This window comes from Dipteris shenzhenensis, chromosome 31 (assembly GCF_047967505.1).
Source record: "Dipteris shenzhenensis isolate YYH24624 ecotype China chromosome 31, Dip_SZ_1.0, whole genome shotgun sequence".
Classification (NCBI taxonomy): Eukaryota; Viridiplantae; Streptophyta; class Polypodiopsida; order Gleicheniales; family Dipteridaceae; genus Dipteris; species Dipteris shenzhenensis.
The window spans coordinates 31,260,643-31,332,731 of NC_141626.1; the positions used below are offsets into that span (position 1 = coordinate 31,260,643).

General features: G+C 42.0%; 1 protein-coding gene across 3 annotated transcripts; it reads left to right on the forward strand.

Annotated features, from left to right (window-relative positions):
• Positions 1-9,679: 9,679 nt before the first annotated feature.
• Positions 9,680-57,204, forward strand: LOC147881338 (uncharacterized). Of its 3 annotated transcripts, none has more exons than XM_087369806.1 (6): positions 9,680-9,844; positions 9,947-10,384; positions 17,252-17,363; positions 17,565-17,739; positions 17,817-18,025; positions 56,591-57,204. In XM_087369806.1, exons 2-6 carry the CDS (start codon positions 10,029-10,031, stop codon positions 56,708-56,710), a joined length of 972 nt encoding a protein of 323 aa, XP_087225932.1. In that variant the 5' UTR covers positions 9,680-9,844; positions 9,947-10,028; the 3' UTR covers positions 56,711-57,204. The 3 variants fall into 3 exon arrangements, with proteins under 3 accessions (XP_087225932.1, XP_087225930.1, XP_087225931.1); XM_087369804.1 differs by having other exon boundaries at positions 9,990-10,384; XM_087369805.1 differs by having other exon boundaries at positions 10,029-10,384.
• The last annotated feature ends 14,885 nt before the right edge of the window (positions 57,205-72,089 follow it).

Sequence of the window (72,089 nt, forward strand, 5' to 3'; positions counted from 1 at the left end):
AATCTCTAAAGATGTAATCTTTGATAAAGAATCAAAATGGAAAACATCAAATTCTCAAGAGATAGACACACCAATTACTCAGTCACCTACAGAAAAGGTTGATGAAGAAGAGCAAGAATTGCCAGAGATACATCCCAAGAAGAGTAGCAACTCATATGGTCTACCAGAGAAAGCAAACCACCAACTAGATTTACATATGCTCAAAAAGGGAAAGAAATTCATATTGAAACCACCAATTATGCTCTTATGACTACCATCATGGCCACAGAAGAGCTAATGTACTTTGAAGATGTAGTTGACAAGCCGAACTAGCAAACTACTATGAATGAAGAAATGGAAGCTTTGTACCAAAATAATACTTGGGATTTATGCGACCTTCCACTAAAAAGAAGGCCATAGCCAATAAATGGGTTTATAAAGTGAAGTACAATCTAGATGGAAGCATTGAAAAGTACAAATCTCGACTAGTTGCAAAAGGATTTGCATAGCAACATGGTCAAGAGTATGATGAGATTTATGCTCCAGTAGCAAAGATGGATTCCATAAGATTTTTGATATCACTATCGACACTCAATAGATGGAATGTGTATCAGCTAGATATCAAAAATGCTTTTCTTACCTAGATAAAGAAGTCTACATGCAGCAACCAGTAGGGTATGTTGAACCAAGGAAAGAGCATCAAGTTTACCATCTCAAGGAAAGTCTTTATGGGGCTTAAAGCAAGCACCCAGAAGCTGGTATAATAGAATCTCCTCTTGGCTTTATTGTAGGCATTCTATGGCTTTATTGAAGGCCTTTTTAAGAGCCTATATTTTAACTACAATAATTGACCATGTATATGTATTATACACAAAAGTATTTTAATAATTTGGGATACACGAAGTCCAATATGGATCATACTCTCTACTACAAAGTTCAAGGGGAAGACATCACTATTGCACTTTTGTATGTAGATAATATGATTGTGACATGAAGCAATGATAGCTTCATCAGCAATCTAAAACAAAACTTATTTGTAGAGTTTGCCATGAAAGATCTTGGACGTATGCACCTTCATGAGCCAACAAAAATATGTGGTTAGTCTCCTGAAAAAGTTTCATATGGTAGATTGCAAGATTGTAGCCACTCCCATGGAATAAAGGTTGAAATTTACCAAAGATCTAGGAAATCTTACGGTCAATGACAAGTACTATCAGATCTCTTATATATTAGACTATCACAAGGATAGATATTTGTTATGTAGTAAGTCACTTGCACATTTTATGGTAAATCCAAAATAGTCTCACTACAAAGTAGTCAAGAGAGTCTTAAGGTACATTAGAGATACAAGATACTATGATAGTGATATGCAGGAGCTCACAAGACCAGGAGATCCACACAAGGATATGCATTTTTCCTTGGTAAAGGAGCTATATCATGGTTATCAAACAAGCAACCAACTATTTCTTTGTCTTCAATAGAAGTAGAATATAGGGCATAATGCATGTGAGGCGATATGGCTCAGAAGACTATTGTTAGAAATAGATTACTTTGACTCATAAAAGCCAACAACAATATATTGTGATAATCAATCGTTGGCTCAAGCATTAGCCAAAAATCCAATATACCACTCCAGGATAAAACACCACTCAAGCATTAGCCAAAAATCCAATATACCACTCCAGGACAAAACACATTGATGTCAGAGAGCACTTCATATGAGAAAGAGTGTTACTTGGTGACATCGCATTGCAACATTGTGATAGCAAAGATAATGCTGTAGACATCTTTACCAAACCACTTGGCAAAGAGATTTTTTAGAAGGACTGACAAGCTCTTGGTTTGACATAGAGGAAGGACATTCCCATTAAAGGAGTGTGATGGAATGCAATGCTCACTCATTCTTTGATTCCCCATAATCATCATCTCGAGGGAAGGCCTACTTCATGATGTTGATCTTGAGGGAAGGTGTTGAGGATTCATCTCGACATTTGTTTGATATTGTGCATAGCACTAACCCAAAAGAGTATAAAGAGGAAAGGGTTGGAAACCCTAACCCTAAAGGGGTTTGTATAAATTCTTTATTTTTTACTAAATCTAGTGTGGAGTTACTCATTTGTTGTGTGCTCTCTAGCTGTGCCCTCTCTCCTCATCTCCACTCTTCTCCTCTCCTCTCTCCATATTTGTTCATTGTCTTCTCTCTACAAGCTCTATTGTATGAACAATAACTATCAAATTCTTTATTGTAGTATTTGCCTCTATTATTTGATCAAAGACCCTTTAACTTCTCTCCTACCTCATTCTCAGCCAAATTTCCATTTCTTAAAAGTTTCAAAGAAATTGAAACTCGGAGAAGAGTGCATGTAGGGTAAGGACGATGGAGACAGAGGACGATGGTGATGGAGATAGAGGTGGTACTTTTGAGGGTGATGTCCAGTCTAGCAAAAATAGACCAAAAAGGCCAAGTGCCCAAATCACTTTCTTAAGAGTTCAAATTTAGCGATTTAAATGTCATTTTGGGGGCTTTGGCATACTCCAAACACAATAGTGATGCCAAAAATACAAAATTCTACACCAAATTAGTAGAAACCCATTTGGGTCCTTGGATGTAGCATTTATCACATGCTGAAAAAAACTCGAGAGGAAACTTCAAAATCTCAAATTATCTTTTTTGTAGTTTGTCACTTTGATTGAATGCTCAACCATATAAATTTGTACTTCTCACTCTATAAATTTTTTATTTTGAGCCAAGAAAATAAGAAAATCATGAATTTCTTATAGGGCCCCAAAATGAGCTTTGTTTTTTTCTAATGTTTTTAAAAGCCAAACCTTAACATTGGACTGCTTCCTACGGTTGACTTAGTTGGAGGAGCATGTGATTTGTGTATGGCAAAAAAACTACCCATTCTTTGATATACATGCATTCCAAACAACGAGCACGAGCATCTCAAAACAAGGTGCTCCACCACAATCCTACTTGTAGTACTTTTTGAGCTCTAAGTTATCCACTAAAGTGTCCTCCAGTGAGATTGGTGTATGCCTTGCTCAGCACAAGTGCCATTCTTGAGAAAGAACCCATCTGCACAAGACCCATTTGCTCCTTAGTGATTAAGTTGTAATCTATCTATCTGTATATCTATCTATCTATATATATATATATATATATATATATATATATATATGCAAGCTTTCAAGCCAAGATGTATGTGCTTGTCTTTAGGCATGCCCTTGAGAAACATGGCCTATGATGATAGGCATTGGAGCCTCTCATCGTGTTCAATTTTAGAAATATCATCCATACTAACACCTAGAATTTTTTACTTCTAGATCCTTATTGTGATGATTTGGATTGCCTCATCAACCATGGGGGTATCAATCACTAAAATGGTGATTAAGGAATCAACGTCTAGTAGGCTCTTTTGCTCCAAATAACTTTTTAGAAGAAAATTCTTTGATAGTAAGGTGCCTTTTGCCAAACCTCATCTATTATTAAGCTCAACTTCATATTTTGGAATGTCTCCCATGCTTGTGGTACCCCAAAGTTTGAGCCATCATCCTAGCTTGATTTTGAGATTTTGCATTGTCTCTGTGCCAACATGGACTTAGGTAGCACAGAATGTGTGTGTAGGGTCGCAGCAAAGCTCTGCTTGTACTTGCATAAGGCTAGGAATAATCTCTCTTAGGAATCCTCAACACGCAAGTTCTACTTGCAATTCCTACATGCAAGTTCTACTTGCAACTCCTACATGCAAGTCCTACATGCATGTTCTACATCCGAGTTCTTATTACAACATACGAGTTCTACATGCAAATCCTACATGCAGCTTGCAACTCCTACATGCAAGTTCTACATGTAGAGAGAGAATGTCTTACAATTCGTACATGCATAGAGAGAAGCTCTCCAACTTCTATAAACACCCCATAATGGAATGAAGCCCACACTCTTTGGGGCATTGTGTTGAGTTCTACTTTGGTATTCCAAGCAATTGTCTCCAAGTGTTCATGCTTCCTTACACTCCACGTCCAAAAGCATGTCCTAACCTTGCAACTCCTCCTCCCCTTTCCTCCAACCTTGCAACCCATCCTCTCCCTCTCCTCCTCCCCCCTCCTCCTCCCTACTCCTCCCTTCTCCTCCTCCCTCCTCCTCCTCCCTTCTCCTCTCTCTCTCCTTCCCCCCCATGCTCTTATATCTTCTTCCTCTCCCACTCCTATGCTCCCTTTAAACCCTTAGTTCCTTAACCCTTGACCTCCATGATCTGTGAGAGAGACGAGTTCTACACCATGTACTCAACCTTGGATCCTCCTTCTAACCCTTGAACCTCTTCTAAACTCCAGAACCTCTCTCTGAACCTTGGAACCTCCTTCTAAACCTTGAACCTCCCTCTAACCCTTAAACTCCTCCTAAACCCTTCAACCCCCAATGAAGGTGAAAGCCTTACCCCAACCATGATGTTGAACGTTCCTTTCACACATGCATGCACTATGTTTTCTTACCACACTTAAGCCTACGTCTCTCACCGGAATACGATCCGAGGTCATAAGCTACACTTATACTACAAACAACAACACCAATGTATTTGTAGGTGACAAAAAGCCTTGGAACACTCTGCATACTGAGAGTACCTTGCTCTTCCTATGGAAGCTATGGGAAAGAGCCAGCAGGCATGCCTTTTGATGCTTCACTTGGCTCAAAAAGTTTGGAGCATGGATCAACTCAATCAAAATCCCAACTAGATGAACCTTGCCTTTCAATTCCTTAGACCACTTTGGAGGCCATCTTCTACTCCTTCCAATTACAATCGTTATTTGAAAGTAGTGCCTCATCAAAACCAAACACTAGATCCACAGATTGGATGATTGCATTAAGCATGGCTCTTTTGACACTTCAACCAAAATTGCTCGGCATTGCAAGTCCTCAATCTTGGTGCACATCTTGGATCACTCCTCCATCAATTGCGGGACTTGACTCATGGTGAAAAGGGTTTGACCTCAACCTTAGGTGTAGAGCCTTGGAGGGGTCAGAGTTGGTGCTTCTTGGGTCATAGGTGCAGTGGAGTGTGGCATTCTTAGATTAGCCAAACGCGCGGCCACTGGATCCTTATGGTTAGGTTCTCCTAGAGCCAAGGCTGTGTTGTTGCAACTTCTTGCACTCTGCATAGTTGCAACTTGCATTGAGTTGTTGCTTCAAGATTTCGATATACTTATGATAGTCCACCTCCATCTTGTTCCAGTCCTTCCTCGTCTCCCAAAATGCAACTTTGCCACCCAAAAATCATCCTTGTAGCTCCCAATTACTCTAGACAACAATTTGCTCTTTTAAAATAAGATCTCCGAGGACTCGTTGGATGTGCCATGGGCTGATTTTGACAAAATCATGAGGGTGTTTGACCTATCCAATGCATGGATCATAGGAGACTTGCCCTTGTGCTATATAATAGTGAGCCCTACCTCTGACTACCCCTAGGTAGTAGTCTATTTGCCGGTTGTTGCTACTTTTATATGTCATAAGTAGGGTGTGCAAGGTGTGCAGGGCTCCAAGGCTTTTTGTCACCTATAGATATATTAGTTTCATCATTGTTGTAGTATATATGTAGCTTAGGACCTCAATTAGTATTCCAATAAGAGATGCATGCTCAAGTGTGTAAAGTAGACGTCGTGCACACTTGCATGAAGGAAACATTCAACAACATGGTTAGGAGAGTTGGGAGAATTAAGACTTTTGGCTCCATTCGGAGTTTAAGGCTTATAAGAAGTTTCAAGTTTCACGGGAGGTTCTAGGGTGCAAAAGGAGGTTCAAGTTTAGAAGGAGCATCTAGGGTTTAAAATAGAACACATGGTGGAGAGCTCGTCTCCCTCATAGAACTCAAAGGACAAGGGTTGAGAAACTAATCTAGGAGTTCAAGGTTTTTAGAGAAGCATAGGAACGAGAGAGGAAGAATGTGTAACAAAAAAGGGATTGGGGGAGAGAGAGAGAGAGAGAGAGAGAGAGAGAGAGAGAGAGAGAGGAGGAGGAGGAGTTGCAAGGTTGGAGAAGGGGGGAAAGTAAGAGACAAGGGTAGGACATGCCATTAGACATGAGAGTACAAGGGAACAACACTTGGAGACAATTGCATAGAACACCAAAGTAGAACTTAAAACAATGCCCCAAATAGTGTGGGCTTCATTCTATCATGTTATATTTATACAAGTTTGGAGATCTTCCCTCTCTCCATGAAGGAATTGTAGGAATTTCTCTCTCTATGTGTAGGAATTGCATGTAGAACTTGCATCTAGAATGTGGAAATAGGAATGGCATGTAGGATGCAAATGTAGGAATTGCATGTAGGACTTGCATCTAGAATGAACATATAGGAATGGCATGTAGAATGCACATGTAGGAATCACATGTAAAACTCACATCTAGGAAGTGCATATAGAAATCACATGTGGGATGTGCGACATTCCAATTCTTAGATATGCTCCTCTTTGGCTAAGCTAGAAAATATTTTTGACAGTTGTTACATCTACTTGGCTTGATGTTGGAGGATGGCAAAAGGTGATGAGGTTTATCAAAATTGTTGGTACATTAGGTTCCCATGCATCCATCTTGACAACTATATAGTGTTGGTGTCTTGGGGTTGCTCCGTCGATAGTTTTGACAATTGGGTGTAGTGGTCTTGTTGTGGAGCTTGCAAAATAACCTTTTGTGACTCATTGAGTTCCATGATGTTGGAGGGTTGTTCTTGTATAGATGTAGCCTCTAGCTCTTGTTGCTATTGGATATCTATTGGGTGCAATTTTGCACCGAGCTGCATCTCCTATAGCAACTCTTCATTCCCTACCTCAGTGTAAGTAGTTGTGCCTCTATGGCCTCCTCATTGGTCAATGTGACATGAGGAGGTGATTGTTTCCCACAGTAATAATAGGAGATCCTCAAGAGGTTTTGATGATAGCAGTAGGTTGATTTTTTTTCTTTGAGCCTCTATATTGATGATTACGGCTAGTAAGTGGGGAATTTTACATTTGTCCATACGTACCATCGAGTTTCTTTATGAAGAAGAGGACCAAATGTTGGATCCAATCTTGTTCTAGCTTCCTCTAAGTAGAACAAATGTGCGGATTGGAAGGGGTTGATGTTTTCCACACTTGACACCCAAGATTATGGATAGAAATATAGTTCTTTCCTTGAGTTTAGGGTCTATGATTGTATGAAGTATGTATATCAACGTCGTCCTTGTTGTAGTATATGTGTAGCTTAGGAACTCGGGTCGTATTTCGATAACAGACATAGGATAAAGTGCATAAAGTAGACATTACATATGCTTGCATGAAGGAAACATCAACAAGATGGTTGGGGGTATGAAGGATTTCGCCTCCACTGGGAGTTTAATGTTTATGAGTTTTAGGATATAGGGTTCAGAATAGAGTACATGGTAAAGAACTCATCTTCGTCATACATCTTGGAAGACAAGGGTTGAGAAATAAAAGGAGAAGCATAGAATGAAAGTTATGCGTGCATTAGTGCAAAAAAATGACCTCTGTGGTGGTGAGTTGCTCAATCGACTCGTCCATCTACTCCCTTTGTTGTCTAGCCTCCCATGCCATGCCATCTAAGGCAGAGTGTAGCTCGGTAACCTACTATCATAGGTTCTTTGTTTCTAGTGGGCCATCTGCCTCTAGAAATCGGGACAGGTACTAGGCACATTTTTTATGCTACCAGCCAGTGTGGTCTTGTTAGTGGGGTAGCCAAGCTGTCTACGGGAGGATATAGGGGTCTCACGATTAGGAACATCATTATTAAGGTGGATTGCATCTCGATCTTAGACTTTTGCCACTTGGAGGGCTCTAGGGTCTCCAATACTACCTTCCAATTAAGGAAAAACTTGAGCCTACTGGAGATGCTTGGGGTGGGGGAATGATAGAGACAAAAGTCATAAAAATGATGAATGCAAAGGGCATAAATAAAATTGTCATGAGGGACAAGGGGGTAGGGACACAATAGTGGGAAAAATGCTACTCTCCAAGGGCAAAGATAGATTGGACTATTTTAAGGCTATATAGATGTATTTGAAACGTGGAATGAATACAATGATAGAGATAGAGAGATAATTCTTGCTTTGTCCATGGTTGCCGATGTATTTCTATTCTCTTGTTCCCTACTCTCCTTATAGCTCTCTCTCTCTCTCTCTCTCTCTCTCTGTGGTGGGTTATAACCACCATCAACATTTGGCTCTCCCTTCGTGACCAAGAACTCACCCCCTAATAGCTGCCCTCATCAATGGACCACCCTCAACTACTACTGCTACACGATTCATTGCAAAACACCGACCTGCCTAGCTTTGTGACCAGCTTTTGCAGGTTGCCACAATCGCTTAACAGAGAAAAATCATAGTCTCTTTGTGCCCTAGTTCTCGATAAGAGTAGCCTATGCTTGCCAGTCTCTTCTAGATAAAGAAAAGCTTTGTTCGCAAGCAATAGGTTCAACAATCATAGTAGCGATGGGCTTCTGTAATCACTGGTGCTTTGCTTTGCCAACTAATAGTGGGCTTCTGTAATCACTGATGCTAATGGTCTACGCAAGCAATAGGAAGCACCTCCCTCGATCACCTAAGGAACTACAAGGTCCAATGTTTCTTTTAATAAGTGCCTCATATGGGGTGACCAAGATGAGATCCTGAGTTGCCCTAGGGGCTTGAACTCAAAACCGGTCCAAATTCACCCACTTTTTTGCCATTTGGTCTACATGTGATTGGTGGTAGTTTGCATTGTATTGAAATTGAAAGTGCTAATAGGCCCCCATATGGGCTGATCGAGATAGAGCCCTAAACTACCCCTGGGGTGTGAATCCAGAATCGGCACATACGCACCCACATGATTTAGCTCATCATGTTTCAACAGAACCTTGCAATACTCGTGTGACCTACACTCATTCATTGTATGGCCTTCCACTTAACACTTTTTGGCCTACCCTTGGGGGGTAGGTCTTATTGACGATGACGATTGAATTCGAAGAAAGGAAAAGTATTTTCTATTGTATTTTTGGGTAATCAATGTTTGTGTAAATCGTGCATAGGTCCAAGTGTACCTTTCTCTGGCGTCCGTGATAGAAGTCCCTTTTATTTCACTTATTGCTTGGCCTCTTTCCCAGGGTGAAGCCTCTCCGATTTCATTGATTGATTTTAGCAGGGTGAAGGCTCCACTAAGTCTTTGATTTGGCAATAGGATTTCGGTGATCTATGGTAGGCCTCATGAATACAATTCATCTTTTTTTTTTTGGCATTGTATCGAAATTGAATGTACCAATAGTGCCCCTATACGAGGGGGCTTGAACACAGGACCGGCACATACACACCCACTTAATACTTGTGAGAGCATGCTAATCGAGTCTTAACTTGCATTCCCATGCATGTAAGAAAAGGTGCGCCTACTTGGCCTTTGCCCCCCATGAGCTCCCCTTCTTTTTAAAAAAGCCATGGTGGCCGTCCATGGCGATGGCAATTCACAAATCCATCTTGAGCTCTCTCTCTGGCTATGCTCCTCCGCTCCTGCTCCCCGTATGCCTTTCCGCGCTCATCATGTTGCAACAAAAGCACTTGCAAGACCTGCGACCGCCGCCGACACGTGTATGGCCTTCCAGGAAGAGTGATTAAGGCAAGTTAATGGAGGTTGAATTTGGGTTAAGACTGGATTAAGTTGTATTTTGCATGCAAGTAAGAAAAGGTGTGTCTACTTGGCCTGTGCCCATGAGCTTCCTCTTTCTCCTTCTTCTTCTTCTTCAAAGCCATGGTGATGATCTTGGCTGTTGATGGCTATGGCGATTTCTGAGCTCTCTCTGTCTGGCTATGGTGCATCTTCTTGCTTCTCTTCTGCCTTTCCATTGAACTCTGTAAGCTTTTGCTTCCTTTGATCCCTTTGGCATTTCTCCCTTCTTCACCACTTATCATTCGTAACGCTCCACATTCCATCTCGCTCCCCTCCCACCTTGCAGCGCATCGCCGTTTGATGAAACATCGGCTACACCTTCATTTTAGGTTTCTCCTGAACACCAGTTTTCCGTTCTTGCCCAAAAGATGGTTTCGGATGAGAATATCGTGAGGCGCCTTACAGAAGTACTGGACAAGGCTGATCTCACCACCACCACCACCACTGCCATCCGGAGACAGTTGGAGCAGGACCTCGGAATCGACCTCACCGGCAAGAAAGCGTTCATTCGAGCGCAAGTGGACCTTTACTTGCAATCACACCAGTCGCAAGAGCAGGAGCAGCAACAAGAACAGGGTGGGGAGGAGGAAGGAGAAGAAGGAGAGGATGAAGGAGAGGAAGTTCTGGATGAGGCAGAGGCGCAAGACGAGGATGGAGAGGATTGCGATTTGGAACCGGATTCCAGGCGCTTCCAGGCCAAGATTGACAGGGCAATTAAAAATAGGTGGGGCTCGTTATTCGTTCGGGGCAGTTTCTGCAAGGATTGTCCTGTCTGTGGCTCGCTCGGGAGTTTTTCCTGCTATTTTTGCTTTAAAGTTAGGTATGATGATGGCGACATAGGGAAGCAAGGAGAACGATTCGACCAGATCAGTGTAAAAGGCGGGTTTGAGTAATTTGAAAGGATCCTTCATCGGATAAGGTTTGTTTCAGAAGCAGCAAGCTCATAGCCATTGGCCTAGTACAGATTTAACATCGCGGTTGCCATAACTAAGTGTATTCAATATTCACCTAAAAGGCGCATTTGATGTCTAGGTGGTTGTGCAAAAGCTCAGGTAGCAGCGTAGCTCATTGAAAAGAACAACGCTCTTCCTACATGCTTATTTTCTATTAATTTCTTTTATCTAGGATTTGTAGCTGTTATGGACGGTCTGTGTATACGTGTCTGAAGATAAGAGGTCGTACGTAGTTACGATGCATAAGGATGTCATAGAATGTACTTTTCCTATTCATGGCGGATTCAAAGGCTGGAACCGAGCTATGTGTTGCCATTTTAGGTTTGTTTAATTTGGATTTTCATTTGATATATGCTAGGGTTACTTAACCAGATGATTGGCACTGGTTCAAGTGCTTCACAGGAAGAGAGAGATGGTGGTTATATTATTTAATCAAAAATTGGATATTACATTCAAGTGATCACAGTGGAGTTGCGTATGTTTTGTAGGTTCAATTTTTTTTCATAAGTGTGTAATAAAAGTTACAGCCAATGGATTTAATATCTTTCAAAACATTAAAGACAGCGTAGGCTTAGCTAAGGATGAGAACATAAGCATATTTGGTCCTCTTTGTCCATGTCTCTCATGAACTCATTATGGGCAATCATTATGGACAAAACATACAATGTTTTTTCATAGTGTGTGTATTAAAAGTTACAGCCAAGAGATTTGATATGTTTCAAAACATTAAAGGCCGCGATGCGTTAGATAAGGATGAGAACATAAGCGTATTCGGTCCTCTGTCTCTGTGTCTGTCTTTCTATCTATCTGTCTGTCTGTCTCTCTCATGAACACATTGTGGACAACCTTTAGGCTATCCTATTTATAGGTCTTAATTCACTGGTTCAAGGTTTTTAATGGTATTTTTCTGTCATTGGTTACACCAACACCAATTGCATTTGCTATTTTTTTCAAGACAGAGGAAGTCCGGTTGAATCTTGTATGTATTTTCATTCTGTAGACATATAAAAGAAGCCTTAATAACATTGTTAAATTGTATTGATATGTAAACGTAGATTTATTGTAGGGTTAGGTCAGGAATGATATATAATGTTTGTTCTGATAATGGATCAGTTTAAATGAAGGGAAGCAGCTACACGATTGACTGGGGTCACTGGTCAGCCCACTGCTTCTGAGTGAAATGAAGACACAGTAGAGCAGAGGTATTCAACAAGATGGGGCACGACCTGTATGGCGTTCAGTTGAATCTTGATTGCTTATGAAAGTATAAAATGCTCATGCAATTGGATTCAGCTTCATTTTCAGTAAGCGAGATAAATTGAGTTATACAAGGGTTGAATATTTGTGATTGAGTTATTGGAAGAACAAGTACAGTGAAAGTACACCGTGGTCACCAATGCCCTTGTAGTTTGATGTATATGGTCAATGGATTGAGTTTCATACACATATGTAAGTTTGGATATATTCTAGTCTTACGAAGGTATATATATTCATACACATCATGTGCTCATGATAATTCTGTTATGTGTATGGTACGGTAAGTTCCACACTGTACGGTATGTGTACCATATGTTGTAAGGCAGTTTCCGGCGCATGTTTCTGTACACATTGTCGTGCCTCGTTTGTGCCTATCTTTGTGTCGAATCTGTTGCTGCTACCTGCGTTGTGCCTCTGCTTTAGCCTCCTTGAACCCTTTACCTCCTGCCTTGGCCTTCCCCTCTCTCTCTCTCTCTCTCTCTCCCCCCCCCCCTTCTCTCCCTCTTTCTTTGGGGAAAAAAATAATAATTTACAAAGCCGGCGTACCTGATGTACCTAATTTTTTTCCTGTATAGCGCAGTGTACTGGTACTCGTGCCGTACGTACCTTACCTATCGTATGGTACCACCTTGACATATAATGATTTCCTACAGTCCTTGTGGAGTAGATGGGATGATGACGCCTCTAGTTGCAGATATAGGAACCTTCTAAGTATACAGGCGTTCGGTTGAGATACTCAACATTGGTGTAAGTCAACTCATGATACAGTTGATTTGTAGATGTTGTGAAACTTTTTGGTGAAGGATTACCTTTGATTGGTGAGATGAGCATCCTTAGCTCTGTAGTTGTGAAAGTCTCAAGCGTGCCATAGAAAATGGTTATCAGCTTTACAATGGTAGAATGTGTGTGGCTAACTTTTAAAGGAAGGCAATCCTTTTGATTAGGAATGAGTAACAATATTCATGAACCTGTTCTGATCCCTAGAAATAACTCTGTAATTTCAGAGGTAGCAAGCTTTTCTGTGGAGGGGCTGCTTATGGGGTGAACATTTTGTTTAGGGCTGTCTTTAATTGTACAAAATGTTGAACGCATAAGTGGTTCGACTGGCTTACAGAAGATATTCTCAGACATTTGTAAGTTCCCCAATGTTGGATCGTTTGACCTCACCGAACAACATTGGAAATACTAGTGATGGTCTTGTCTCTTTGGTAGGTGATTTAGTTGGGTCTAGCTCGGTAAATCAAAACAAAAAAGTTAGAAGAAACATATATAGAGAAAGGTTTAACTTTTTAGCTAGGTCAAACATGAATAATCTTCATGATTTTGGGGAAGGTAACATTAATTGGTCTAACTTTAAGGCTTTATTAGTTAGCACTCATTATACTAATAATAACATAAGAATTCTTAATAAACTAAGACGTCTTAGAAACAAGCATCTCAAGACTTCTGTTTCTATTAGTCCTATTCATGCCATGCAAGTAATTTATGTTGTCTATAACATACATAGTAGTAATATGCTTTATGTAGGACAAGCCTATAGGACAGCTTTTATTCGTTTTCAAGAACATGTTAGGGAAGCTAGAAAAGTTCATAGGAAGGATTCCTTAATTGAGAATTCAAAACCCTTATATGTGGTAATGGCAAAGTTTGGTTTCGAATCTTTTCGTTGCTTTCCCATTGAGCATATAGAGGGCCATGTTAATAATGCCAAGGATTTTTACAAGGCTGCTCGTCCTCGTGAATTGTTTTGGATGAGAACTTTACACACTTTCTTCCCAAGAGGTTTTAATTTGGAAGGAAAATCAACTCTTCGTAAAAATAAAAGAACCTCTAAAAAGAACCCTTTGATGTGGAGAACTCATATCAAGCCCTTTAACATTCCTCATTACCAACATAGTCATACACCTAACATCGTATGGAAACCTAAAGTTATGTTACGAGGTTGTCCTAGCTCTCGTGCAATCTCACATGTTGTTCGTGAGTTGCCTCCCTCACTTCCTCTTCCTCCACTTCCCCCTCCTTTAGTTCCTTTACTTCCTTAGTTCCAAGAGTTTTTGCTTCTCGAGACTATAAAAGAAGACTACTCTACCTGGATAGATTAATGTCTCTGGGTCTTTTTTCAATAAAAGTTTTTGAAAAATATAATGTCAAAGTTCTTTTTAAACTACAATACACCTTGGAAAACTTCTCACCGGGCTGGTGACCACAAATCCTAAATGAATTAATTGTATGCCATTCATCTTGTAATCCTAGTATGCAACCAATCTTTAGGTCAAAAGGCTTTCAACTATGGAGAGATAGGTAAAAGGCTTTCAGAGCATTCAAAATCTTCTATCCTTAGAGAACCTTGTTGTTGTAAAAGTAAGAGATTCCAAAGCTTTATTGATGCTGATTTAGGACATGTAGTCACAGTTGATACCTCAATTTTGCTTTCTAGTAACTTAAAACCTTTTCATGAAAGGCACGAAATTTCGATTGTACTCTTTTAAAGAGTCTTGCCTTTTAAAAGCTATCGATAAGGGAATCTCAAAGTTTGTTTTGCAATTAGAAGAATGTTTAGGAGTTCAAAATATCTTATCAGAATGGAAAGGGAAGATTTTGAAGAAAGTTGCTTTGAAACTAGAAGAAGTCCCTTCGGTTAATTGCTCAAAGCAAAGTAACCATCTTTCTAAAGAAGATGAAACTCTTCTTCGAAAATTCCATAGGAATTTTGTCATTTCTTATATGGACAAATGTTCCAATGACTTTGTTTTTATTTGCAAAAAGTTTTACTCAGAATGTCTTTTGAGAGAAGTGAACTCGCTTGCACTTACGCCCCTGCCTTAGTTTCTTAAAAGGATTTGATCTCAAAACATCAGAGTTTTTGCAAGTCTTCTAGGTTTGTTTGCAATCCAAGTATACCTTTTCTTTGTGCTGCTTGGAAGTTTCACAAAACTCGCAAAAGCCAAGATTTATTGCAGCTGCTTGTGAGACTACTTTGACGGATGTCTCTAAATGGCTAAGCTACTGCTTCAAAGCCATGTTGCCTAGTGTCCATGAACTTTGGAGGGACTTATTAAAAGAGGCAGATGTCCCCTCGCACTCAAGCTGGATTTTAAATGACTTTGTAGGAGTGATTCCTGTTGTAAAATTTGTTAATTCCTCTCGAAGCATTCAGGAAAAAGAGTCTCCTATTCTCCTTCAAACCTATGATTTTACGGCGCTTGACACAAAGATTGAGCTAGAAGACCTGAAGTTTAGAATAAAAAAGCTAGTGGCTGAAGTTTTCAATCTGAGATTTGATAAAAATAGATGCGAAGTGCTAAAAGTTGAGAAAACAGCCTTATGCTTTGACTTCTTATGGCTAAAAAATAAAGATCATGACATAGGTTCTAAAAAGAAAAGATACCTTTGAGTAAGTGTGGAAGATGTTTGCTCTTGGATAGATTTTCTTTTAGATAATCTTTACATCACAATAGGTGATTCTTTGTTTCAACAAATTATAGGAATCCCCATGGGCACTAATTGTGCCGTCTTTTTAGCAAACTTTTATCTTTTCACTTATGAATTTGAGTTTATGCAACGTCTTATTTCTATCAATACCTACCCTATCATTTTACATAAGCTTAGCCAAGTTAGGCGTTTTATAGATGATTTATTTGTACCAGATGTTCCTAACTTTCAAGACTTTATGTACAAAGACGCTAGTGCTTTTGGAGAAGGAATCTATCCTCGTGACTCTTGTGAACTGAACTGCACTTCAAGAGGGGATTCTTGTGTTTTCTTAGATCTTAGAATTTCTCAATCTACCATAGGATTAGAGGTTGATATATACGATAAACGTGAACAATCTGAATATAGTGGTTTATACATTATAAAAATGCCTCACATTGATTCAAACATTTATGATTTGGCAAAATATGGAGTCATTTCTTCCCAATTCCATAGATTTTCCTGCCTTTGTACAACTAAGGAGTCTTTTATCATTGAATGTAGTAATTTGATCACTTTACTATTACACAAGAGGTATAATCCAAGGAAAATAATGAAAAAAGTACGCACAATCTTAGATATGAAGTCTTTTATCTATGGTGTATCGGCCTTAGGTATGTGTAGAATGATTGAACATAAGCTGAAAACAAAAAGCGGGGAGCTGAATAGCCCGTTTTTCTTTTAGTTTCAAAAGAGAGTTTGTTTGAGTATGCTTGTGCTTTCTAAGTTTGAAATGTATTTTTGACTCTTTGTAGGAAACAATACATAAGTGTAAAGGACCATTTAGCTTTTTATGTTTTAAATAAGAGTGAGAGAGAGAGTGAGAGAGAGAGAGAGAGAGAGAGAGAGAGAGAGTGATATTCCAGTTTTTTGGGAGATTTTGTTTCTTGACTTGCTTGTTTATTTTTGCTTAGTCACTTGCTTCCTTTCTTCTTTATTTCTTGTTTTCTTTCTCTTTTGTTTATTTGACGTATTTTAGTAAGCACTAGGTTTGCCCAAGAGACTCCGCGGGTCTTTAGAAACCCAGTATAGCTGCTTATGCTTGGGCACAGATGACGACATAAGTGTTGCTTTGCTTGCTAAGTATGTCTTCCTTTTGTTTTTCTTAAAAGTTTTTGTTTACCTCTTTTCTCTTCTCTTTCATATTCTCTTTTATTTTCTCTTTTATTTTCTGTGTAGATTTTTGATCTTTAGAACAACAAAAAATCTAAATTTGTATGATTGGACTTATTCTAGTCTTACAAAGGTATATTTGTAAGTCTTGGGGCATGTAAAGAAAAAAGGGCATTGTCTTTTATGACAGTTTTCCAATAACAGTGTCATAGGAAATGTACAGCCTATTATGAATTCCACCGGGTTGCAATATGCCTGATAGCTAGGGTTATTTTTTGCAGGGGTGGCAGTGTGTGCAGAGAGAGAGAGAGAGAGAGAGAGAGAGAGAGAGAGAGAGAGGATGGCACAGTTGAGTGGGGTGGTGTTAGAGTCCTTCCAGTATTTCGAGGTCTCCCTTCATTGGGCTGATGTGGATCCCCCACCCCCAATGGTGCCTTCAGAAAATGGACCAATTGTAGAAAGTGTCTCCCTTCTCTACACCCTACTCAAGTACTGATGAAGTGGTAACACCTGCATCTTCTCCGACTTGGGCTCCCCCTTTCTCCCACATTATCTTATCTGTGATGGTATTATGAGCTCTGTAGGACCAAGTCCAATTCACAAAATTTCGCTAGTAGGAGAGTGTTTGCAACTGCATGCACACGCTGAAGCATCTTTTGGTGTAGTAACTCTTTGTCAAGTCATTTGTCCGTACTATGAAATTACCATTGGAGAATGTTTTTATTTTTTGATTATGCTCGTGTATTTTCTTTCCATGCATAATGTTTGACGTTTTCTTTCTTTTTTCCCCACTGAAGTTTACCGAAGGAGAAAAAGAAGCGAGCTGGTGGAGGTGGGTTCACTAAATCATGTGGGCTTTCTCCAGAGCTTCAGGCTTTTATTGGTCAAAAAGAACTACCAAGGCCCCAGGTATTTGGAAGCATTTGGAATGTTTGAATAAAAAACGGCCATAATATACACGTGTAAGATGAACAAATACACATGACAATGCATAGTGCATAATTACTTTACATGCACATTCAAAATACCTAGTGGTATGAGGGATAACATGTTTTAAACATGGGTTATTTTTATTTCTTCATTAGTCCAATTGGGGTGATGTTTGTTCAGGTCGTCAAGCATGTTTGGGAACATATTCGAAATAAAAACTTACAAGATCCAGAAGATAGACGCAAGATAATCTGTGATGATGCTTTACGGGCTGTACTGGGAACCGAGTCAACTGACATGTTCAAAATGAATAAGTTGCTGTCTAAACATATCTGGCCCCTTGACAATCATGAAGGTAATGAATACAATTTATAAGGTTTGTCTCTTAACAGTATGTATGTAATAGCTCAACTGATATTTTGTCAACAACAGATGAAGGAGAGCCAAAGCCAAAGAGGCCAAAGCCAGAGAAGAAAGAAGCGTCGGAGAAGGAAGGTGGAAAGCCACGAAACACGGGTTTTAATTCTCCTATTCCTCTCTCAGAGGCTCTCATAGACTTTCTTGGAACAGGCGAAAGTGAGCTTTCCAGAGGACAGGTGGTCAAAAGGATGTGGGAGTACATAAAGGACAATCAGTTGCAGGTTTGGCAACCAGTCCTATTTGAAGAATTGGTTGTTTGACCAGTATGCTCATTATCATGTGGGTCTCGTGGGATTATGCAGGCTTGCTTTTTCGAAGTTTGTGTGTATGCAATTTAGTAGTCCGCTATGTGCATATGCATAAGACTTAATTTTGTGTGGCAATACTTAAGTGCATGTACGCTGAAGTCATGAAGCGTACAAGGAGCTGATCACAAAGTCTTTGAGCATTAGTTGCCACATTTTGCAAGCATTGGGTTGCATGCAGGCTCCTGCGATTTGCTGCTTGGTTATCCTGGCATTGATGAAATTCTTGGTGTTCCCATTGCTCACCAAATATGGAATATCTAGACATTAATCTTCCTTCTGGTTTGTGCAGTTCTGGAAACCATCAAGGCATTCTGGGAAATGGGACATGGCTTTTATTTTTCAGCATCATTCCGTGAAAATTGCATGCATCTTATGCTTCATAGTCATGACTCTGAAGCTCTGTAACTTGTGTTTTTGATAGTGGCCTTGTGAGATTTTCTGAAATTAATGCACAAGCTCAACAAGCCATCCTTATTTTCACCAAAAGCACCAGCAACGTCAAAAGAGAAGTGCAGTGAGATATATAATTCTACTTGTGCAATTCCTTCACCTTATGTGCTATTTCCTCCTGTTCCTCCTTTGAGAGACGATACAGAACCTTGTCAATGGGCTTGCTACCAGGCTCCAGGATTATAGCGTGGCCCATGCGTCTCTTGGGAGGCTCCTAGTAGGGCATGCTAGCAATTTATCAAGAAAAATCTGAAAACAATGCCGAATATCAACATCCTCCACAAGTGGAACATTGTTTGTCTCTGGCTCAGGCACTGCAATGCAAATAATGCACTTCTTTTTTGATTTCTCTAGTCAATTGCTTTGTTTTAGTTAGCTGTGCTTTTTTGCTGCGCGCTGAGACCCTGCGCAATATGTGCAAAGCGGAGAGTCATTCATTCAAATCAGCACTAACTCCCCTAGAAATTTCATCCGGCTGCATCCCAAGACAATGTAAATCTGTCCCACATCCAATCTTTTGCAAATGTATCCAACCTACTACTAGCTTGCTTGATGCATTCATGTGTCTAACCGACTTCGACCTTTAGCGGAACATGTGCATATATGCCTGCATACCTGAAAAGGACAGCATGATACAAGAAAGAGACCAACAGCATGGTACAGGAAAGGGATGACACATGATTGCTGTCCTTGCTCTTAGGCTCAGCTACCCACCTTCTGAGTGATGAACTCCTCTCCCATTTGACGTGGCGCTTGCAGGATCTGCTGTCAGGGTCTCGGTGCGATGATGGCATCATTGACCTTTCTTTGACAAATTCCTGACATTGTCTTCAATGGTCTTCAGCTCTATTCGTCTAAATAGGAAGCGAAAGAAGCTACTTGCTTGGATTGTTGTTAGAGTCGTGCTTACTCGGAAGTGTGATTTCGAGTCAAATACCGTAATGAGCTTTCTTAATACCAAAATGCATTCACAACATATTCATCCACATATCAACAGGAAATAAGAGATGGATCTGACACGCGACTGGGTGCAACTAGGTAAAACCAGTGGTATTTTATATTTCAATGATGCTTAGCCTCACGACAATGGTGATACGGATCTTTAGGCAAAACCCACTCTGGTAATCCCAAAGTTACAGACCAAGACTCAAGTATAAGACTTCTACAAAAATGCTTCTGCCAAAGATAGAGCCCAAATATACATATGACCCAGACTAATCCAAGAAAGCAACCACTGGCAGTCCGTGGAAAGCTCCAGGTGAAGATAGCCACATGAACAGCTTCAGCCTTCTCCTTTATCCAGCAAAACAGATATTACCCATTAGAGTCAGCATGAATAAGTCAAAACCCTAAATAAGGTAAGCTGAGTTAACTGGCAGCCCTCTAAAACAACTAGGCGGTCAGAAAACGATATTCATACAGCAGGCTGATTGTACAAACAGTCAAGGCGATGAGAGAGAAAACCTGGTAGATCTCTCACCCTCAGCCTGGCATATGAAAGAAACAATGAGATCGCCCAGAAGGGATGTAGGGCAGCAAAAAGATAGGCTGGAGTAGCACCAGGCTAGGTGTAGTAGGAAGGCTAGGAGCTAGGCGTGCGAGAGAGCAATCAATAGGAAAGCTAGAAGGGTAGACATGGCAGCCCTCTAAAACAACTAGGCGGTCAGAAAACGATATTCATACAGCAGGCTGATGGTACAAACAGTCAAGGCGATGAGAGAGAAAACCTGGTAGATCTCTCACCCTCAGCCTGGCATATGAAAGAAACAATGAGATCGCCCAGAAGGGATGTAGGGCAGCAAAAAGATAGGCTGGAGTAGCACCAGGCTAGGTGTAGTAGGAAGGCTAGGAGCTAGGCGTGCGAGAGAGCAATCAATAGGAAAGCTAGAAGGGTAGACATGGCAGCGAAGGTAGAGCGCTAGGGCAGCACTTTCAGCAGCGCAGCAACCAGGAAGAGCCCTGGCGGCAGGCTGGCATAAGTTGCGCAGCAAGAGAGAGAGGAGAGGTGTAACTGGCCTTTGATTGGCAAAGGGCAGTATATTTTACTCTACTTTCTCACAACACCAAAATACAACCACCATGTTCCATTGCCATTGCCCAAACACAATACTTAGAGCATACAATTCCACAGCATAACATCAGTGAACCATACAAAACAAGGAGGCTAGAATGCCCTTACTTAATAAGCACACACAATGACACCTGTTGGCCCCAACACTTGGCGCCCCTTGCGGTATTTATTTATTCATTGGTTAGTTCAATTACAAGGGACTCCCTTCTTGAACTCAACTGCAGGTGCAACCCAGTACAATGCCAACCTGTGGCTGTGCAAGTGACCAACTCCCAGTGCTATCCTCTTGGTTCCCTTCAGTAGCCAAGCATATCACAAGCAGAATAACCCAACATCATGCCAAGCAATGCATCCACACCAATCAAAGCCATCACTGAGCCCAAGGCTTGCCACTGCTTCCCCAGGAAGAGAGTATCACACCCAGTGCCCCAATCCTCTTCCGGGCCAATGGTAGGACATCCGACCTTCCAAGACTCAGCAAGAGTAGCAGTTGCACAAAGCAGAAGAAGAAGACGAGAATTCGGCCAGCAAATGGAGCCTGTTTCAGCTCGAAACAGCCTCAGAAGATGGTTGAACAGCAGATAGCAGACTCCGGCAGGAGGGAGCTGTCCTTGACTGCCTTCCAACACCAGAAAAGGTCACAAGAGAAGTCGTCTAGCAATCAGCAGCAAATCCGCCATGAATACATCCACCAAAAAGGAGATTCCAGCTCACAGCAACCTCATAATCCAGTGCGCCTTGCACCAGACAGGAGCTAGGGGAGAGGTGTCCAAGAATATGGCCTTAGACGAAGAAAAGGAGGCATTCTGTCACGAAGAATGTCGAGAAAAGCGTTAGAAAAGGCCCAGAATGGGGAGCCTAGGCCGAGGGAGCATGCTAGCAGCAGTGGGAAACACCAAGGGGAGAAGATCTGTCGCAGAGAAAGCTTCAAAAACGTCTTCAGCCAGCAAAGGGAGAGCTGCAAAAATCCGCCATCTTCTTTAAAAGACTCCTTTGGTAGGGGAGAAGACCCAGAACTGCAAGGTAGGATAGGGAAGGGCTCTAGGAACTTCCAGGTGCTTCCAGATGGGACACACAGGTGCCACAAGTCAAGCAAAGAGCCCAAGCATGCACACACTGAGGACACATGGCAAATTGGACGTGGGATTTTAATGCCCCTAGGGGTTCACTTATAAAGTCATGACCTTAGTGTTTGGAACTAGTGACCCTAGTAAATAAGACCTCTAGTGGGTCAATTTTTAAAGCATGACCCTAGTGAACAAAACCAATGAACCTAGAGAATAGGACCAAGCTAATAGCACTAAGAGTTGCACTTGTTGCAAATTAAATCATAGGTACCCTTTGGACATTAATTAATGACCCTAGCCTGGCACCCCTAGGCCAAATTCAGTGGTGGTTAGTTTAATCACTTCGCCATCACATCCCCGTGACAAGATGGCAGTGAATTCGAGTAGTAGCAACAGCTTGCAAGGCTATGGCGGCCAGGTAGAAACCCGGTGCGCAGCAAGAGGATGAGGAGATGGCCTAGCTGGAGAGGAGGATTCACTGAATGAATCTGAGTGGGCAGGCTAGTCCACTATTTTATAGGAGGGCTAAAAATAAAGTAGCTTTTCAAAAAATAAGAAAGCTAAAAGCAGAAAAGCTAAAAGTTTTTGGAAAGTAGAAAAGCTAAAGTAGCTTTTTGGAAAAGCAAAAAGCAGAAAAGCTAAACTAGCTTTTTGGAAAAGCAAAATATATCTAACTCTAGACAACTCAGAATTCTACCAAACTGAGAACATATTTTAGCTCTCGAAAGGCTCTCGAAACTAGATACTCAAGGACTGGGTTTTGAGATTGCTCCCAACTCACTAAGCTATGCAATCTAGATCCGTTCTCATTGACTAATCATCATAGCCTAACACACCAAGGCTCACCCCCAAGGCCGTTGAAGGTGTTAGGGAGGAATGGTCGGGTATGGAGAACCCTTGTGGATGTGTGAAGTGTAATCATTGGTAATTTAATACCAGGTGGAGGGTGATCCGGTAAGGTAGTCAATTGACTCGTAACTTCATTGGTGTGAAGTCCACCCCGTGCACTAGCTTCCGACATGCTACCACTGAATGTGATTGGTGGATACTGAAGTTCCATTCCATGCTGAAGATGGGAGAGAACGGTATTGAAGATGGTGCATCACATTGAAGGTGATGGAATCACATTGAAGGTGATTGGTCGTGCTGAAGGCGACAGATCACACTGAAGGTGATAAGAGCTCTGAAGTCGGGAAAAAGGTCACACTGAAGGTGACAAGTGCTATACTGTGAAGATAGCATGCATGGTGATAAGCCATGAAAAGAGAGTACTCTAAGCTGCAGAAAGACATATGCACATGGTAGATATAGATCTCAATAATGGAAAATAACAATGTGGCCAGAAAAAAGAACAATGGTTACAATCCCTCCGTCGCCAAAATAGTTGTCCTCAACTGACAACAACCTAGGTGGGGGTACTCAATTGCAAAGCTTCCTCATATAGCTGGATAAGATGAGGATAATCAGCAAGATAATGATGATCCACACATTTGGCATCTATGGTGGGATAGTTCAAGAACTTGAGAAGGTATTTGCGTTCAACGGGGTCTTCGTGAATTCGCTTGTCCAGATGAAAAATAATTTGTTCAGGAACCACAATTTCAGAAAAAGATCATGGGAACCAAATAACGAATTATTGAAAGTGCAATTACAAGAAAGTGGGCAGGTAATGACATTTACAGAAATACTTGTCATCGAAACTTGATTACCTTCCTTAGCTTTGGTACCTGGACCCGCATGGAGCTTCGGTCCCGACGCTTGCATCTGGTTCTTGCGCTTAGGACAATCATTCCTAGTGTGGTCCCGCTCCTCGCATATGAAGCAATGTACTTCTTTCTTTAACTTCAATGTACGGAGGAAACGGGCACGATCATTCTTCGTCTGAGTCGAGTGCTTCTTGGAGGCATTGTCTATAGACTTCGATTCCCTGGTACCAGTGGTAGACTGGACGAACTTCCTCTTGTTCTTCCCACCCGTGTCGGCAACGGTGGTTCCCTTTGCGTTGGCCATGGTATCATCATAGATGCGCGTGTAATTCATGGCCTCTTGCAAAGTGGTACACTTGTTATTCTTGATCTGTAGCTTGTACGAGTCAGGCAAACCATCCACAAAGAAACCTAACAAGGTCACTGGATCCATCTTTGTAGCTCTGGTCTGCAAATCTTGAAACCATTGAAGATAAACCTTAAAAGTCAGATTCAGCTTGGACATATCGAGGGCTTTGAGCTTGCCTACGATATCGTAATCTTCCTCCTCCTTCAGAAACTGTTTCTTGAAGACCCCTAGCTCTGGTCTGCAAATCCCGAAACCGCTGAAGATAAACCTCAAAAGTCAGATTCAGCTTGGACATATCGAGGGCTTTGAGCTTGCGTACGATATCGTCATCTTCTCCTCCTTCAGAAACTCTTTCCTGAAGACCCCTTCGAATTCTATCCATGTTGCAAGCTTGGGTCGGAGTTCCTTCCACCACAATAAAGCCTTTCTTGACATATACCTTGTTGCAAGCTGCATTTTCTTGTCATTCGGATAAGGGTGAAACTGGAAGTGCACTTGCCACTTGTGCAACTAAGTGTCAACCACCTCCTTGGTAGGAGACTTGTGATCTCCGGGAAAAGGATCTGGAGTGATATTCGGACCTAAGAATGAAGCCAAGGCATCCACATACGTGAGTGCCTGAACATTACTAGTCAAAAGTGAGAGTGACGTTTGAATCCCTTGGAGTTGCTGTGTCAATCCCGTTTGATTCGTGTTAACTTGCTCGAACTTTTCATAGAGAGCAGTGGTGAATTCATTGAACGCAGTCTTCGTAATCAAATCATCGTAGAGACCTTGGTCATCATCTGCGTGGTAGTTCATACCCTGGTCTCCCATTGTAAGCTTGGGTTCTACGGAATCTGCCATGACTGAAATCTGATCTGAAAAAGAAGATAGGCTAGAGAAGAGAAACAAGCAGGTGGCCTCGGAGCTAGGAGGTAAAGACGAATTGAAAGCTGGCTAGGAAGGAGACGATGGAAGAAGGGAAAGCTGGCCGATGAAGAAGGTAAGCTGGGCTGAGCTGAGTTGACGATGCAGCTCGGATTCCTAAACCTGGGACTCCCGCTCCTGGCTGTCTGTACTGATTTCTGCAGCAGGCCATACACCGTTTCTGGCTCCCGAGCGTGAATACGTAGAGGGGTTGGAAGGTTGCGCAATCCACATGCTAGGAGAGAAGCCAAGGTGGCCGAATTTAATAACGGGAGAGCAGGCTTTTAGTAAAGCCCTGCTTTTCAAAAGCTCACCCTCCAAAAACGGAGGGATAGTGCTTTTTAAAGCCTCAGGCCCCCCCGAAAAGCAACTGGCCCAGATTGCGATCTAGCCCTATCCTGCTACGCACCTTCTTGCTCTCCCCTTCTACCTGCCATCACATCCCCTGAGCAGCCAGCCAACGCGCGGGATCCCCCTTGGTTCGCTCGAGCTCTACGCTCTCTCCTGACTCCCTTCTCACTCCTCTACCTGGACCTCACTACTTCCTCCTAACTACACCTCTCTCCCTCTCTCTCAGCCCGTCACATCTTGCAATGAAATCACGCTTCACTCTCTCTCTCTCCTTCCTTCTATCCCAATCCAGTACCACTTCCCTTAACTAATGAACCAGTAGTCACTTGCAAGGCATGAACATGAATTTCGAGATTGAGGCATACTTGGAGAAAAATTCGTCCAAAGTTCTCGCAACAGAAGTTTCTATCTTAGGAGTTGGCTCTGATACCAACTGACACGACCCCAGCACTCCTAAAGCCTTTGATCTGCAAGCAAACACAAGAACACACCAAACGTGAGGAAACTGAGCAGGTTGCTCACCACCCAACCATGACATCTACGTGATGCGATCCCGAATCAGGAGATGTTCCCTCCGAGCCACGAGGTGAGCTACTGGCATGAACTCCCAACCAGATCCTAACCAGTCTGGTGTCCCATACCACCAAGTGGCGCTGTGAAGCCTGAGATCTGCTGCTGGGTCTTGGGCTACGCTATGATGCAGGTGCGCGTCCACAACTCAATCGAGGATCAGACCTTGCACGTGGGAACAAGACTTGCTCTCATCGGCTCTCTGAGAACTGAACCTCTGGCCCCTTATATAGACTCGGGCCCCATGCGCCAAAAATAGCGAAGCTCTCTAACTAGTTCGTACCCTTGCCACTCAACCCGAGAATCAAGCTTGCGTAGCTCTGAGCCTCCCCAGGCTACCTGAGCTAGTCTTGTGTACCCAGTATATGTCAGATATCAATCCGTTCGCATGACACTAGGAGATGAGATCAATTGTATCATACGGTTAGATCTCCTCCAGCTCCATACATCTTGGCGAGGGGACCAAGAGCTCCCCACTAAGATACAGTTCTACCACGACCATTTTCTAAGAGTATCGGAGGAGGGATTCATCATTAGACCCTAGTACCTCAAGGAAAGAGGAGTCTCACATGCATTGAGAATTGCCATCAGACAGATGCGGGTTTTGTCCCATCAGTTGAGGATTGAGGCGGGGAGAGTTGCATGTATTCCCAGAGAACAAAGGATCATGCTGTTATGCTGAGGACGGTTGAGATAGAGGAGCACTTTCTTTGCACTCGCCCAGCCTTCTATGAGATCTCGGGACACTACCATTGTCTCTACCTGAAGAGGAGTGGATTCGGCCCACTATCATGATTGATCCATTTGCATGACCAGGTCTGCATTGGGCTCTATTTGATGGAGGTGCGCTGGCACAGGGAGACGCTACTGTGACATATTAGGGAGCAGCAGGAGGCAGCTAGACTACATGACATAGAGGTTGATCAGACACAGCGACGTGTCAGACTTTTATACATTTGAGTCAGCTCCAAGACACAGCGGAGTAGAGAAGGAGGAGCTAGCTGACATGAAGGCAGCTTAGATCAGCAGAGAGAGACATGGTGCCACCGAGAGATTGACTTGATTCAATTTGTACTTGATTGATTATGATTATGATTTTGCTAGCATAGATTAGTACTAGCAAGGGCCCTAGCGCGCCCTTTGCTCCAGCCTCTGAGGCTTGTATGAGTCTACTTTTTTTTGTGCACTTTATCCCATAGGCCTGCGAGGCCTCCCGTGGACGTTAATACATCTTTCTTTCTTTCTTTCTGTCGGTTATGCATGCATAAAAGGCCAGCATCCAAGATGGTTTTTAAAAGCAAGCAATGGCAGAGGCAACTAGGGAGGTCATGCAATTGTTTATATGGTGTGCCACTCCCTTTCATGTGGCCAAGATGAATTGATGGAGGAAGACCATGAGAACCATTAGCCGCATTGGATTCGAGTGAGAAGGTACTTCATCTGAGGGTTTGTTGACTTGGAATGGTCAGATGGAGCAGGCGAAATGTATATGTTTTGGTATCGTGCTACAAAGGCACCATGTTTTTGAAAGCCATTAATGTCTCCCTTTGAGGTCTCACAGTTCAGGTGCTTTTTTTTGGGTCATATAAGGGAAGCTATCATGCAAATTGCGCCTGAGAATGTTTTGCAAGTAGTGATAGAAAATGGAAGTAGTTGCAAGTCCATGGGCTCTATGATAGAGGATGAGTTTCCATCCATTGTGTGGACATCTTATGTCTTGACTTATTGGTTAAGAACATAGATAAAATACAATGGGTTGATTCCCTCGTTCGCACAGCACGAAGCATGGTGAAGATTGTGAAGAAGAGGCCAAAAGTCTTGAACATATTTTCGGCCTACAGTCGTCTTTGTTAGAAACATGGTGAAGGGAGATAAAGAGAGAGAGAGAGAGTAAGGGTGTGAGAAAAGAATGCTCAAATGAAGACATGAAGAAAGGCTTTCATTCATTCATCGAGTATGATAAGGCAAGTGAAGTACAAGCCTTATATAGGCTACTCACGCACACACTAGCACCTAGTGCATATGGGATAAGTTCCATGATGACATGTGGCACTCACACATGACACACACACAGAGACTAATACTAGATCACCTAGTACTACACACCAACACTTCACACAAACACACTCTTTGGCTATGATATCTTGAACACCCCCCTTTAGAGCAAAGAGTGTGGAGACCCAACACGCAAGAGTAGAACGATCCCCCCTCCACTGCAATACTGCAAAGAGCAAGTCCAACTATCCAACCCCTCCTGTGTGATAGTGATTTCTCAGTCAGCTTGTGACCGGCAAGGGAAAACCGTCACTCATCACTTTAAACTGGGTGGTCAACACCATCAACCAAAGTTAAAGACAATACATTCATTTTTGGGGGACAACCCAGGGCATAGTACCTCTTATTGACTCCAAATACATTCAATTTAGAGGGACAATTCAAGGCTGAGAACTTTTATTTGACTCCAAATACATTCAATTTAGAGGGACAATTCAAGGCTGAGAACCTTTATTTGACTCAACACAAACACATAGCATCACTAATTATCATCTACCATCTTAGAGAGGGATAGATCATGTAATATAGCAGATAGAGCTTGCTCCTCAGGTCCTGTAGATGTGGCATATATATTATTGAGCTTGTCTAGTGTCTCCTTGGCTGAAGTAGTGAGGTCAAGATGATGTAGTAGTTTGTTAGCCAATCTCACACCAATAAGCGCGAGTGCCTTGTCATTCTTCTCATCCCAAGCTGAGACTCGTGCAGATTGATTTTCACCCTGAGGGCGAGGCTCCATGTGTGCAAACTGAGGTAACAAACTTGCAGCACCAGATGAAGAACGAGCAAGTACGGCGGCTGGTCTAGAACTCCCAAAATGCAATAGTAGACTCCACGTGTGCAAGTGGGCAGATATAGGTGGCTGTAGGTGCTCCAAATACAAACCCTAATCAAAACACAGCAAGAATAGGCTCTGAAATGCAGAACTGAACCAGAAATGGAACTCTTGTGGTCGTAGTAACTGCTTGAAGTGCTGCAGCAGGTCTGAAACCTGCAAAGCGGCTCACTAGGGCACCGTGAAGTGCAAGGGCTGGTCGCCAATGTGCAGGGCAGCTCCCTAGAACAGCCTTGAAATGTGTAGCAGGATACTAGTCTGAAAATCGGTTGTAGTAGATGTGCTGGAAGCCAAGAGACTGCTCGAAAAGGCCCTCAAATGACTCGGAATGCTGCAGAGAGTGCTGTCAGGTGGCCGTCTACACAGCAGCAGTAATAAAAGCCTGTTCTTGGAGTTGAAAACCTGCGAAAATGCTCTGTGGAAGGCGGCTATGCAGCAGCAGCTCAGACACCCTGATTTTGGCGATGGAGATATCCTTGGGGAGCCACACGTGTAGGCGCCTCTTGCAGGAAGTGCCGACCAGCAAGCAAAGAGGGAGTCAAAGGCCTAGCTACAGCTCCGAGATTGCTTGAATGAAGGTGGCTGGCTGCAAGGACAGAAAACGGAGGTGGAGTAGCTATGGAGAAGGTAAAACAGGGCGAAAATGGAGCAGGGCTGAGGCGGCTGCAGGCTGTAGGAAGAAGGGCTGAAGCAGAATTAGGGTTAGGGCAAGGGTGACGAATTAGGGTTAGGGCAAGGGTAATGTGGCAGCTATGGAAGGTGGCTTTGATACCATGTCAGAAACATGGTGAAGGGAGATAGAGAGAGAGAGAGAGTTAAAAATAATGCTCAAATGAAACATGAAGAAAGGCTTTCATTCATTCATTAAGTATGACAAGACAAGTGAAGTACAAGCCTTATATAGGCTACTCACTCACACACTAGCACCTAGTGCATATGGGACAAGTTCCATGATGACACGTGGCACTCACACATGACACACACACATACTAGTACTAGATCACCTAGTACTACACACCAACACTTCACACCAAACACACTCTTTGGCTATGATATCTCCAACAGTCTTGAGCTACCAGATCTACATATATGTTCATTGTCCTTAAGAGACTCTTGCGAGTTCATAGAGAGTTGGTACACACTGTCTATTCAAATGAATGACTAGAGTGGGATGAGAGAGAGAGTCCCAAGGCAAGAGCTTTTGTGCTTGATCTGATGAGAGAGGAGTGGTGGGTAGAGGTTGAGGGGTTGATCAAAAGCCCTACTGCTCCGCACAGTTTGCTGGCCTGTCCCAGCCTTTAGTCACCTGCCCATACTCAGTTGCAGGCTCCCTGCGTGGCGAATCCGTACACCTGCATACGTCCAAAGGACTCCCGTCTTGCCAGGCATTTCTTCTTTTGTGCTGCCCACATGGCAGCCTGTTTGCAGCCCATGTGGCAGCCCCTTCTCTGCTTTTCCATGTGTGAATGCTAGCCACATGGCAGCCACTATGCTGCCCATGTGGCAGTCCCTCAAACCCTAGGTACCCCATGCTCGCCTCATTTGGGAACTCACAGATGGGAGGTGACCAACCCTATTCCAACAAAAGAGGGTGATGAGCACAAGGCATCCTTATAAACGGAAAGGGGCCTATAATGAGTTCAAAGTGATGCCATTTGGATTGACTAATGCACTAGCCATTTTTCAGCATTGATGACTAAGGCTTCTATTGTGTTACCTGCTGGGCTTTTTTCATGACCTACTCATTTATAGCAAAAGCAAACATGAGCACATTGAACATGTCAAAGAGGTGCTGGAAACATCCTCTACATAGCAAAAGAAAGCTTCAGCTCTATGCTAAGGCCAACAACTGCACGTTTATGGCATAAGAGGTTGAATACCTCTGCATCGTGTGGGCAAGAATGAGCTGCACACTGTGTTGTGTTTTTAGAGGATTATTTGGGCATGTTCTTGGATTTATCTAGATATATGCGTCTGCCGTATTAGTAGACTTGTAAATTTCACCTTGTGTCGTTTTTGTCCATGTTGCTGCCTGCTGGTATTGTGATAAATTCATTATATCTAAGTGGTGCGTTGCCCTATCAGGTAGATGGTCAAAGCATTTCTTTTGCTTGGATACTGGTTTGGGAGAGACTAAAATAAATCATATGGTCTTCACAAGCAGTTGTAGCCTTTTTGATTACTTTTTGATTAGCCTTCTCCTTTGGTGCTAGCTTTTGTCGTGGTTGAGTCTGCCGTTCACCTCCGAAGTGCCAACAGAAACTCAATACGAAGACCTTTGTATGAATGGATTCTCAAGTATGTGTGGATGTGTGGATTTGTATGTGTGAGAGCATGTGTTCATTCTATGGTCTACACCCACCGTTGGGCCCTGATGACGTCAGTGGGGATGCCATAGTAGCTAGTCTCTGCTCTACAGGATGGGGTTTATGATTTTCAACCTTATGAGTGACTATCATGAGATTGAAATGGCAGTGTTGTGTTTTTAGAGGATGAGTTTGGGCATGTTCCTGGATTCATCTAAATATACATTTGAGTGGACCCTTTAGAGGTAAAATGTGAGGGTGTGAGCCTTGCCTTCCTTGTATAGGTGTTTTGTACGTCAGTTTGCCAAAACAGAAGTTCCTCTAATGGATCTCTTGAAGAAAGGTGCTTTCTTGTGGTCAATAGAAGTGCAGGCCAGTTTTGAATATCTGAAAATTGCATTGACTCATGCCCTTGTGTTGATATGCCCTCTCACAGTCACTATCGTGGAGGCAGATGCCAGTAGCGAGGGATTGGGGGCTGCTTTAAGGCAAGAGTATGTTGTGATAGCTTGTGAAAGCAGAAAGCTCAGTTACCGTGACCAGGAGATGTTGGCAATTCTGATGACCTGATGTTGCCGCTGCTTCTGCCAACCGTTGCCAGGGCTTATACTGTAGCCCTGGCAGTCCGTGTGTACTGCCCTTGCAGGCCCTGCTGCTACATGCTGCTCCTCGGTTGCCATTCCTGCAGCCAAATCTGCTGTTCACATGGAAGCCTTCATGGTTGCAGCCCCCTGCTGCACTCATATCTACCCCCTGCCCTACCTCTGCCCACGTGGCCTCTCTTGTCCCATACGATACTGCTGGTACACCTCCCCTATGTCCTCATCATTTGGGGGCCCACAGGTGGGAGTGACCTATATAATCCCAACAAGATGTGTTATTTGTGCCAAGTATATGAAAACTTGTTATCAGTTTCCTCTTTTGCAAAGCAAGGTTATGCTGCAAACTTTGAGGATGTTGCTTGAATCTCTAACGCAGCGGATAGATCTTGGAAACTCTTTCCAAACACTTATAGATGCACTCACGGACTGAAGGCTTACTCAGAGAAAGTACAGCAGAGAGGAGAGAGAGAACTCGGGCTTTATTAATCCACAAAACATGGGAAACACTGTTCACAACAGAGCTGAATGCTTCCAGCAAGTATTAAGTGTGCGCTTTTTGGAGTATGCAGTGACCTCCCCTCTATATAGGGAAGGAGGCAGGGCAAGAGCCCTATAAACGTTGTGTTGGACTTTTGTATGTCACCTGCCCCCCTATGAGCCCCCAAGTAAGGAGTGCAGGGGGGAGGTGCACCAAGAGGGTCTCAGAGATGCCAAGGGGTCAAAACTGAGAGGGTTTGCAGGGCTGTCACATGGGCAGCATGCAAGCTGCTATGTGGGCAGCATAGGCAGCATTACCAGGCTGCCATTGGAGGGATGGACAAGCTTTGAACATTGGCAGAAGGGTCCACACCTGGGACAAGACCTATGACCAAGTCCAGCAGCAGAGGCTGCTCAAGAGAATGGAGACCTGGATCTGGAATGTTTGCTGCAACAAGCATTGACGGATTGCGCAGCACCCAGGGGTGTTTTGAGCTGTAAAAGCAGAAAGGCGGGGCTGTCTTGTCCAGGTCAGATCCAGGGCATTTTTGCAGGTCAGGGCTGACTGGAAAGAGTCTGCAGACAGATCAGATACCTGTGCGGTATACAGTAGTAAAAGACTCAGCAGCAAGGTGCACTTTGGAGCTGTTCTGAAAGTCGTATAGCAGTGCAGGAATACCCAGCAGACAGGTGCGCTGCCACGTGGCACAAGGCGAGATGATTTGGAGGACTTTTGGTTTGCATCTACAAGTCGGCTAGTCTATGGATTACAGACTGGTCGGTTATGGTTGGCCAGGCCTATAAAAAGGCCCCCAAGGGGGGCATGCACTATTCCATATTGCAGGGTCTTTGGTGCCTCACTTTGGGCTGCCATTACAGAGCAGAGAGGTCCATAACCTTGCAAGTTCCTCACATTGGGGTGCCTACACAGCAGCAAGGAGGACAAGATTTGCAGGAGACTTGTGCCTCCGCCATTAGGCTTGTTGGAGATATCATAGTCAAAGAGTGTGGTGATGTGATGCGTTAGTGTGAAGTACTAGGTGATCTAGTACTAGTCTATGTGTGAGTCTTGTGTGAGTGCCAAGTGTCATCATGTGACTTATCCTATATGCACTAGGTGCTAGAATGTGTGTGAGTGGCCTATATAAAGGCTTGTACTTCACTTGTCATGATATACTTGATGAATGAATGAAAGCCTTCTTCATGTCTTCATTTGAGCATCATTTCCTCACACCCTAACCTTCTTTCTCTCTCCCCTTTCACCATGTTTCCAACATGGTATCAGAGCAGGTCAATATCCTACCCTAGCCCGCCCTGCCACGTCATCATCTTCTGCAACAAACCCTAAACCCTGACTCTGCTCAGCCACCTCTCCTATGCAGCCTGCCGATTTTTTTCTCTAGCTGCCTCTTCCTTTAGCCGTTTGCACCTGGTTTTGCCTCCACAGCCTGCCGCCTCTACTCTTCTCTTCCTTTCGCCTTCATTCATGTCATTTCTGTATGCGTTACCTGTTGGTCGGCGCTTGAGCCATCGCCGCGCTTCCTTCAGGTCACATCTGCACGTGTGCTTCCCCAAGGACGTTGTGGAGCATTTCGCCGCCACCCATCCCGTGTGCTGCTGCTGCATAGCCGCCTACAACAGAGGCGTTTTTGAGCTGTCTTGAGGCCTCTAGCACACCTACAACAGTCGATTTTCAGTTTGGTGCCTTGCTGTAGCATTTCGGAACTGTTCTAGGGAGCCGCCTTATACATTCCGTACCTGCTGTTGAGCTTTGGAACACCTACACACCTGCTGCAGCACTTCAAACAGTGCTACATCATTTCGGACTGTCCTACGGAGCCGCCTTGCTCAGACCTACTGCAGCATTTGGAGCTGCTGTCTCGACCACAAGGGCTCCTATTCTGGTTCAGTTCTACATTTCGAATCATTCTCTTGCTGTGTTTTCGCATGTTGAAGCCTTCGAGGCTCTTCTTCGCATTCGGTGACTCTCCGATCGGCACATTGAGAGTCATGACATGATGGTCTTTAGTAGCTGCTCCTATGGCCTTTATCGACACATCATTTGAGGGCATCCTCACCTGGTTCTTCACTGACATACCTCTTCGCATCAGGATGTGCACACTCTCGTGCGGTAGCTACTTCGGAATCATGGGTTCTTTGCCCTTGCTATGCATGAAATGAATGAAAATATTTCTATGTTTGAGTTTAAGGTTCTTAGCCTTGAGTTGTCTCTCTAAATTGAATGTATTTGGAGTCAATAAGAGGTACTTTGCCTTGGGTTGTCCCCCACAAATGAATGTATTGTCTTTTCCTTTGGTTGATGGTATTGACCACCCAATTCAGAGTAAGGGGGGATGACGAGTGATGGTTTGCCCTTGCCGGTCGCAAGCTGATTGAGAAGTCACTATCACATGGGAGGTGTTGGATAGTTGGACTTGCTGTTTATAGTATTGCGGTGGAAGGGGGATCGGTCTACTCTTGCGTGTTGGGTCTCACACCTCTTTGCTCTAAAGGGGGGCGTTGGAGATATCATAGTCAAAGAGTGTGGTGATGTGATGTGTTAGTGTGAAGTACTAGGTGATCTAGTACTAGTCTATGTGTGTGGAGGTTACAACCAACGCTCCCCGCAGAGGAAGAGTACTTTGTGATTCATGGGCATGTACTCTTCCTCTGCGAGGAGCGCTGGTTGTAACCTCCACCTCTATTTTCTAACATGGTATCAGAGCCTTGAGTAGATTCACAAGTGTTGGAAGCTTGAAGGGTAGAACCTTGTGAAAGAAGATCTTTGCTGAGCTTTTAGAAATCCCCTTCTATGGTCTGAAGGACAGGTACCCTTGTGAGAAGGAGGGTGATCAAGATTCAAGCAGGTGCACAAACTCCTAAGCCCTTCACATCCTCGTCATGGTTGCTTGATTGTGGATCGCTAGCTTTGGGGAAACCGGTAACTACTCTCTTTGGAAATGAAGATCCGGAGCCACCTTGTGGTTTGGATGATCTGTAGATTATAACAGGAGTGGAGCTCAAGCCACAGTCTATCATAAGTGCGGGTGGCGTGGTGCTACTGGCGAATGTTGTTGTAGTGAGGGATTGGAAACTGCATGATGTAGAGGCCCTTGCCATTATCATCGGCATGATTGTAGATTTAGTCCTCTCGCATATTCAGCTTGTAGATATGGCATTCTCAGCTTTGACCATGCTGAGGAACATGCATGAGATCAGTAATGATGCAAGGATTTTTGACCTTGAGACAAAGTTGTAGAACATGCATATGGATGAGGGGGGACTCAGTTCAGGAGTACATAAGCAAGATGAAGGTGGTGAGGGATCAACTCTGTGCAGTTGGTCAAAAGATTGATTTGGCAAAAGGATTGCTAGGCTCTACTACGCTCTAGCTTGGCATGCTCCCTTGGAGCTACAAAGGCTTTGTCACAACCATGGTGGATGATAGTGGCCGGCACCGGTGACTTTCGAGGATCTATTGCCTGTGCTTTGACACGAGTGTAGGCTATCTCATGGGCTATCCATAGATGCCACTTATACCTTGCTATGAGCCTTGTAGGCCTAGTTATTGGTACAATTAGTTTTTGTACCATCTAGGTCAGTTAGGACACTTAGTCCAGTTAGCCCTAGGGTTTTGTTATGTTGGCTCTCCCTTGAGCCTCCACACTTTTAGTTTTGCAGCCTCGAGGTGCGCGCCAATCATTTCTCAGATTTTCCAGCATTTTGGAGCTGCCTCGAGTTGTGTGTCAACATTTTGGAGCTGCCTCGAGCTGCGTGTCGGCGTTTGGAGCCATTTGGAGCTGTTGAATTGATCCAGAAACTTCTCTTTTAGCCCTTTTGTCTGTTAGAATTATAGATATAATTCAGCAGTGACCAATGTAATATAATAAGCTAGTTAGGGGCATTTTTCCCTCTTTAAGAGGTTTTCCCCCCTAACTGCAGTTAGTTCACTAACTATGGTTAGTGACTAATAAGGTTTTGTCACTAGGACAAAACCTTATCTTTTCCTTCAGTGTGTGGTACTCTCACTCTCTTCTATTGCAACTAAGCTTTCAGCTTCCAAGCTTCCAACTCTCACACTCTCTCTTGCTCTCTCTCTCACTCACTCTATTTCTCACATTTGGTATCAGAGCAGGTTCAAGAGCCTCGGGCTCCTTGCTCCCTTCAAGGCACCCCTTTGCTTCACGTTTTCAGTTTGCTCCAACTTGTCCGTACAGTCCGTACGACTGTACGGAATTTGACGTACTGCTGCCGTACATTGCCCGTACTGCCTCCGTACAGCTCCCGTAAAGGCGTCCGTACACATTCCGTTGCAGCGCCGTACATCGTTCGTCCACTTACCGTACATCGTCGTACAGGTTGCCGTACCTGCGCAGGAGCATCCGTACACTTCTACCGTACAGGCACATGAGCATCCGTACACTTCTACCGTATAGCGCCGTACCTGCGCAGGAGCATCCGTACAACTTTGCCGTACTGCCCGTACACACTGTACCGTACAGTCCGTATTGTACCGTACCACCTGTACCCTTCCTAGATTTGCGTGCATTTCTGTACTTTCAGATCTGTACTTGCAGATTTACACCGGTTGCCTTCAGCCACAGGTGTTCTTTGGCAGGCACATCTTGCAGAAAACCATAGTTTGGTTCAGTTGTTTTGGAGTACATTTGGGGCATTTTATATATTGCAGACATTGCAATCATTGTGCAGTTTTGGAGCTACATCTGGAGCAAAATTGCAGATTTTGTTTAAAATTTGGGGCTTTTACAGACAGATCTGCAGATCTAGTCTGAAATTTGGGGCTTTTGTTTAAAAATTGCAGATTTGGGGCTTTTAGTAATTTTGCCCCTTTCTGGCTGCAATTTCTAGCCACAAATTGGGGCTTTTGTGTTGAGAGAGCATTTTTTGGAGTATTCAGTACATACTGCCTTTCTTGGAGTGTTTGAAGCACTTTTGGCAGATTTTGGAGAGTTTTTAATGCTTGGACAGATTTCTGACAGCGCAAGTACAGAAATCTAAGTTACAGCCCGTGCTTGGCTGTGTTTTTTGGAAGTTGTGCATTCCATTCCCAGTAAGGGAATTCAGCTCTGTATCTGCTTCAATCTTTTTCTCAAGAATGGCCCATCAAAATCAGAATGAGTTTCCGTTTGGTGGTCTTTCACAAGAAGACAAGCTGGATGGTACCAACTACTCCCTCTGGAGTTTTATGGTACGTAATATTCTGATTTCTCGGAATCTATGGGATTATGTCAATGGGGATGAGATCCGACCAGCAGATATTGCACCTGCTACCCCTCCTCAGCAAGGAGGTGGAAGAGGTCGTGCACAGGGTGCAGCTGCAGGACAAGTTGTTGGTGCAGCTACAGTCAATACTCCAGAGCAGAAGAGATGGGATTCACGGGATGCCTTAGCTTTGTCATGCATCTCTCTTTCAGTAAAAAGATCAATCATTCCGCATATCCGGTCGTGTAAGACCTCCAGGGCAGCGTGGGATATCTTGGAAAGCATGTATGCAGCACGGAATGATGCCAGGGTATCTTCCTTAAAAAGAGAGTTGAGCAATACACTTATGGAGGAGGGTGACTCCATGTCAGTCCACCTCACAAAGCTACAGGATCTCAGAGAGCAATTGTTAAACATAGATGAAATTATTCCTGATTCAGAGATGATTACAACCACTCTGAATTCTCTTCCTGAGTCTTATCTCAGCTTTCACACTTCGCTGAACTTATCATTGAGGGGGGGTGCAAATCCCCTCACTTTTCATGAGTTGATAGGACTTCTGCTTCAGGAAGAGCAGACCAGGAAAAATTTGGCTTCACGTGCAGGTGAACAAGCCATGCTCTCAAAATTTAAATAAAAAACAAAGGGACAGGCAAAGACATCAGCAAATCAGCCTTCCAGTGGGTCAGGACAGCCTTCACAAAAGGCTAAAAGTGATGCAAGTAAGCCCAAAAAGAAGGGTTTTTGTCACTACTGCAAAAAGCCAGGTCATCACATAGCAGAATGCAGGAAAAGGCTTGCAAAAGAAAAGAAAAACAGCTCAGGTATGGCTATTTCAGATTCAGCCCCTTGTGCATCTGACAGTGGGGATGCTGCAGCCAACTTTGTTGGTCAAGATTATGCCTTTTTATCTTGCATTTCAGATTCTAGATTGGCTGTTCCAGATGCTCGGGATAGTACAGCCTCTTGCAGTGATGATACATATGCATTTTTAACTTGCAGCTTTGACTCTTCTACAGATGCATCTGCTTTCAGTGTTAATGAAACACTGAACACATGGTATTTTGACAGCGGTGCATCCAAGCACATCACTTCTAGGAAGTGTCTTTTTACTTCCTTGCATCCACCTCCTGTTGGTAAGAAAGTCACTTGTGCTAACAACTCCTCATATTCAGTACGTGGCACAGGAGAGGTTGAGCTCACTGCCATTGATGGCTTCATTTTCAGACTTTCAGATGTCTTATATGTGCTTGGCATAACTAAAAATCTCCTTTCAATGTCCACTCTTAACAGAGGGGGATTTCAGGTCATCTTTGAGGATGACAAATGTGCTGTCCGAGACAGGGAAGCTAACTATGCCTTAAGGTTATCTGGTACTCTGCTGCGTGGACTTTTTCAGCTTGATATTTTTGAGAAAAGAGCAGCCCATGCTCTGGCAGTTTCTACTCCTACAGCTGCCATGCAAAATGCAGAATTATGGCATGCCAGATATGGCCACATGCATTACAACAGCTTGATGACACTTCAGAAGTTTTCAATGGTTGATGCATTGCCACCTCTTGAGATACCTCCTCCACATGCCTGTGAAGGGTGCATTTTAGGTAAGATGCATAGGTTCCCCTTCAAGAAGGATGGTTCAGTTAAAGCTGTTCGCAAATTGCAGCTTATACACAGTGATGTCTGTGGTCCCATGAGGACTCCGTCTTTGGGTGGTCATCTCTACTTTGTTACATTTATTGATGACTACTCCAATTTTACCTGGGTTTATGGGCTGAAAAGGAAATCTGAAGTGTTCACGGTGTTTAAACACTTTTCAGCCATGGTAGAAAATGAAACCGGACTCAGGATACAGACATTACGCATGGATAGAGGTGGAGAATACCTATCTGCAGAATTTAATGCTTTTCTCAAGGGCAAGGGTATTGTGCATCAGCTCACAGTCAGGCTGACCCCTCAGCAAAATGGCAAAGCTGAGAGGAAAAATAGAACCCTCATGGAAATGGACAGATGTATGCTGAAAAGAAAACACATGCCTCATAAATTCTGGCTAGAGGGTTTGATGTGTGCCAATTACATTTTGAACAGGGCTCCCACTAAGGCTTTAAAAACAAAAACTCCTTTTGAGGTCTGGAATGACAAGAAGCCTTCAGTGGATCACTTCCGAGTCTTTGGATGCCTTGCCTATGCACATGTGCCAGTTGAATTTAGTCACAAATTGTCAGATAAAGCCATCAAATGCATATTTGTTGATAACAGTGCAGAAAGCAAGGGGTATCGTCTCTACAATCCTGCTACACGCAAAATCATAGTAAGTAGAGATGTGATATTTTCTGAAAATTCAGCTCACACTCAGGCTGAATTTCAAATGCCTTCGTCTTCAGAGGATGTCTTTGAGGGATTGCTACCCATTGCTTTGGGTTCCCCTGCTGATTTTTCTGATCCAAATCAGAATTTACAGCAACCTCCTGATGCTTCAGTTCCGCCACAGAATGTCTTACCCCCTCCACGGGCAGTGGAACAGGTGGTGCAGCAAGAAATTGCAGACATACATGCAGCAAAAACAGTCCCAAACTGGCTGTTACAGACTCTCAGGGAGAGTAAACTTGATGCTCCGTTACCTGGCAGGACTCGCAGTGCAGCAAGGCACATGGAAGGTGCTAATTCAGTGGAATCAGCATATGCAGGTACTCTCCTTGATGATGAGGAGCTTGCCACATTTGAAGAGGCAAAGGATAATGTGCATTGGATGAATGCCATGCACGATGAGTTGCAGTCCATTGCAAAAAATCAGACTTGGGATGTTGTGGACTTGCCACAGGGTAAACATGCCATTGGCACACGATGGGTATTTAAAGTCAAACGGAAGCCAGATGGCTCCATTGACAGATATAAGGCCAGGCTGGTTGCTAAGGGCTATGCTCAAAAAAAGGGCATAGATTATGAGGAGACATTTGCTCCTACATCCCGGATGACCACCATCCGATCAGTAATTGCAATGGCTGCAGTGGAATGTTCATCAGTTGGACATAAAAACAGCCTTCTTAAATGGGGACTTGCTGGAAGAGGTGTATGTCAAACCACCTCCGGGCTTTGAAATTACAGCAAATGCACTTCAAGTATGCAAGCTCAATAAAGCTTTATATGGGCTGAAACAGGCCCCTCGTGCATGGTATGCCAAGATACATGCCTTTTTGACCAGCAAGGGGCTGCATAATAGTCCTACTGAAGTCTGAGAGCACCCTCTACATCAAGATGGATGGGGGGGAAATCTTAGTCATCCTTCTTTATGTCGATGACTTACTGCTCACAGGGTCCAATGAAGAAAAAATTACAGATTTCAAAGCTGATTTGTAGACCAACTTTGACATGTCAGATTTGGGGCTGCTTCACTTTTATTTGGGGATCCAGTTCTCTCATGAGAGACGTGGCACTGTTATGTCTCAGTCCAAGTATGTTCATAAACTCTTGGACAGATTTAACATGCAAGAGTGTAAGCCCATATCCACTCCTATGGAGCCGGGGCTGAAACTCACAATGCATGATGCAGGAGAATCAGTTGATGCCACATTTTACAGTCAGGCTGTTGGATGCCTCATATATCTCTGCAACACTAGACCTGATATTCAGTTTGCAGTATCTCAGGTGAGCAGGTACTTGCACAGCCCAAAAACTATGCATTGGCAGGCAGTTAAGCGCATCTTCCGTTATTTGCAGGGCACAAAGTCTTTTGGCTTACTATTTCCCAAGGGGGGTGACTTGCAGATGCATGCCTACAGTGATTCAGATTGGGCTGGTGATTATGACACTAGGCAGTCCACTAGTGGCAATTGTTTCTTTTTGGGTAAATCTTGTATTTCATGGCTGAGCAAGAAACAATCTACAGTGGCTACCTCATCATGTGAAGCTGAGTACAGGGCAGCTTTCACAGCAACAGTTGAATGTGTCTGGCTGCGACGTCTATTTGCTGATCTTCATCTGTCTTTGGAGGGTCCCTCTCCAATTCTCACTGATAGTCAGAGTGCCATTGCAGTGGCAAAGAATCTAGTGTTTCATGCTCGCACGAAACACATCGAGGTTCACTATCACTACGTCAGAGAGAAGTTGCATGCAGGAGAGATCAGTATGATCTTTGTGCCCACACATGACAACGTTGCATATATTTTCACCAAAGCACTACCACGTGAAAAGTTTGAGGCATTTCGCAGTGCCTTGAACTTATATCCGTTTGGTGATTGATCAGCCTTGTACATGACATTGGCACTGCAGGGGGGTGTTAGAATTATAGATATAATTCAGCAGTGACCAATGTAATATAATAAGCTAGTTAGGGGCATTTTTTCCTCTTTAAGAGATTTTTCCCCCTAACTGCAGTTAGTTCACTAACTATGGTTAGTGACTAATAAGGTTTGTCTCTAGGACAAAACCTTATCTTTTCCTTCAGTGTGTGGTACTCTCACTCTCTTCTATTGCAACTAAGCTTTCAGCTTCCAAGCTTCCAGCTCTCACACTCTCTCTTGCTCTCTCTCTCACTCACTCTATTTCTCACATTGTCACAGGGGCGTGAAATTCTAAGTACTTCAATGTACTACAAGACCGTGACAACTTTGGTTTTAAAAGTCCAAGCGTGGGCTTAATAATTTGTGTAATTAAATGCGGCATGGTGCCTAGCTCATAAGCGCAATTAATCCCTAGGCCCAAAGGCATTTCAAGGAATTAAAAGAGTGGTGGTTGGGAAATGATGATGTGGCATTTTTAATGGGCCCCCTATAGGCCCATGTACCTTCAGTGGCCCCCCTAGAGTTCCAGGTGGTTCTAGTGCCTTCTACATACTCCTTTGCCATTCTTGGACCTTCCTAGGCCTTCTAAACTTCACATGTGTGGTTTTCTCTCTCATCTTCTTTCTTTGTTGAGATTTTGGACTGGTTTTTCAGCCTCCTTCAGCTGAATTCCGTTTTTCTTCGTAACTCCTCACCCGTTTGGATTCCTCGACATCCGTTTGGCCCAATGGCTTTCCCTCTGCCTCCCCTTTGCAGTGATATGCTTTTCCCTCCGTGTGTTTGGTAGAATGGGCAGAGTTGAGCACTTCTTTTGCTGGTCAAATTTGCAAAAGTGGCTTTTTCTGGACCTTTTTGCTTCTATAGCCTCTTGGACCTCTCCTCTTGCAAAGCTACAGCTTTCTGTTGAATTTCGAGTGGTCCCACGCGCTGGTTGATTGGTTTTTCTCAGTTTTGGAGGACTTTCCGGTGATGAAACTTCTCCAAAACCTTCTCAATGTATTCCTCTATGAAGCACGCTTCTTTTGAGCCCAAGAACTCTCACTTCTTCGTGACAGAAGTGCTTCTTTTTGCATTTTTCAGTGGAATTCTTGCTGGTCGGCTCTTGTAAATGCTCTTTCTTCATGCCTTTGCACTCCTCTTTGGCTGAGAATGCAATTGGGCATGGGCTACCATGTCCTCTTGGCGATTGAGGACTTGATTCGAGTTTTCAAGGCTTGGTGAGTTGTGATTTTGCTGTTGCAATTTCTTTTTGCCATGAGCCTATTTGTTGGCCTCGTGCGCCGCCTCTTTCTTGGTTCACAGGTGCCCAGGCAGTGCTACATGAGTCATTCTTCGGTTGGGTACTTTGCTGATTTTATTTTGGAGCTTTGAAAAGCTTTGTGAATGCCATCTGGAAACCACTAAAAGAGAGTGCAGCTGGGGTGCAGTGTGATTGCATCTGGACAGCCAATGGAATTGCACTCGGAAAAGAGAACGCCTTTGGATTGAGCCTATGGGTTAAGTGCACTTATGTGATGGTGGTCTATGCTTGAAAGCCTTGCGAAGGCTCAGTGAATTGGGGCTACGTGCTTAGTTGCGGGGAAGGTCTCCCAGATGCAACTTGTAATCATTTCACTGTGAAATATAAAGAAATACCGAAAGGGGCGCCACGGTGTTTGGGGCCAATCTGGTGCACTTGTCTATGTTTGTTGAGCAGGGGCATTCTAGCCTCCATCCCTTTTTCAATGGTTTTGTTTGTGAACAAATGGGTAAATGCCAAATGGTGATCATGCAATGGTTAATGGTTGTGATATATGCTTTGTGAGCTGTAAATAAGTACTGAAGTGATTAAAGGTTTAGTTCCACTGCCCTTCGAGTGATTAGAGGCCGGTTTCATTGGTTCCATTGTCGGGATACCACACATTCTTCCTCAAGATGTGGGCCTCGGTAGTTTGGTGGAAGGATATCTTTGCTGCATTTTTTGACAGCTGAATATTACAACCATAAACATGGTGAGTACCCATGAGCAAGAGAGCTCCACAACTCCTCAAAGGAGAAGGCAGGACAGCCTTAATGATCCAGCTAGTGTACAACTGGAGGGAGCACAACAAATGCCTTTTGAGCAGGCCACACATGAAGCTACAACTTTGCTCAACGGTGATACTAGTTCTAGCAGTGAGTCAGATGATGCTCTATGTTGAATGCACAGCTTGCAAGTGCAGTGATTGCTTTGACTCAAGCTGACTCAAAATTTGGCTCAGATTGTGCAAACAAATGCCAAGAAGAAGAAGAAATCAAGAAAGCACAAGCACGGAAAGAGTGAGTACACACATGCATCAGCTTCTCATGGCGGACCACACACCCATGCATCAGTTTCCCATGAGGGACAGCCATAAAAAATGACTCAGAAAGTGACTTCTAAGAGAGAGGAATCCCCCAAAAGAGCACTTGAGAAAGAGGTACAAAAAGTACAGCCAGTGCAATAGTATGAGCAGCTAGCACAAGGCCTTGGTTTGGGTACTTGTACTTCCCAAAATAATAATGTGCAGTCCATAAACGTGGCTCAGCCACCTCAGCCATATTTGAGGGAGGAACCTGAATATTTTGATACAGATCTTTGATGCTATGTTGATTTCACCACCAATTGGGCATAGAAAGCAGGGCTGTTTCAAAATATGGGCACTACGCTGAATTTTTCGTCATCTTTTCACCCTCAGTCTGATGGACAATCGGAGCAGGAAAACTCTACCATCTTGGATACGTTTAAATGCTATGTCTCAGACCACAAAAGCAAATAGGAGCATTAGTTGCCTTTGCTGGAATATGCTTATGATAATACGGGCTGTTTCAAAATATGGGCACTACACTGAATTTTTCGTCATCTTTTCACCCTCAGTTTGATGGACAATTGGAGCAAGAAAACTCTACCATCTTGGATATGTTTAAATGCTGTGTCTCAGACCACAAAAGCAAATAGGAGCATTATTTGCCTTTGCTGGAATATGCTTACAATAATACGGTGCACACATCCACAGGTAAAGCACCTTTTGAAATAGTGGAAGGTGCTAGGAAGATACCTCCCTGTAGGCCATCTTCTCCTTGTTCTAGTGATGCTCTATGGGCCCTGGTATGTGCCTTGTAGGCATAGTTATAGGCATTTAGTATATTTTGTGCCTTTTATGCCACCTAGGACACTTAGTCCTATGTGACACCTAGGACACTTAGTCCTAGGGTTTAGCTACAAGTACTATGTACTCTTCTTTTCATTTTAATCTAGTTGACGTGATGGTTGATATCCTTTGACTCTTGTACCTTGTACTTGCTCTCTCGTTTATCGATTCTACAGTGGTATCAGAGCTTGGTTCGACTTGTCTCTTGTCCTTGGATTTCGTACAGTCTGTACGATTGTACGGACATCTATACGCTACCAACGTCGTACACCTTTCGTACAGTTGTACACTCTACATCCGTACATTATGCCTCGTACAGTGTGCCCCGTACACTACGCTTTGTATCTGTGTTCCGTACCGTCATGTACTTGCTCCATATTTGCGCTTCATACAGTCACGTACATGCATTTTGTACAGTGGTACATTCTCCGTACGTTGTACTTGCGCTGTATATCGTACATAGTACATGCTCCATATGTTGTACGTACAATGTACATTGGACTTGCTCCGTACATCCGTATAAGTGCATTTGTACCGTCTGTACAAAACAACCATCCGTACAGCTCGTACTTGTTCCGGGATTTCCATACAGGTTTTGCACGTGTGAAGTCATATACAGGACTTTGGCAAAATTTGGGACTTTCAATACCTTTCATCTCCTCTAGTTGCAACTTCTTGTAAGAACACTAGAGTTTTGGGATATGGTTTGCAATTTCTTGTTTGATTGCAGTACATTTGGGTCAGATTGCAGGATATTGAGTCACATTTGTAGGACATTGGGTCAGATTATAATACATTGAGTCACATTTGCAAAAATCTCAGCAAAAATTGGGGCTTTTCTGCATTTGCCCTCTTTTTGGCTTATTTGCCCTCATTTAATTTGGGGCTTTTGTCAGATTTGCTGTTTTTTGCAGTGAACATTGCCTGACATAGTCACATTTGGGTCAAATTTGCATTTGCCCTTTGATTTGGGTTGGAAATTTGCAGAACATTTACTTGCAGACATTTGCTGTCATTTTTGGACATCCAGATCTTTGCAGTGATAGCCTTGAGGCTTTTGTGTTTTCAGGTCTCTTTTTCAGGGTATCCCATTTGCAATGGCTGGCAACAATCATGATCTATTTGGCATTCTTCGTGAAGATGATAAGTTGGATGGCACCAACTATCCGATGTGGTCTTATCTCATGAAACATATTCTTGTTGCAAGGCATTTTTGGAATATTGTTTTTGGGGTTGATCTGAGGCTAGCCAATGCTACAGTGGTTGCCTTTATTGCTGGTCCCTTTGCAAAGGGTACTCCTCCTGATGCCTTATCTTCTAGCACCCCTGCTGCTGCTCCCCCAACTCAGGAACAATGAAGATGGGATGCAAGAGATGCAAATGCACATTCTTGTATTGCTTTATCATGCAAGAGAATCGTTATTCCGCACATCCAGTCTAGCAGACAGGAAGAGGCAAGGCTTCCAAGCCTATGGGCAAGCCTAAATCTGTGCATAGTAGTGGCAATTTCTCCAATGCATCTAAAAATACAGCAGATAAGTCAAAGAAGAAAAGATGCAACTATTGTCGCAAGCCTAGACATGACATTTTTGAATGTAGAAAGCGCATTGCTTCGGAGAAAAAGAAAGCAGGATCGACAATTAATGCCTCACATGCAATTGAATCCCACGAGCCAGCAGATGCTTCACATGCACATGCTCTCCAGGATGATTGGGCATGGGCTGTCCATTGTTCATTTAATCCCTCCCAAGTTGATGCACTTTTTACTGCTAATGATGCTCAGTCTTGGTATTTTGATAGTGGTGCTTCCAAGCATGTCACCTCTTGCAGACAGTTTTTTCATTCCTTAGCTAATGCACCTCGAGGAGGAATTGTCACATGTGCTAATAATGCTTCCTATGCTGTAAAAGGAATTGGAGATGTGCAGCTCACATCCATTTCAAGCCATCCTGTCACTTTGACAAATGTTCTTTTTGTGCCTGGAATTGAAGTCAACTTGATTTCAATTTCAGCAATTGCCACTTCAGGTTTCAAAGTGATTTTTGATGAATACAAATACCTAGTGTATGATTTTTGTGATGACAATGCCATAGTTCTCACTGGCACCTTGAAAAAGGGGCTTTATCACCTTGATGATCACTCAGCTGCACTCTATATTGAAGCATTTGCCATTTCAGATTCACAGCTTGCTGAAACTCATCTTTGGCATGAGAGAATGGGTCATCTCAATTATAGAGCTCTTGCCAATTGGCAATTCATGTATCTCTTGTCTTAGCAAGAAGCAACCAACAGTTGCCACATCTAGCTGTGAGGCTGAGTATAGGGCAGCCTTCACCGCTACAGTAGAGTGTGTCTGGCTTCGACAGTTACTTACAGATCTTGGTATTCGCAAGACATCGTGACACGTCCTAGCACTCTTGAAACCCCTGATCTGCAAAACAACGACACACAACATCGAAACTGAGTAGGCTGCTCACCACCCAACCGTGACATCTACGGGATGTGATCCCGAATCAGAAGATGTCCCCTCCGAGCCACGAGCTGAGCTACTAATACGAACTCCCAATCAGATCCAAACCAGCCTGGTGTCCCATATCACCAGCTGGCGTTGTGAAGCCCTGGATCTGTCACTGGGCCTTGGGCTATGCTAAGATGCAGGCGCGCGTCCGCGACTCAATCCAGGATCAGACCTGGCACCTGGGAACGAGACTTGCTCCCAACTGCACACTGAGAACTGAACCCCCTGGGCCTCTTCTATAGACTCGGGCCCCGGCGCCAAAAATAGCGAAGACCTATAAATAGTTCGTATCCTTGCCACTCAACCCGAGAATCAAGCCTGCCTAGCTCTAAGCCTCCCCAGGCTAACCTGAGCTAGTTCTGTGTACCTAGTACACGTCAGATACCAATCCGTGCACATGACATACTCCCCCTCCTCTAAGAACTCACTCCTGAGTTCGCTAAGAAATCTGGAAATGTTCTTTGGAGGTTTTGTAATGTCTCCCATGTTGCATCCTCCTGAACACGATCCTTCCACTTGATCTTGTATTCCGTGATAGTACGATTACGAATCTGTCTTTCACGAAATTCAAGAATAGATTCAGGTTCGTGAGGAATAAAAGTCAAATTTGTAACTTCTATAATCTCATGAGGAGAAACAAGTTGATCATCTGCACCCAATACTTCTTTCAGTCTACTGACATGAAAGACTGGATGTACTTGAACATCAGGAGGCAATTCTAGTCGATATGCAACTGGTCCAATTCTTTTAATGACCTTGAATGGGCCACAATATCTGGGGGATAATTTCGGAACCAAACCAGTACTTAGGCTCTTGGATTCCTTAGAAATTCTCAAATATACCATCGTTCCTTCAGAGTACTCTATGGGTAAACGATGTCTATTAGCATAAAATCTGTCCCGATCTTGGGGACTTCTAATAGATTCCTTGGCAAACTGCAACATTTCCTGCATGTCTTGCAAGAAGTTCTTAGCAGCATCATTTTGAATCCCTTTTAATCCAACCATAACTGGTGACCTAGGTTGAAACCCGTACATAAGCATAAAAGGACTATAACCTGTAAGCAAATTCAATCATAGGTAGATAATCTTCCCATGAAGACTGTCTCTTAGATACATATGCCCGAAGCATGTCTTCAACCAACTGGTTAACCTTTTCTGTACTGCCATTGGATTGTGCATGATCCGAGGAACTCATACTTAGAGTAGTTTCTAACTTCTCAAAAACAAGTGTCCAAAAGTTACTTGTAAACTTTGAGTCCCTGTCACTGACTATGTCAGATGGCAAACCATACAGCTTGAACAAGTGGTCCACAAACTCGTGAGCCAACTGAACAGCTGAAATAGTTGTTCTTGTAGGTAAGAATCTAGCCATTTTTGTCAAACGGTCGACTATGACCCAAATAGAGTCATGACCCTTGCGCGTTCGAGGTAAACCAGTAATAAAATCCATGGAAATACTTTCCCATTTATTACCTGGAATCCGTAAAGGCTGTAATAAGCCGGCGCTTCTAAGGCGTTCTGCCTTAGTAACCTGACAAACCCGGCAACCTACTACATAGTTCTCTATAAATGCACGCATCTTAGGCCAATAAAAGGTATGCTTCACAAGAGACAGAGTCCTATGTATACCTGGATGTCCCGCACTAGGAGCATCATGACACTCCCAGAGAATCTTGGATTTAAGGTCCAGAACATCAGGCACACAAATTTTTTCATTCCGGAACAGCAAGCCCCGTTCCTAATCATCCACTGACCTCCTGCCGCCTGTATCCTAGGTGGCACAATCCCTGAGTCCTGGTCAACCATGGAGCTCCCATCCTGGACTCTCTGCCAATAAGAACTGAAATGACTATCAGTTGCGTATAGCCCTCTCAAGGATTGAAATAGGTCTGAGGATATTTCCGTAAATGACAAAGCATTTACAAACTTAACTCGACTTAAGGCATCCGCCACACTATTCAACGAACCCTTACGATAACGTATTTCGAAATCAAAATCCTGCATTAATTCTGCCCATCTAGCTTTCCTTCCTCTCAATTCTGAGCCATCACACACATACTTAATTGACTGGTGATCAGTCAATACAAGGAACTTTGAACCATACAAGTAGTGTCTCCAAACCTTAAGAGCATACACTACAGCATAAAGTTTCTTCTCGAGTGTGGGCCAACGATACTAAGTGTCGTCTAGCTTCTTACTCTCGAAAGCTACAGGTCTGCCCTCTTGGAATAGAGCTGCCCCAATCGCATAATCACTCGCATCGGCCTCTAAAACATAAGGCCGGGTAGGATCGGGTAATGCAAGGACGGATGCTTCCTTGATAGAAAACTTCAAGGTTTCAAAAGCCTTGTTCATTGCATCCTTCCAAGAGATCGGCTGGGTAGACCTGCGTCCACGACCTTTCAATATGTTGGTCAAGGGTGCCGTGATATGCGAATAATCACGCACTGACTTCTGAAGAAATACCGTAAATCCTAGGAAAGAACGAAGTTGTTTCACAGTCTGAGGGATAGGCCATTCTAAAACCTTCTGGATACGATCCAGATCAATGCTAATACCTTCAGAAGAAATCTTGTGTCCTAAGTAAATGATCTCCTTCATAAAGAAGTCACATTTACTCATCTTGGCATAAAGCTTATGCTGTCTTAGAACAACTAAGACAACCCGGAGGTGTCCTATGTGATCCTGAAGCGTTTTACTATATACCAAGATGTCATCTAAGAACACTACAACAAATTTGTCCAGAAAATCCCTGAACAAATCGTTCATTATTTGCTGAAAAGTGCAAAAACGTAGCAAGAAATTTCGAAATTTAGGGCATACCTGGAAGAGAAATCCGTCAAAAATTCTCGCATCAGAAGTTCCTACCTCAGGAGCTCGCTCTGATACCAACTGACACGTCCCAGCACTCCTGAAACCCCTGATCTGCAAAACAACCACACACAACAGCAGAACTGAGCAGGCTGCTCACCACCCAACCGTGACATCTACGGGATGTGATCCCGAATCAGAAGATGTCCCCTCCGAGCCACGAGCTGAGCTACTGGTACGAACTCCCAATCAGATCCAAACCAACCTGGTGTCCCATACCACCAGGTGGCGCTGTGAAGCCTTGGATCTGTCACTGGGCCTTGGGCTACGCTAAGATGCAGGCGCACGTCCGCGACTCAATCCAGGATCAGACCTGGCACCTGGGAACGAGACTTGCTCCCAACTGCACACTGAGAACTGAACCCCTTGGGCCTCTTTTATAGACTCGGGCCCCGGCGCCAAAAATAGCGAAGACCTATAAATAGTTCGTACCCTTGCCACTCAACCCGAGAATCAAGCCTGCCTAGCTCTAAGCCTCCCCAGGCTAACCTGAGCTAGTTCTGTGTACCTAGTACACGTCAGATACCAATCCGTGCACATGACACATCCTCTACTATGGTCCACACTGACAGCCAGAGTGCTTTGGCCATTGCGCGTAACCCAGTGTTTCATGCGCGTACCAAGCACATTGAAGTTCACTATCATTATGTTCGAGAGCGGTTGTCAACAGGAGACATAGAGTTGTCTTATCTTCCCACAAAGAACAACATAGCAGATATTTTACACTTGGTTCCCTTTGTTACATGATCTGACATACCTTGTACATTCATAGGTGGCTATATTCTTTTGGATGAACATGTGCCACCATGACCAGAAAATACTAGGTATTTTGAGATGTTTCCAGAATACTTCAGCCCATACCATGGAGGGGGGTTTGTAGGCCATCTTCTCCCTGTTCTAGTGATGCCCTATGGGCCCTGGTATGTGCCTTGTAGGCATAGTTATAGGCACTTAGTGTATTTTGTGCCCCTTATGCCACCTAGGACACTTAGTCCTATGTGACACCTAGGACACTTAGTCCTAGGGTCTAGCTACAAGGACTATGTACTCTTATTTTTATTTTAATCTAGTTGACGTGACGGCTGATATTCTTCGACTCTTGTACCTTTTACTTGCTCTCTCATTTATCGATCCTACACTCCCATTTTGCATACAAAAGAGAAAATCTTCGAAGCTAATCGTTTTGTGGAAAGCCTTGAAGAGGCTTACAAGAAGATCAAATATGCCTTGCAAAGAAGTCAGGACAAGCAGAAAAGAGCAGCAGATAAGCACCGCAGGGAATTGGTATTCACAGAAGGTGATTGGGTTTTGCTGCGTTTTCAGAAGGCAAGGCTGAAAAATAAGAAAGGCATGGAAAGGTTGTACACAAACTATGGTCCTTTCCAAGTTTTTGAAAAGATAAACGAGGTAGCTTACAGGCTGAAGTTGCCTCCGCATTGGAAGATACATAATGCCTTTCATGTGAGCTTGTTAAAGCAATATCATGGAGATGTTCCTGAGGATTTACCTGATGAGGTACAGCCTGAAGTGGAAGAACATGATGAACTTCTGGTCCCAAAGCAGATTCTGACACACAGAGATAGAAAGCTCAAGGGTAAAGTTATCCATCGCTACTTGGTAAAATTTCAAAATTACCCATCACTTGATGCAAAATGGATGGAGGAAGGTGAACTGGCAGATTCACCTGGGATATTGCAGCTTTATCTTGATGCTTTTCAGTTAGAGCCGACTGCGGTCCAGGCTCCTACAAGTAGTTCAGCAGAGTGAGCGTATGGAGCATTATCTGGTGTTCGAGAGGGAGGTAGCACCTCCACTCTCTCAGTACAGACGGGCTCACCGTGATTTCATGAGGTCGCTTGATGACACTGTATGTTTCATCCGAGATACTGAGCTGACAGTATTTCTGCTGTGAGACTTCATGATATTAATGTATCTTGACCATTGAGTGCCGAGAATCACATAGATTTTGAGCAGAATATATGGATGGTTGCATGCCTCTCCTAACCATATTTTTACTGTCTCTGTATACTATAGCTGCGGCTTTCTTGTATACTCTTTCATGCTATATTTCATGCTCGCTCTTGTTTTGGGACATCAAACTGTGGTTTGCTGTTTCAATTTAATGTACTACAAGGCCGTGATAACTTTGGTTTTAAAAGTCTAAGCGTGGGCTTAATAATGTGTAATTTTGGACTACCTTTTGATTAGCCTTCTCCTTTAGTGCTAGCCTTCATCATGGCTGAGTCTGCCCTTCACCTCGGGAGTGTCGACAGAAACTCAGTGTGAAGACTTTGTGTAAATGGATGCTCAAGTATGTGTGGGTGTGTGTTGTATGTGTGAGAGCATATTTTTATACTATGGTCTACACCCACTATTGGGCGCTGATGACGTAAGTGGGGATGTCATAGTAGCTAGTTCTTGCTATGCATGATGGAGTTTATGGTTTTCAACCGTGTGAGTGACTATCATGAGATTAAACTGCACTATGTTATGTTTTTAGAGGATGAGTTTGGGAATGTTCCTGGATTCATTTAGGTATATGTAATTAAATGCGGCATGGTGCCTAGCACATAAGCGTAATTAATCCCTAGGCCCAAAGGCATTCCAAGGAATTAAAAGAGTGGTTGTTGGGAAATGATGATGTGGTATTTTTAATGGGCTCCCTAGAGGCCCATGTACCTTCAATGGCCCCCCTAGAGTTCCAGGTGGCTCAAGTGTCTTCTACATGCTCCTTTGCCATTCTTGGACCTTCCTGGGCCTTCTAAACTTCACATGTGTGGTTTTCTCTCTCATCTTCTTCCTTTGTTGAGATTTTGGACTGGTTTTTCAGCCTCCTTCAGCCGAATTTCGTTTTTCTTCATAACTCCTAACTCGTTTGGATTTCTCGACTTTTGTTTGCCCCGATGGCTTCCCCTCTGCCTCCCCTTCGCAATGATATGCATTTGGTAGAATGGGCAGAGTTGAGCACTTCTTTTGCTGGTCGAATTTGCAAAAGTGGCTTTTTCTGGACCTTTTTGCTTCTATAGCCTCTTGGGCCTCTCCTCTTGCAAAGCTACAGCTTTCTGTTGAATTTCGAGTGGTCCCACACGCTGGTTGATTGTTTTTTCTCAGTTTTGGAGGACTTTCCAGCAATGAAACTTTTCCAAAACCTTCTCAATGCATTCCTCTCTGAAGCACGCTTCTTTTGAGCCCAAGAACTCCCACTTCTTCGTGACAGAAGTGCTTCTTTTCGCATTTTTCAGTGGAATTCTTGCTGGTCGGCTCTTGTAAATGCTCTTTCTTCATGCCTTTACACTCCTCTTTGGCTGAGAATGCAATTGGGCATGGGCTACTATGTCCTCTTGGCGATTGACGACTTGGTTCGAGTTTTCAAGGCTTGGTGAGTTGTGATTTTGCTGCTGCAATTTCTTTTTGCCATAAGCTATTTGTTGGCCAATCGGGTGCACTTGTCTATGTTTGTTGAGCAGGGGCATTCTAGCCTCCATCCCTTTTTCAGTGGTTTTGTTTGTGAACAAATGGGTAAATGCCAAATGGTGATCATGCAATGGTTAATGGTTGTGATATATGCTTTGTGAGCTGTAAATAAGTGCTGAAGTGATTAAAGGTTTAGTTCCACTGCTCTCTGAGTGATTAGAGGCCGATTTCACCTTCCCTCCTCATTTGGCATCCCTCTGCCTCGGGCTGCGAGCTTCTCTCCATTGGATCTCTTTCCTATCGGTCTTCCGAAGACTCTAATAAAATTTCTTTCTTTCTTTCTTTCTTTCTCCTCCTCATGGGAGCACTTCTTTTGCTGTAATTCTCATTTCCATCCCTCATTTGCTCACTTTCAGAGCTTGTCATTGCTGTTTATCATTGGGTAAGCCGTTGTTGCATTGGCTTTTTCCAATTTCTGCTTCATTTGCATTTTGGAAAGGCCTCGTGTTGCCTTGGAAGACCTCGTGTTGCCTTTGGGGATTTTTCTTGCAACAGGTACACCTTGGGACAGTAGAGTGTTTCGCAGACATAAGCTTTGAAGCTTGGGCAGTTTTTTGGCACTTGCCTTGTATTTCAGCACCATGTCTGGTGGCAAAGATGATTTGTTTGGGTTGATTGGGGCCGATGACAAGCTTGATGGCACCAATTACCCCATGTGGTCGTACATGATGGGACATGTTTTGTTTGCTAAGAATCTATGGCGTATTGTTTCAGGTTTTGAGGTCAGGCCTACACACACATGGCTCGAGCAGACTACTAGAGATATATATATATATATATATATATATATATATATATATATATATATATATATATATATATATATATATATATATAGATAGATAGATAGATAGATATGTATATATATATATATATAGAGAGAGATAGAGAGAGAGAGAGAGAGAGAGAGAGAGAGAGAGAGAGAGAGAGAGAGAGAGAGACCCTGGACCTGCACAACGTACCAACCAGAAGCCATCATCAAAACGTGAAATTGTCAAACTGTCACGAAAACTGATCGCTTACCATGAGCACAACGTCGACTATGAGAGAGAGAGAGAGAGAGAGAGAGAGAGAGAGAGAGAGAGAGAGAGAGAGAGAGAGATAAAGAAAGAAAGAAAGAAACTATTATTATCGTCCTCTGGGGGCCTGAAATCGACCCATGGGAGAGAGAGAGAGAGAGAGAGAGACCCTGGACCTGCACAACGTACCAACCAAAAGACATCGTCAAAACGTGAAATTGTCAAACTGTCACGAAAAGTGAAGGACTTCAAAGTAATTGCTTACCATGAGCACAACGTCGACTATGAGAGAGAGAGAGAGAGAGAGAGAGAGAGAGAGAGAGAGAGAGAGAAAGAGACCCTGGACGTGCACGTCAAAACGTGAAATTGTCAAACTGTCACGAAAAGTGAAGGACTTCAAAGTAATCGCTTACCATGAGCACAACGTCGACTATCTTGCGTCGACTCTCTTGCATCGCCAGAACGGATGTCCATGGAGATGAACGGTGGTCGAAGGCTTGGCCAGTGCTCAAGGCAATACACTGCACGTCGCTATCAATGCAGGATTGGGATAATAAGGGCATGCATGCAAGTTGTGCCCCTTTCTTTGTCATACGTGGGTGCATGTAGGTCACAAGGACTGTGAGGAAGGGGATTGCGCCAAGCAATCTTGTCAGAAGATTTGTGGAAGCTATCGCAATCAGGTGATTTGTGGAAGCTATCGCAATCAGAAGATTTGTGGAAGCTTTGTGGACACCAATCCGTCAGAGAGATTTGGATATCTCAATTTGTTGCCAACAACCAACCACCTACGCTGAATGGCCCACAAATCCGATTTTTTCCAACGCTCCTTGCATGCAGGCGTTTCCCAAGCGTTTCCACATTTTGGAAACGCTAGGTAATGGGAAACGTATGGAAACGGCGTTTCCATACATTTTTGGACGTTTCTTGCAACCTAGGGCTGGAATCCTCGAAGTGGCTGTGGGCAGCAATGTTGGACTCAAAGAAATCATGTGCAATAGGAAGCGATTTAAGTAGATGCTGCATCGCAATAAAGAAAGTAGGAGAAGGGAGAAGAGAGAAAACACAGCACTAGGGGCCAGCTCCCCTCCCTCTTCCTCGAAGGTCTTTATTGCAATAGAAAACTCTTTTACAAGCATGAAGCTGATACAACTTGAATTCTCATCCAATACAAAGAGCAGGATTACTCTCTAATTTATAAGCTTGGCACACAGCCAGAAAGTTGGGGCCTGTTTTTAGCCGAAACTAGGCCGACTGCTCGCGTTCTTGCCAACATGCATTGTCCCAAAATTGGGTGCTCCATATCTGCTTTTCTCTTGTGGGACCTGCTTTTTGTGCTTTTCTCCATAGAACTTGGGGCTTTTTCACTCTTCAAGGTCCTACACAATCAATAAACAATATCCAACTCTTTAACCCATTAGAGGTTAGCTAATGCATGCATTCTAGTTCTTGGACTAATCCTAGTCTCTTGTGGGAGTCCCCACAGTGCTCACTAACCAATGACAATTTCTCTTTTTTTATTGGGAGAAGTACAATTTTGTGAGATCTATTGGTAGATGAAGATCAGCAGTTGGAGCCTGGAGGTCAATGCAATGAATTAAGGATGATAAGATCGTCCTCCCAACATTATGTTACAGCACATGAATTGAACTTGGATAAAAAGGCTTTTTGTTTTCAAGAGTATGCTTCCTTTTTTGGGCCTTTTTGGAGTTGTCTATGCTTTATAAGCACATTGTTTAGGCATCGATTGAGTTACTGGACTGCATTTTCAAGCATAAATCATAAATGAGAATTCAAGAACAGATTATTGTGAAGTTGAACTGTCTTGGAATGAGTTTCTCTGATGTCTTGTGTGAACCCTCTCTGACAAGGATATCCTCTAAAGACTTGGGAACATACGCTTGCCAAGTTTGAAAGCAGATTGGTATAGGTTCTGATTGCAATCTACATTGGTTCCCTGAAGTCAACCAGCTTGATATAAGAAAATCACGAAACTTCTTAGCTATATCAATAATCTTTGTTTGAGCATTCATATTGTTGAAACGATTTTGGTTTGCAGGAGAATCTGCAGTATGTATGAGGGCATGTAAGCTTTTCTTTAATTATAGGCAAGGTCAGAAAATAACGACTTCCAGAGAAAAGAAAGTTTATGCATGAATAAGATGACATGGATATTAATTTATAATTGTGCTTCTGACAGGATCCTGCAGACAAAAGGCGAATTATATGTGACAGCAAGCTTCGAGCACTGCTTGGATGTGAAGATTTTGTGGGGTTTGGTATGTCCAAGGTTTTGGCTCCTCATTTTTTAAAAAGTTGACCTGCTGTTGAAAATGTTGGTTAAGCCATTCAGCTCTGACTGAAGCCTCCATGTAGATAGTTTATGCTTTATTTACAATGATTTTTGTTCCCCTTCCCCTCCCTGCCGACCCCACCCACCCTGTAACCGTTCCTTGGAAACGAGAGAGAAAAATAGAAGAGGAGAAATACAACAATGTGGAAAAACACACACAAGAACGAGTAAAAGACAGCTTGCCTGGAACAGTTTTGAAGAGAGAGAGGATCCTGATGAATGAAATTTAGAGTTCAGACTTTTGACCACCTGTCACTTCGAAAATGATAAGTTTGCATCTGTTCTATTGAGACAGAAAGGAGGTCTTCTTCAACTCAAAGCAGAAAACACCTCTACTCTGCTGTCTGTGAGTGGAAACTGACAGGTAGACAGAGTATTATTGGCAGCCATTCATTTGTCGAAATTGTAGGCTGTGGATTTCTGCGACATCTATTCAATCGATAATTTGTTCATGTGATTCTTTTAGTTTGTTGCCCGGGAGGGGGGGGGGGGGGGGGTGTGGGGGCTTGCTTACAACAGGAGCTGGTCTATTACAGGATTTCATGCTTTCTAATCTGTTAAGTGAACATAATTTTCCATAGGTTTCCTTGATTAGACCATACCCTAAGAGCATTGGTTTGGACATGGAAATATTCAACTTAGGTGCAAAATTTTGGGGAGTACTGCAGCCTGGCAAGTTGAACACCGTTCAATGGGAGTCCCTATCTCAATGTTAATCTTCCAGCGTCCAATTGCGGGATTGAGCTTTTCTAGATGCATAACTTCTCTTGATGTGCTTACCCTTTGTTTAGGTGCAATTAAAAATGGGCCATTGTTTTCTTTTAAATACAGTTTGTTTCCTTGGACCTATGTCAACCATTCACGAGTGAGTGAAGTTGTTTGGATATGCTTCTTGGTTTAAAAAACCTGGCTTGATAATCGTTGCTGCTGCCATCATTGTAAAGGAAGAAGTTCTTTTGCAAAACAGGTTCCAGGTCATGTGTTGTGATTTTTTTCCTGTTGTAGAGGATAATAATTTGGAGATTTCATTTCGGTTATTAGGCATGGGGTTATGTAAGCTCTTTGCAGATAAAGACAGCCTGGTGGCACTTTGAACTCTACATGCTGCTGGAACAGCACTGTGAATGCTACAGAAGTGATCTAGGCATTACAAATTCATCCGATAATAGAATGAAGATCCTGTCACGGTCTTTGGGTAGAGTTACTTTTCACAGTTGTATGGTTGTTATGTGAACAGAAGTGTATACTTTTTTGGTTACCATATCAGAAATGTGGCATGAGTTTCTTGCCCTTTCATTGTTTACTAATGTATGTTCAGCATCTTGGTCGCACATGATGGTCCTGGCATACTTGGGGTCATCGCTATGATGAAAATATAACAATCAATTAATCTTGCCAATAATATTCTTGAAAAGCCTCTAATGAATTTGTGTGAATAGATCTTTTGGCACGATGGTCTCTTTTTGTTGGTTTATAGGATAGGATCATTTAGGATTTGTGATGTGCCATTCAGCAAAATCTGCCTGCTCGGAAGCCTGTCGACTAGATTCTTTTAATTTTATTATATTGGAGAGAGAACTAGCGCTGATGGTTTTTTTTTGGGTCTAAATAAAAATTCACTTATTGCCTAATTGAAGCAGGCTCCTATTCACCTCTCCTAAATAAATTCTATTAATTAGAGCTACGTGCTTCTGCTAATGCCACATTAACCTATGCTTCTAGCCCTCGATTAACCCCCCAGTGTCACCATGCTCGCCCTCGTTGCTTCCTCCTCTTGCTGGCCTCCCCCCTCCCCTCCCCTCTCTACTCTTTCCTTCTCACCCCTCGTGCATACACTTCGCACCCCCTCGCACATACACTTTTCACCCCTCGCGCATACACTTCGTGTGTGGCAGCCAAGAACCTTCCAGAGACAAACCTTCTCGAATATCTACCACCTCCCTCCCCTTTTGTAGCTTCTCGAATATCTCCCACCGCATTTAAAAAAAAATCTTCCTTTTCACCTTACATTAATTGCGTCACACTTGCCCCATATTTTTCAATGTCGTGGGCACCTATTTGATATGTGAATTCATCAATTAGATTTTTTGCATAATTGATATGTGAATTCATCAATTAAATAAGTTCGCCTAGTTAGGATCACACTTTACTACATTGTAGGATCTAAAGCCTTTAAACCATCATTAGTTATAAACTTTCCTGTGAGAGGCGTGGGTGTATGAAATTGCGTGAGCACGATGAAAACGTGGTCCTTATGAAAGTGCTTGATCATAATTTTGGTGTAATCTACAAGAGGGTGAGTAGCTCAAAGGGCTTCTTGAAGAGGGTGAGTAGCTCTTCCTTGTTCGACGAGCTTCACATTCGGAGCTATGGAGGGATATCGAGTCATCTTCTAGAGTGCTTTGAGAGAGATTGACATCTAAGTGATTTGAGAGAGAGAGAGAGAGAGAGAGAGAGAGAGAGAGAGAGATTCTTGTCTGTAAGGGTCGTGAAGGTCCTCTCAACTCTCCTCAAGTGTTCCCTAATCTACACGTGCAACAGTGACTTCAAGGACCTCCATGGGCTTCCTTGGTTCTTGCATGGCATTAATCTAGATTGATGTTAAAAGGCAACCAAACCCAAGTATCATTGAAATAAACCTATCTCAAACTTAAGAAAGAGCTACTCTTTTATTTTGTCAACAAGCTACATTTCCAATGAGAATGAGCAAAACAACATTCCATATTGGTAATAATAAGAGATCTCTTATCAAGGATATGGAAACAACATTCCATATTGGTAATCATAGGAGATCTCTCATCAAGGATATGATAGGACTCGTGCTTGTGAAACCAAGTTTGTCAATCTTGTATGCAATGCTTGCTTAAAGACATACAATGATTGTTCAAGTTGTTTGACATAGACCTCCTTGAGTAAAGTATCGTTTAAGAAAGCTCATTTCATATTGATTTGAAAAGTCTTACCATTTGTTCTTTGTAGCTATAGAAAACTAATATGGAGTTATCATAGCTATAGGAATGAAAATTTTGAAGTAATTGATAGAAATTATTTGTGATAGAAGTTGTATTAGATTTAGGAGTAATTTTTTTGCTTAAATTGATATCTTTTGTTATTGTGTGCGCTTTGTTTTTGTGGTTGGTACCATTTGCTTTGTAGTTGACATGATACATCCACCTACAAAGAATTGCATCCTTGACTTCAAACAATTAAACTCCATGTTGTATTCTGCATAATTGAATAATGTTATTTTATATAGCTTCTACTCATTCAAAGAAAAATAAAGTGTAGTTGTTTCTTCTCAACCATATGACAACAGGTAAACAAAAGAATCTCAACACTTACATTGCTCTTAACATTTTCATTGCTTGACATTCGCGTCTCCCTAACCTATCAAGTCCAATAGACTTAACAACCTTATGTATGCTTTTGCAATTTAAGCGTGTATTTGGATTATATTTCCTTGATCTCATATTTTTGATAATTCCTTAGTATCACCATGCAGTAGCTAAACATAGCTTGTCCCACCATTAGCCACCATTTTATGCTAGATTCACATTGCCACATGTTGCATGTTAAGAAGATGTTTGTTCATATTGTGTATGCTTGAAGATATAATGCCTACCGCTTTGATTCCATGTCACCGTCATCTTATCACCTAGTCTAAGTGCTTGTTATGAGAATGCTTGTTTGTTTTCATTGTGTGCTTGTGGATCTACTATCTAGTTTTGTGTCATATCTTGGCTAGTCTAAGTTACTCTAATTGCAGTAGAACCACTACTTAGTGATACACGGATATATGTTTATACATATTCGGATAGTATTTTCCTTACTTTGAATAGGCATGGTAGTTGCTTTCAAATTGTAAGGGACACCAATTGTCGGGTGTGTCCCTTTGTATCTGCGTATGTCTGATGTGTTAGCATGTGTGATGAGAGAGATGTGATTCTATTGTAAGCAAGGAAGAGAGTATTCTATTCAAAGATGATGACTATTTCCTTGGATATCTTTGTTTATGTATTCATTGTTTTGTTCTTTATGATTCAGTAATTCTGCAATTATATGAAATAATGAGCCCCTCTAGTAAGAGAATTGATAATGAGCCCCTCTAGTAAGGGAATTGATAAGCCTCCAAGAGTGATCTCAATTGTCATTGACAATTTAGATAAGCCTATTGTAAGAAACAACATTAGATCATGTAAGCCTCTTGCAAAGAGAATTGAAATCAATAGTTGGTAACCATGGGTAGATAATATTTTAGATAAAAAGTTGTGCACATGTGAAATGCAACATCACAAATAGAGCAAGAAGATACATAGGTTTCAAAATAAGAATCAAAGTTTGATCAAATATGTCAAGATTATTCAAAAGAAGCAAAATTAGTCAAGTTCATCGGATTCAACTCAACGAGAGACTTTAGTTTAGATAATAAAGATAGGTTAGACATAGTCCCAACAACATTGTGCCTAATATGCCGTATACAATCAGTTTTTTTCAATTTAGATAATGACGTTCTCAATGCATACTTAGCCTAGACTCATAATAGTTTCAAGAAGTAGGTTTCAAAATCAAGAATCAAAGTTTGATCAAATATGTCAAGATTATTCAAAAGAAACAAAATTAGTCAAGTTCATCGGATTCAACTCAAAGAGAGACTTTAGTTTAGATAATAGAGATGGGTTAGACATAGTCCCAACAACATTGTGCCTAATATGTCGTATACAATTTGTTTTTTTCAATTTAGATAATGAAGTTCTCAATGCATACTTGGAATCCATGCAATTTTAAAAAGGCATCAAAAGCAAATCAATCACTCAAAGTTCAGTGTTAGCATAGGCAGCCATGCAATAATTCTCCAACAATTTCTTGTAGAATATAGTGATAACTGAGACATTTATGGCAAAACCAAGTGATATGGAGCTTAGTCACTGAAATTATTTAGCAAAGAGTTCTATATGTAGCAATGATTTTATTTATTTTATGATATCGCAAAAGATTTTGGAAACAGCTATCAATCTTTAACTTCACCCAATTAAAACAATTATTTTTGATGCAATCAACAATGTGGTTTGACACAAGAGTGTGCAAAATGAATATCAATCTTCGGGTCTTTCCACATGTAAAATCGATCCAACTTTTCAACAATTCAATTGGATCCCATTGAAGATCACAATCATGGCAATGAATTATGGATAGAAATCCTATCGAAGAATAATATCTTCTCTTTAAACCATGGTGTCTTTTCCTCAAATTATAGTAATTTTTCTTTAGCTTATGGTAGTTCTTATAGCAGTTCATGAAACCAAAATTGATGCAAAATATGAAAATAGGTTTGCTAAAAAAATTTCAACTAAAGTTTGAAGATTTTGAGCACTTTCATTTAGACTATGCCAAAGTTTAAAACAAGTTTGTACAAAGTTTCAAAAAGATGCAATACAAAATATCACTGAATTTCATTTTAGATAAATGAATATGCCATCATTTTTTCATAATGACACATGCACGTAAATTCCAAAGAGAGAGAGAGAGAGAGAGAGAGAGAGAGAGAGAGAGAGAGGAACTAAAATATCTCATTGAAAATTTCAATCCCAATTATTTATTGCACGCTCACTCTATGCACAAGAGAAAGATGTAGTACTAAGGCAATGTCTATGAGAGGTCGAGTTTTTAAGAGTATTAGCAAGAGGTCATATTTGATTGAGTTCAAAAGGTTCCTATGAAGGAGGTTGTTTCTAACACAAAAGGTTCTACTAGCACGGCTCTAGTGGTTAACATTGTTAAAAATGCTATGGAGGTCATTTCTTGGCAGAGTCTCATGTGTTCAAGCCCTTCAAAATCACTCCCAGAAAATAGATGCAGGACTTTTAGGAAATCCATGATGCAAAATGTAAATATGTCTAGTAGGTTCCTTGACTTTATTATGATAAGTCATTTTATATAGATGCTAAAAAAGTAATTCTACAAGCCAAATAGTTTAACAAAAATCAACAAGTTATTTTTAAAAATAACTTCTCAAAAAGGATAGAAGGAAGCTATAACTCTAGCTTTACTCTAATACGTGTGCTACCACCATCTAACACACAAACAATGAGTTAGTCCATGATGGGATGCAAGGCATCATGGGTCTAACTACTTGTAATTGATATCGAGATACAGTCATAAAAATATTAATGGCTGGCAACAAGGTAGCACCTATGTTGTAGTTTGCAATGGCCATCTGACACCCTAAACAAAACGTGTATGAACATATAAAAAACAAAATAGCAGTATGAGACACCAAAAACAAGAGTTTGAATCGATCAAACCAAATCCAATTTGTACATTTTCTAGATCCATCTAGCTAGATATATTTGTTCAAATTTCAATCCAATATCCGATCCACCCAATCCAATATGTACAATCCATCACGTTGGGTTCATTAGACCGGATCCAACAAGTCCAGATCCATCAATTAGGATCTAGACCTAAACAAAAACTACGCTAGACACCCAATCCAATATGTACAATCCATCATGTTGGGTTCATTAGACCGGATCCAACAAGTCCAGATCCATCAATTAGGATCTAGACCTAAACAAAAACTATGCTAGATCCATGGTCTATCATTTGAAAAAAATTTAAATATGAGTCATACAACCCAAGTGTCACAAACCGTATGGCATTATTCCTGGATTAATAGTCCAAGTTCATACTAAAAGTTTTAGGAAATTTTCAAATTATTAATCATTAATGAATAAAACAATACTCATGGGAATGAACCTGTTAATTTGATAATTTCTTGATATAGAATACATGATAATCCTTTGATATGCAATATGATTTGATTTTCAACTCATGATAATCCTAATTACTTGTAGAAGCAATGACCAATCATTTCCATGAACCTCGCTAAACAATGCCTCAATCTGGAAACTTTCAAATAGAACTCCGAGTACATCCCAATCTGATATACAATACACTTTGATATAAAATTCATGATAATCCTTTGATATACGATACAGTTTGATTTCCAGCTACATATTTGTGTGGTATATAACTTGCTACTAGCTAGAAATTCTATTTGATGTACATACATATTGATTGATTAAACTTAGCCAGCATTGGATAAGTAGAAAACATGAATGATTGTACACTTGTATTGATGTTAACTACCCTTGATTGCATTTACTAGTTTGATGAAATTGCCATTGGTTTTGTCCAAATGCCTTCAAATGTAGATGGAGCTATATGAGATACTAATCTAATGTTGTATCCCATGAACTTCATTGAATCACACTTCAATTCTATTGTTGATACTTGTTGAAGAAGATCCAATATTAGTGAATTACAGAATGATTGAATACTTCAAGTGTGATCTTCTTGATCTTTAATATTGATTTACGATGAAGTCTTTTCAATTGAGCAGTAATTTTTAAATCATGGATAATTAGATAGATACATTTCAACTCTCAATGAGCACATAATCACCAATTTGCTAAAAGTAGTAATGTGCCAATAACCTTTAAAAAACATTGTGAGCTATTGAACTTCGAATAAAAACAAACAAAAGAGAGGATTCTTGGACCAACTACATTTAAGTCCACCACTAAGGAAGAATAGAATCCTTCCATGAGCTTCTTCCAATAGACTAAAATGTTCTAAGAAAATGGAAGTTTAGGGAATTCAACCCATAAATATAGCTCTACAAGTGTCAATATGTTTGTTAAAGAAAAGCATCCATTCCTGCTGGGAAAATGATGTTGAATCCTTTAATAAAAAAGCCCCTAGAATTATAGATAAGATTCTTATAAGGCTGCTTTTCCTTTGTCGTCTTCTTAATTCCTATTTCGCAAGGCAAGATCTCTAATAAGAAATTAATTGTCTTGATTGGCGAGATCTTAGCACCTTCCATGTTGGATATTTCGCATGATTCTCTGAAAGTGCCGTTGGCGATATCCGCTAATGGGGTTGGTGAAGATTTGAGTTGTTTGACAGAAGAATAATGCAGGAAGCATATTTGATATCCCGAGTGGAATGGAAAGCAACAAGCGACTGTTTGCATGTTAGACTTTATGGATCAATCAAGACCCATCTCTTTGTGTACAAGATTACAATAGCAGCACCTATAGGAGCGGGATGCAGATCCGTGAACTATTGAACTAGAAGTAAATGCAGAAGAACCCTCAGGGGTGGACGGAAGCGTCCCAATGGCATCTCAAGATGACGCTGATATGGCTACATCGAGAGAGCGGTTGTGGCATGATCTTTTCTCTGCGACATTAGCTAAGTGGCAAACCAACCAACTATGATACGAACCATGAAACTCAAGGATAAGGAAAATCGTATGCTAGTAGTAGCTGAAGGATTGGAACCCATAGCCAAGGAACCATCATAATAATTCGATGAGGAACAACAATTCAACAACACCCACATCAGCCCACGGTGTTTGAACCTAGCAACACCTTAAGCTCACCTTCAGGGGTAGCCGGAACCATCAAGCTTTGGGAAGTGCTAGAATGGGTCGACCAAAGACCTAAGGCTAGAGAGTAACAATTTTAGAAGTATTCATTACCTGAGGATTTAGCAGGACCAAGCACATAACGAAACCCATTTTAAGAATTTCGTTTTGGACAACCAAACATAGCAATTTCATTGAATTCGGCAAATCAAAGAGATTTGATAAGCTAATTAAACTTAACAACATACTTAAATTCGATATATCCAAGAACTTTGAAATTAGGTTAACTAAATCTGGTGATCTTAAATTTGATAAGCCAATTGAATCCCAACACAATTTAATTCAACAACTCAGTCAAATTTGGCAATGCAATCAACTCCAAAAGGATAAGTGAATCCAGTAGGCTTGAACCAGTACCACTAGTTTCACTGGCTCCACCAGCTAGCCTAATGAATCCGAATGTAACTAGCTTGAAGTGTAAGTTCACCAAAGTTAAGGGTTTGAAGAAAGATGATCCACATAGCTATGTGGCATAGTTTGAAACCCACTATAGGTGAGTGGATTTAATAATATGTTTGGTGATCTAGAAAAAGTGTAGCAATTTGTGGGTACCCTTAGTGGGCAGGGCCATGAGGTGGCTCAGCCCATATGGTCTAGCACTGTTTACATACTACGAGGAACCAAAGATAACTTCTCTACATAGGTTCCGTAAGCAAAATACACCAAATGACATTTGCATGCGAGACTTGAGTAAAAAGAAACTAATGATGGAAGATTACGCGCAAAAGTTCCAAAATCTCAACGCAGGAAGTTGCGAGAGCTGCGTCAAAGGAAACTGATGGTGGAAGATTATGGGCAAAAGTTCTAGAATGTCAATGCACGGTTAGATGCAGCAGAAAGACCCTCAACCAAGACATTGGTAGAGTACTTCTTTAAGGAATTATAGAAAGAAATATATAATTGGAAATATGTGGCGAGAATGGATTTAATGATCCAGTGGATGTTGCAAAAAGAGCAGAAAGGCAGTGCAGATCATTCAATTGTCAATCCATAGATGAAGAATTTGATGGTGGGTCAGAGTCAAACACAGATGAATCTTTTAGTGACCCGATGATGATAAATAATCAAGTAGTAAAGAATTGAACAGTGATTTGGAAGAGAACATGGTAAGTTAAAGAAGTGAACAAAGCGTAAGGAGAGGAAATCGACTGAGAACAAGTCAAAGAACTTTCCTACATAGGTTCCATAAGCAGAAAACACCAAATGACATTCGCAGGAAGTTGCGAGAGGTGTGTCAAGAGAAAGTGATGGTGGAAGATTACGCACAGAATTTCTAGAATATCAATGCATGATTAGATGCAATGGAAAGACCCACAACCCAGACATAGTACTTTTGTAAGGGATTACGGAAAGAAAACCGTACTTGGAAATCTATAGTGAGAATGGCTTTAATGACTTGGTGGATGCTGTGAAAATAGTAGAAAGAAGCTGTACATCGTTCAAAAATCAATCCAAGGGTGAAGAATTTGATAGTGGGTCAAAGGCAAACATAGATGAATCCGATAGTGACACGATGACAACACGAAATTAGATAGTGAAGAATCTAACAGTGATTCGAAAGATGAAGATGGTAAGTCAAAGAAGAGGAGGACGCATAAGAAGAGGAAATCGATCGAGAAAGAGTCAAAGAAATCCAAAAGGCAAAAAAAGAAAGCGAAGAAGAAGACTAGTAGTGAAATGGAAAATTACTAGTGGGAGCGACTTAGTGTCCTAGATAAGATGTGTGATTTGCACGAAAAACCATCCAACCTCTGGTGTGTTGGTATAATCTAAATGCCCAAATGAATATGGCACAACAAGTACCCCATACACCAGCAACAAGAGCAAATCAAGTAATGATTGATCTAGCGGGGCGGCACAAAATGTGGCACAGATCCAACAGAGAAACAACTGGAATCAACAAAACAAATGGAATCAGAGAGGTAATTGGAATCTGTAAAACAACATGGGGCCAAAATTCTAGAGTGGATAAAGACTATAAGTATTGTTTGGAAAACAGGCACCATTAAGGCTCGGATTGCCCATTGTAGTGCAAACACAGAACAGAGCAAGGAATGAGAATTACACTTTGCCAACAAGATGCCGACCGCCTTAGTAGAAGCAACCACAACTCAAACAAACACAATGTTGATTGAAGAATGGGGGACACATCTGTATGTCAAACCAAGTCAACAACTCCTATGAGATTTGCAGTAATGCGATTGCCTGACATGCACTATGTAGGGAGAGGTGCAGTACAACTAGGTAAAGAAGAGTGGAGGACTGGGAAGAGGTTCAAATGATAGCCTTAAAGTAGATCAAGAAGATGCAAGCATCTGGTAAGAAACATGAGGAAGGGCGACCATTCACACCTAAGTTACAGGAAGATGGACAAAATCATCCTAGAACCAGTGTAGTACCACCAAAGGATACAGAGGTAAGATCTATGGTTCATGTTAATGATAAAATTTTTGCATTGGAAAACTTTTTAGAAGGGTTATTCAGAGCCCTGAATAAGGCAAAAGGGAAGTATCTGGTAGAGCGCCTGTACAGATGGTCTCCGACATCAAGAAAAGTCTAATAGAAGATCTAATGGGAGTGCATACCATCAATTCACTTGTATGATGATGCACCAATTGCATGCCGGGCTGAACCCAAGGACATTGACTATATGGTACCGACAGTGAAAGTACATTATCATGGCCATAGTCTGGCAAGGGTATTGCTTGATGGAGGTTTTGGACTGAACATCGTACCTTAGTATATGTTCAAAAGATTGGGACTTTCGGGTCTAGAGCCTACCCCATTTCAAGTGTGCATGGTGGACCAAAGAAAAATTCAGCCAATTGGCATTATCCGTAATGAGGTATTACACATGTAGGTAACGGTGTTCCACATAAATCTCGTGGTCCTTTAGATGGAGGAAAAAGATGTGCACTACCCTATGCTGTTGTGTAGCCCATGGTTTAAATCCACTAGAGTGAAGCATGATTGGTGTTCCTCAATGATTACAATACTGAATGGCAAGAAGAAGATCAAGATGTAGATGATCCCAAGCACGATCCTAAAGAAAAAATAACGGCATGTCATGGCGCAAGGGGTGAATATGGAGGCAGAACTTGATGATGACGAGGAACAAAAGTTGTTAGATGCTAATTCATTAGTGGTTCCAATTTTTGAGAGAGGGGGAAACAGCCCATTGCGGAGGTTCACAGAGTAACAGTGGAAGATATAATGCCAGATGAGGCATTTGAGTTTGGAGGATGCCCAATCCCGATGCAAGATGAGGCATTTTGAAGGCTGAATTAGCAAATGAGGAGCAGATGCGGAGGACATCTTACATTAAAGAAGATGATTTGGAGGAATTTAATTTGGGAAGGGAGGACGATCCAAAAACCTATTAAAGGTTAGCATATTTGCTATAAGAGCGTTCCAACTGGAGCTAGTTGAGCTATGGTAGAAATATAAATAAATTTTTGCATGGAAATACATGGATATGGAAGGAGTGGACATAGACTTGTGTGTTTATTAGATCAATTTGAAGAAAGATGCCAAGCCCATAATTCAGCAACGCTATCGTATGAATCCTAACTTTGTGAAGCATGTCAAGAAGGAGATTGATAAGTTGCTAATGGTGGGATTCATCTATCTAATAGATAAAGTGACTTGAATATCTCTGATAGTCATTGTTTGAAGAAGAATGGGAAGCTCAAGATTTGTGTAGACTACCAAAAGCTGAATGTGACGATAATCACATATCTGTTTTCCCTTCTGTTTTATGATACTTTGTTGGATGCTGTTGTTGGGCATGATATGTACACCTTTCTAGATGGTTTTAATGGGATAAAATCATATTTAGATGGATGAAGAGGATAAGGATAAAATGGGTTTTGTTATAAAAAGAGGGTTTATGCTAGTAATGTGATGACATTTAGATTGAAGAACGCACCGTCAACATTCCAGTCCTGAATATAGAAGGAGCTTAAGCCTTATCTTACCAACTTCATGTGGGTGTTTTTCGATGACTTCTTAAAACCTGTGTCAATTGTGTATGCGCTTTGAAAAATGATGGATTGCGCGCTTAAGCCTAAATTTGGAAAAGTGCACCTTTGTAATGAAGAGAGGAGTATTGTTGGGAAACATCATTTTTGAAGAAGGAATGGTGACCCTCATAAGGTTGACACTATCTAGAAGGCTCCAGGAATATGAAGGAGATGCAAAGGTTTGTGGGCTAAGTGAAATGGCATAACCTGATCTTGTGCTACTTGTCATATGTCTACCAGCCCCTTATAAAGCTGACAAAGAAGGTTTTTCCATTCATTTGGGGAGAGGAACAAGGAAAAGGCTTTTTATTTGCTCAAAAATATTTTGGTGGTTGCGCCAATATTATAGCCACCAGGACTGGAGCCTACTGGATTTCCATGATTTTGTGGATGTGTTAGATATTGCCATTAGTGTGGTGTTGATGTAGATAAGGCAAAAGGGTTGATATCAAGCTTTCTATTATGCAAGTCATATTCTCACCATTGTAGAATGGAATTACTTGATGACAGAATGGGAATGTTTAGGCATGATCTATTTCTTGGGTAAATTTTGGGCATTACTTACTTGGAAACAAGATTTTTTTCATCATTACATGGTTTAGATGCCTGATCGAGTTGGTATGGGATCAGGGGACTCATTTTTTGAATGCAATAGTGAAGCAATTGATAGATTTGCATATGATGGTTCACAAGATGGCTACAACATATCATGTGAAAGGAAAATGAGAGTAGCAACAAGATAGAGAGTAACAACAAGACGATCATATCTGAGAACCGAAAAGATTGGGATATAAAAATTGGATTCAGCTTTGTGGGTATACAGAATGGCTTTTCAAGTCACCATAGGAATGACACCATTCCGTTTGGTTTATGGCTTGGAGGTTGTAGTACCGATGGAATTCATATCCTCAAGTCTACAAATTGTAGTTGAGGAGATGAGCTTGAAAGAGTCAGTTCAGTTTGAGAAAGAACAATTGCTTTGACTAGAGGAAGTATGGATTTAGAGCCAGTATACGATGCACGTCATTTAGGAATGATGAAGAGCATGGGTGACTTGTAACATCAAATTCAAGCTTTTTAAGGTAGATGATTTGGTGCTAGTGTACAATTCTAGATTAGGAAGGTTTCTAGGCAAGCTAAAGTTGAGATGCTAGGAACCATACTGGATTGTGGAGGATCTAAAATCTGGAACATTCCAAGTTGCAGACTTGAACAACGACATATTCCCAACACCAATGAATGGATGCCACATGAATCCTTTTATAGGTTTGCAAGAGCTAGCTCATATGACTACATCTATGGTACCTACTATGCCACCAGGGTCACAATCTAAAGCAATACAATTTGTCCATTTTTGCCTATAAGAGGTCAGAAACAGGCCATTCTCTGACACACTTGTTGTGAGTGTGGTCTTCCATCCCAAAATCCTCTTTAAAAAGAAGAATCAGTTTGATAATGTTTGATGCCAAGATGTAAATTTTTTTTTGAAGTTAATAGAAAAGTACCCCTCTTTCCTTGTGGGGAAAAAGAAAAAAAGACAATACATAAGCTTGAAATAGGTAAATAATAGTGACACACATCAACACATACATCGATGAGACAATGTTATTGAGAGTTGCAGTGCCATGAATACAAGATAAGGGTAAGCTATGAAGTAAGAGCACAGTACCACATGGAAAGGAGGATTTATACCACATGTGAGCAATAGATTCAAGTATATAATCTATCCCTATAAAAGGGAGGCCATTTTCATGCAATAATGTATGCAAGCTATCTTTGAGTACAAGTCTCAATCTTGTAATCTAATTGAACTTAAGTCTATGCTTATTTATTCTAGCTCTTCATCATGTGTGAATCCATTGTAGATTAGTTTAAGAACTCGATAGATCCTATGTTACTCACATTTACACATGGTATCAATGTGCTTGGTCATGGCATAGAGATTGTGGAGAGATTGCATGAGATTCCTTGTGCATCATCTCTATGTGAAAGAGATTTTGATAGATTTTGTTGTGAAGGTTCTTGATCCTTTGTGAGAAATTTTTGAGAGAGAAATTTATTTCTTTGTATCGATTCCTCCTTTGGGGAAGCAAAGAAATAAGACAAGGAAAAAAGCCACAAGACGATTGATTCTCAAGGGTAAAGGTCCTCTCAATTAGTTAGTCTTGGCAAGGTATAGTCCTTTGGGCTTAACAAAGCAACAAACAAGTAAGGATCACAACAATTTTCTACTCAAAAAGAAAAAGAAAAAGAAAAAGAAAAAGAAAAATGTGTTGCTTTTACCTAATCAATATCAACAATTGGATAAAAGATTAAGTTGGAAATGGATTACTCAAAGATGCATCAAAGAGACCAAGAACCCTCATGCACAAAAAAAACTTGCAATATGTTGAAACAAATATGGGTACCTTGATGATAGTATGCAAAACCTAAAAAGAGTGATCTCTATGTTCACAAAAAGGGGACACACCAAGAATGAAGTCATAAATTACAATCTTCCTCCACAAAAGGAGCTCCTCCCCATCCCAATCACAAAATGGAATATTGTTGACACATTAAAATAGTCAAGTCCCAAAGATCCAAAGTATCAAAGATACACATGTCAAGTTAAAGTGTTACCTCTCCATACTAGTCTAGCTTTCTGACTCTCCTATCTAATCAAGTTCAAGGCTGGAAAACCTTCAAAAAAATAAAAAAGACCAATAAGAGAGTAGGTTCTCCATGAAACATGTTCCCAATAACGATCCTAGTCTTTGAAATAAATAATGATAAAAACAAGTAAAAATCCATTTGGGGACGAACCACAAATAACAACATGGTTTCACAACCA

What these genes read in the sequence shown, in the direction of transcription:
- LOC147881338 (XM_087369804.1), top strand. Translation starts at nt 9,764, where the DNA reads ATGGCTATGGCGATTTCTGAGCTCTCTCTGTCTGGCTATGGTGCATCT. An exon ending in GACAGGGCAATTAAAAATAG is followed by an intron (nt 10,385 to 17,251) that starts GTGGGGCTCGTT and finishes TCCCCACTGAAG; the next exon opens with TTTACCGAAGGAGAAAAAGA. An exon ending in AAGAACTACCAAGGCCCCAG is followed by an intron (nt 17,364 to 17,564) that starts GTATTTGGAAGC and finishes ATGTTTGTTCAG; the next exon opens with GTCGTCAAGCATGTTTGGGA.